The sequence below is a fragment of the Arachis stenosperma genome, chromosome 1 (assembly GCF_014773155.1).
Source record: "Arachis stenosperma cultivar V10309 chromosome 1, arast.V10309.gnm1.PFL2, whole genome shotgun sequence".
In the NCBI taxonomy this organism is placed as follows: domain Eukaryota; kingdom Viridiplantae; phylum Streptophyta; class Magnoliopsida; order Fabales; family Fabaceae; genus Arachis; species Arachis stenosperma.
In genome coordinates this window covers 125,778,415-125,848,555 of record NC_080377.1, presented here as the reverse complement: position 1 = coordinate 125,848,555, position 70,141 = coordinate 125,778,415, and the positions used below count along the sequence as shown (strand labels likewise).

The 70,141-nt window shown below is 40.4% G+C and overlaps 11 protein-coding genes and 1 non-coding gene across 30 annotated transcripts in view; 5 read left to right on the top strand and 7 right to left on the bottom strand.

The window, feature by feature from the left end:
* LOC130946609 (E3 ubiquitin-protein ligase RGLG2-like) overlaps window positions 1-1,425 on the top strand; it is a 4,452-nt gene extending 3,027 nt beyond the window's left edge. For 3 of the 17 annotated variants that reach the window (XR_009072396.1, XR_009072365.1, XR_009072375.1), the window contains exons 7-10: window positions 1-23; window positions 107-246; window positions 338-451; window positions 554-1,423. The exon at window positions 1-23 is cut by the window's left edge and continues 62 nt beyond it. Coding sequence is in view for 3 of the 17 variants with exons in the window: in XM_057875591.1 (XP_057731574.1) it covers window positions 1-23; window positions 107-222 (139 nt within the window). In the remaining 14 variants the exon portion in view is untranslated. Of the gene's footprint in view, window positions 24-106; window positions 247-337; window positions 452-553 lie in introns of all 17 variants that reach the window. The other 14 variants (XR_009072608.1, XR_009072537.1, XR_009072486.1 and 11 more) reach the window with 6 other exon arrangements.
* A 19,521-nt stretch (window positions 1,426-20,946) lies between these two features.
* Window positions 20,947-24,707, top strand: LOC130940441 (probable tyrosine-protein phosphatase DSP4). Of its 3 annotated transcripts, none has more exons than XM_057868570.1 (6): window positions 20,947-21,000; window positions 21,947-22,140; window positions 22,249-22,342; window positions 23,986-24,043; window positions 24,143-24,186; window positions 24,276-24,707. In XM_057868570.1, exons 1-6 carry the CDS (start codon window positions 20,962-20,964, stop codon window positions 24,459-24,461), a joined length of 615 nt encoding a protein of 204 aa, XP_057724553.1. In that variant the 5' UTR covers window positions 20,947-20,961; the 3' UTR covers window positions 24,462-24,707. The 3 variants fall into 3 exon arrangements, with proteins under 3 accessions (XP_057724553.1, XP_057724561.1, XP_057724568.1); XM_057868578.1 differs by lacking the exon at window positions 20,947-21,000 and adding an exon at window positions 21,499-21,632 and having other exon boundaries at window positions 21,931-22,140; XM_057868585.1 differs by lacking the exon at window positions 20,947-21,000 and adding an exon at window positions 21,547-21,632.
* Window positions 24,708-24,986: 279 nt separating this feature from the next.
* Window positions 24,987-25,112, bottom strand: LOC130954377 (small nucleolar RNA snoR111). Its single transcript, XR_009076293.1, has one exon. It is a non-coding gene; the product is annotated as a small nucleolar RNA snoR111 (small nucleolar RNA).
* A 420-nt stretch (window positions 25,113-25,532) lies between these two features.
* LOC130971104 (protein CLMP1) lies at window positions 25,533-28,441 on the top strand. The gene has a single exon (XM_057897089.1). The coding sequence runs from the start codon at window positions 25,826-25,828 to the stop codon at window positions 28,166-28,168; it is 2,343 nt and encodes a 780-aa protein (XP_057753072.1). The 5' UTR covers window positions 25,533-25,825; the 3' UTR covers window positions 28,169-28,441.
* Window positions 28,442-30,275: 1,834 nt separating this feature from the next.
* Window positions 30,276-31,491, bottom strand: LOC130934149 (uncharacterized). The gene is made up of 3 exons (XM_057863738.1): window positions 31,420-31,491; window positions 30,855-31,316; window positions 30,276-30,527 (listed from the first exon to the last, which is right to left on the bottom strand). The coding sequence occupies exons 1-3, from the start codon at window positions 31,489-31,491 to the stop codon at window positions 30,276-30,278; spliced, it is 786 nt and encodes a 261-aa protein (XP_057719721.1).
* A 3,508-nt stretch (window positions 31,492-34,999) lies between these two features.
* LOC130934143 (uncharacterized) lies at window positions 35,000-35,770 on the top strand. Its single transcript, XM_057863733.1, has one exon. It carries the CDS (start codon window positions 35,000-35,002, stop codon window positions 35,768-35,770), a length of 771 nt encoding a protein of 256 aa, XP_057719716.1.
* A 736-nt stretch (window positions 35,771-36,506) lies between these two features.
* LOC130934136 (uncharacterized) lies at window positions 36,507-37,121 on the top strand. The gene has a single exon (XM_057863725.1). It carries the CDS (start codon window positions 36,507-36,509, stop codon window positions 37,119-37,121), a length of 615 nt encoding a protein of 204 aa, XP_057719708.1.
* Window positions 37,122-40,500: 3,379 nt separating this feature from the next.
* Window positions 40,501-41,265, bottom strand: LOC130934125 (uncharacterized). Its single transcript, XM_057863716.1, has one exon. The coding sequence runs from the start codon at window positions 41,263-41,265 to the stop codon at window positions 40,501-40,503; it is 765 nt and encodes a 254-aa protein (XP_057719699.1).
* A 527-nt stretch (window positions 41,266-41,792) lies between these two features.
* On the bottom strand, window positions 41,793-42,671 carry LOC130934117 (uncharacterized). Its single transcript, XM_057863709.1, has one exon. The coding sequence runs from the start codon at window positions 42,669-42,671 to the stop codon at window positions 41,793-41,795; it is 879 nt and encodes a 292-aa protein (XP_057719692.1).
* Window positions 42,672-51,149: 8,478 nt separating this feature from the next.
* Window positions 51,150-52,533, bottom strand: LOC130934109 (uncharacterized). The gene is made up of 3 exons (XM_057863702.1): window positions 52,459-52,533; window positions 52,286-52,351; window positions 51,150-51,623 (listed from the first exon to the last, which is right to left on the bottom strand). Exons 1-3 carry the CDS (start codon window positions 52,531-52,533, stop codon window positions 51,150-51,152), a joined length of 615 nt encoding a protein of 204 aa, XP_057719685.1.
* A 6,084-nt stretch (window positions 52,534-58,617) lies between these two features.
* LOC130934099 (protein FAR1-RELATED SEQUENCE 5-like) lies at window positions 58,618-60,228 on the bottom strand. The gene has a single exon (XM_057863691.1). The coding sequence runs from the start codon at window positions 60,226-60,228 to the stop codon at window positions 58,618-58,620; it is 1,611 nt and encodes a 536-aa protein (XP_057719674.1).
* A 7,472-nt stretch (window positions 60,229-67,700) lies between these two features.
* Window positions 67,701-69,553, bottom strand: LOC130969128 (1-aminocyclopropane-1-carboxylate oxidase). The gene is made up of 3 exons (XM_057894726.1): window positions 69,382-69,553; window positions 68,725-69,285; window positions 67,701-68,214 (listed from the first exon to the last, which is right to left on the bottom strand). Exons 1-3 carry the CDS (start codon window positions 69,484-69,486, stop codon window positions 67,918-67,920), a joined length of 963 nt encoding a protein of 320 aa, XP_057750709.1. The 5' UTR covers window positions 69,487-69,553; the 3' UTR covers window positions 67,701-67,917.
* Window positions 69,554-70,141: the final 588 nt, after the last annotated feature.

Sequence of the window (70,141 nt, the reverse complement as noted above, 5' to 3'; positions counted from 1 at the left end):
TACTAAGAGCAATGAATGGACAGGTAAGATCTTATAATACGTTTAAGCTATAGTTGGAAGCTATGCATTGTGCTTTACCGAAAAGTTTGCTGAATAATCTTTGCAGGAAAGAATTCATTTAATCGAAAAAGCTTGCATCACACTGGAAATGTTCCAAATCCATATGAACAAGCAATATCTATTCTTGGGAAAACATTGCTGCATTTGATGAGGATAACTTGATTCCTTGTTTTGGATTTGGAGATGGTATCTCTCTCAAAGCTAATACTAGTTCCGTTATATAATTGTTCTTTGAAGTTTAAAATTTTTAATAGTTGATGCTATAATATCATGGCAGCATCAATACATGATCAAGATGTCTTCAGCTTCTATCCAGATGACGGGTTTTGCAATGGTTTTGAGGAAGTGTTGAGTCGGTACAGGGAAATTGTTCCTCATATTTGACTTGCAGGTTATATTTCTACTTCATGTTCTGTTAATCTTCTGGGATCTCTGATGAATCATATTAGGTATTGTAGTACTGAACCTGATCACATTTATGGATTTATTTTAGGTCCCACTTCGTTTGCACCAATTGTTGAAATGGCCATAACAATTGTTGAGCAGAGTGGAGGCCAATACCAACGTGGAATTCTTTTTTTCATTTTATTTTATTTTTCTGCTGAGTAGCAAATAGTGGTTATTGAATAATGTCTAGCAATTTCTTTTTGAGGAACTGGACTTATTTGTGGAATAATGTCTAAAGCATATTGGTGTGCATCAAAATTATTCCCTTCCTATTGATATATGCAATTTCTTCTTTCTTATTTTATATATTGTCTCAATAATAAAAATACAAATATAAAGGCATACATACACTGTGATTTAAAATTATATATGAATTTTAATTTGCAAGGTTTTATTAGGAAGATTAGAAAAGAAGAATAGTTTATTGAATAAACTTATAGCCACACTTAAAAAGGGTGGCCATATTGTATAGTTGAGTTAACGGCCACGTTCAAAAAACGTGGCAATAACTGAAAAAAACCCCTATTGGCACGCTTATTAAGCATAGCAATAGCTTTTTCTATCGGCACGTTTCAAAAGCGTAGCCATATCTTCACCTATCGGCACATTTTTGAAGGGTAGCCAAAGCCAAACTAATGAGCACGCTTTTAAAGCGTGGTGATACGTCCATTTTTTGGCACGCTTTTAAAGCGTGGCCATAGGATAATACATATGGCCATGTTTTTAAGCGTGACAATAGAAAAAAAACGTGGCAAAAAATAAAGCGTGCCAATAGATTGACAAAAGCGTGGTGATAGAACAACCGACACCCTGGCAGATGTGACTCTTTTAAAAGCGTGCCGATAGCTCAAAAAGCTTGGTAAAAAGCTATTGATACACTTTTTTTGCACTTTTCGGTACGCTTTAAAAGCGTGGCAAAAGGCTTATTTTCTTGTAGTGAAATTACAATAATAAGAAAATTCGAATCAGGGGTAAGAACATTATATTATACAATTGTGGGTTGCGTATGGTGATTAAGTATTCAGTGACGCTAGAGAATTCAGGAAGACCTTTTATGGGTGTCCCAACTATGAGATAAAATTATCTATTTGATGGACTTGTTAAGTTGATACGGGTTTAAAGGGATGATTTGATGATTGTTAATTCAATGTTTCTTTTTGCATTATTGTAGTTTGGAGTTCATTGTAATTTTTTTCGTTGGACTGATAGATATGAAAAACATGGTGTAGTTCATGTTGCACAAGAAGTTTTTAATGAGCTCAATTGGAGAATAAAAAATTTAGAGAACGGTATTAGTACATTGAAGATACTGATGATGATGCTGTTGTGTGTTATAACGGGTTTGGTTGTGGTGTTTGGTTGTTTTGGATTTTAGTTGAGAAATAGCTATAGTATGAGTTTGTTCATGATCATTATGTAATGATTTATGATTATAAATGAAGTTAAGTTTTTCTCAATTTTGTATCTCATTAATCTGGACAAAAGATCTAATAACAAAATAAAGCTAACAAATATACACCTTTAAATAAAACAACCTCTAATATATCATTATAATTATAATAACCATGACAATGGTGTTTTTTAACAAAAATAGAGAATGGTGTCAATTATATAACAATATAGTGCAAAATGCAAAATATAAACTAGGTCAAAAATTTATAGCTAGGACCATGTCACCATGAACAACCACTAACAAAATACAAATTCAGACTTAATCCGTCACAAAGCAAATTAAAAGTAACAACTAAGGCAATAACACCAAATTGTTCCTACTAGCATAAAGTAACAACTAAAGTCTTCATGACATGATGTCATCAGTCTTTTTTTCTGTGGTGCTTTAAATCCACGTGTTGAAACAAACTTCATCCAAACTTCTATCTTTTCAGATGTTCCTGTACTTGCTCCTTCTATTGTCTCTCTTAAAACCATATTAGCAACACCAATATTTGACTTTGGAGAACTGGCAATTGAAAGTTTGTTTCTCCTAGCTAGTTATCTTCTGCTTGAGCAACTATCAATCATAACAACTAGAATTAACCACAATGCTAATATTTACAACATTAATAGTAATAACTAATCATAATACTCAACGAAATTGTTCAAATTGTGGCTTCTAAGCAATATTAGTACCTTAACAGCACTTTGAGCAACATCACCTTGAACAACAGTACCTTGAATAGCAACAACACCTTCTACAGTAGTATCTTGAGCAGCAGCACCTTCTACAGCAGTACCTTGAGCAGCAGCACCTTGGGATTGAATAACATCTCCAACTTGAGTAGCAACATGTCCATCTTGTTGGACACTAGCTTCATCACAAACTTGTTCATCAACCTGATCAGTTTGTGGGGCTTCTTTACTAGCCTTATCATCATCTTGTTCTGCAGCTACTACTGCCTCTTATGCCCTTAGATTTTTTGCAACTTCGTACCCCTTGTAGTGTGACCAACATTGTCACATGTTCCACAAGTGAACTTGTGATATTGTCTATTTAATTTTGTGGACTTCCTCTTTTGACTGCCTCCAACAGGGGCCTCATGTGTATCCTTCTTTTTATCATAGAGTTTTAGTCTCCCACGAAGTTTCGGTCTTGCCAGGGGTAAGCAGTGAGAGTACTCAAACCTGTCTCACATACATCTCTTTTTCTCTGACCGGGTTGATATGAAACTCATATGTATTATTGTAAGATCCCATTGTCAACCATGCATGAACATAGTTCTCAAGTCGACCATTCATACATGCAATAGCTGCGATGGCATGACGATAAGGTAATCTTAAAAGCAAGATAACTAAGTGAATATGTTGCAGTATCTAGAGAACAAATAAATAAAAAAATACATGTATTATCTGATAGCTGCCATAACCTGCAACTGCATGTGTGATTTTTCAAATTAACTACCACATTGTATGGCTCACTATGAACTTCATTCATGACTTCTGTGGTATCACCAGACCATATAGACAATTTGTATCTGCTAAAATATCTCTCCTTTGCATGTTATATATGAGGTAAATGCCTAATATGATTGGCCAGCTTGAGTTTGTTTCTGGCCATGCTTGTCATGGCAATCCTACTAACTTTCTCCAGCAGTGTAAGTATCAGCTTTGATCCGTATGGCTTGGTGGCTGAGTTGAAGACTTCACACATGTTGTTGCACACATTGTCGTTCTTTTGGGTTATCTTTTTAGTACACTCTAGTAAAAGATTTTCTGAAAATCTTGTCCAAATACTCCCATGCCTTCACATTAATAGGCTTGAGGCTTTGCATACTTTTGTTAAAGTCTGGAACTGTCTATACTCTAATACATGCCCACAATAATAATTTGAGGTGCTTGTTCTTCTATTGCTTTTGGAAGTTATGTCACAAGTGCCATAAACAAAATCTGTGATGCATACCAGGCATAACCTCCTGTAGTGCTAGTATGAGTCCCTGCAATGGTAACCATCAGAATTCACAAATGCTTGATGCTCAAAATAGACCTTGACTATACACTCATTAAATCTAAAGAGTCCCTAACATAACTATCATTAAATCTAAATAGTCCAATATATCATATATTGTGCTTCTATATAGTACATTATACGTACCTTCGGCATGTCACTCATGAAACACCTGTTATGTTCCTTAAAGTATCTGATGTCTTCATGCAAAAGTTTCAAGAACCACTTTCAAGTTGTTGTATTCTCAACCGCAACAATAGCTCATGTTATGGGATAGATGTGATTGTTTGCATCTTGTCCCACGACACACATCAACCATCCTCCATAGAAAGTCTTTAAAAAAGCTGCATCCAAACCAATCAAAGGTCTACATCCATGCGTAAACCCTTGCTTGCAACTATAAAGACACATATTATGAAAGATAAGGTCTCCCTCAGGTTGTGCATTGACACCAAGTTTCATAATAGATCCCAGTATATTTCCTAAGCTTGGCATACTAGGCTGCTTGATCACCTCTCATAATTTTTCTAGCATCTCCTAAAGATTTTGTAATGTTGGTCCTAGACAATTGAACTCCAGTTTTTTTCTTGAAATAATCAAATACCTCACAATGCCTAAAAGTAAGTTGCTTCCTTATTTTTTATTAGGATTTTAGTAACCAGCTTCCTAGTTGCACACATATTTTTTGTCTTTCTCTCATAAGTATGGTCATCATTAAATGCCTTAATCTGCCAACAGGCATGCCTCCTATTATAAGAATAATAAATCAACCATGGATACTCTTTATTTTTACAAACAACTCTAGCACTAGTAGTGTCATTCTTTAAGTACATTACTCCCTTTCCTTCTTGTAGAGTATAGTTTGTAACAGCCCTCTTGAAAGCTTTCGTAGTTGTAAATTCCATCCCTAATTTCAAACTAACATGGCCAAACTTGACAGCATCATTGAAAATTAAATTCACAACTAGGTCTGTCTCGTCATCAGAATTTGGTGGAGTGCTCAGCTCATCTGACTTCCAAGAGTCACCTGAAAATGAACTTGCTTATCAGATTACACTAAACTAAATAAATAATTCCAAACAAATATGCTTTAACAAACTACATATTACACTAAACTAAATAAAATACGATAAATAAGTCCAAACAAATATAATTTAGCAAAACATAGATTACACTAAACTAAATAAATTACCAAGACTCTGCTTATCAGATTCACATCCTGCATTGTTCTCAAAGTTCGAGTCATCTGTTGGGGAATTAGGTCTTCTCCATGTACAACTTTTCTTTTCCCTTGTTTAAAGTATTGGTAGCTTACTTCTTCCTTTTTTTTAGATGTCTCTGCCTCAGATTCTATGCTGAGTTCTGAAAATTTAGGTGGCAGATGCGGCTTGTAAAGATTATCTTCTACAAATTCATATGAATCGGGTAATTCACCATCAACCCCATGATTGGCCTTTGAGGTTCCTTCTTGTCATGAGATCTTGTCACAGGTTTTCTAGGTGAATTTGTTGAAGTTTAAATTTGAAGCCACCAAATTTTTTTGTTGGTTTGGTGGTGTAATTTCTCTAAACAATTTGTGTAGTTTTTGTGTTAATTTTTTTCTTAGTTGGAAAAGTGGGTATAATTGGGTTTGGTTGATATAATGGCTTGGGGGTGATGGAATTTTTTTGGGAGCAATGAAAATTGGATGTGATAAGGGCACACTGATAATGGGCTTTGGTGTGGGTCCAGATGACTTGGTATTCAGTTACACAATTGGCTCATTCGGTGGTGTTGGAGTCTCTTGCTCAGTAGGGTCACACAATTAGCTTAGAATTATGTTGCTTTCCTTAATACAATTATGTTGCTCTAAGCCATCCTTGTCACCTCCTCTACCAACACATTCATCATCATTCGACAGTTCCATATAATCTATAAACTCAGGGGCAGAGGGACTGTATTCAAAATAGATATAGATGACATTACCATTTTGATGGCAGAGGCTAACCATGTCCTTTAGATCCTGATCCAGCTTCAACCTCCTCAAACCGTGGGCTAAACTTTCTTTAGAGTCCAAGTACCAGCAAGTATCACCTTTATCATAGCCCAACTCCTTGTAGTAACCAGTTATGGTAAAATCATCTAATTATCTGTATCAACTCCAAGCCATTCATCGGTGCAACTTGATGTGTACATAATTCTGCCATCAGAAGCTTGAGCCTCAAACCTTCCTCCATGGTGAAAAATGAGCCTCAGCCAATCACTCATCTAAAAAAATACAATAAAATATACTAAAGTCACCATTACAGAAATTCTCAATTTTCAGAAAATGTTAAAACAATCATATATTTAAAAAAATGCATATTTACAGCCATACTAACAAACTGTTAACTACACTAACACATGCATTTAACTTTGTAAACTAAAATATCACCACTAGAAATCAGTACTATGGTAAAAAAGAAACACTAAACCCTATAACACAACCACAAAAAAATGAATTACAAAAAATATTCAGAAAAATTAAATACAAGTATTAGAATCACAATCTACCAAGATGATCATCCAACTAACACCAACACAGTGCAAAAAAAAAAAAAAAAACCTAAACCCTTATTGTTTACCGTGGCAAATGTTTGAGTCTTATGATGTTGACAGAGACGAAGATCTTCGCTGATCAAATAAAGGGACAGTGGACAAGCGCCAGCGTGCCACGACGACGCTGACTTAAGGAAGATGAAGAGGCGATGAAGGTAACGAGAACGTCTTTGGAATTTTTTGTGGGAAAGTAACTTTTGTTAATGGGGACCATTTGGAAGTTTTTTAATTGGGAAAGATAGATTATAGGGTGCAAATAACGTCGTTTTGCTGTAATTGGAGGTTCACCAGTAAACGACGTCGTTTAAGTTAAGTGGTAACTTGGCACTTAACTATACACATCAGCGACATTAAAACGTCTGGTAATTTTTGGACTAACGGAAATTCACATTTCTGAGAGTGTGGATACATTTGGTCATTTTAAAAAGTAGGAGAATAATCTGAGGTGAGTTGAAAATTTCAAGGACCATTTTGAACATTAGCTCTCTCTCTCTCTCTCTCTCTCTCTCTCTCTCTCTCTCTCTCTCTCTCTCTCTCTTAATTCAAGATGTAGATACGTTTTTTTTAGGAGAGTTCAACTCTAAGATTTATCAACAATAAATGTCGGTATAAATTTTGCACATAATGAAAAAAAGAGTAAATAGCCATTTTGGCCCCTGAAAAATTTTGGTTTTGTCAAAATGCACCCCAACGTTTGTCTTTGACAAAGTGAACCCCAAAAATTATGCACCATTTGACAAAATGGCCTTGATGTTAACTCCTCACTCTGGATGTTAATGGAGATGTCTATGTGGCACGTTAAGTGCTTACCTGGAGGGTTAGAATGATCTACGTGGGGAGTCTAACTTCCTACTAAAATGCATCTTTTGCAACACAATGTTCACAAAACTCTACTTTACCCTATCACATGCCTTCTGGAAGTCTAACTTGATTATTGCCGCTTTTTTTTCTTAGTTTAAGCCACTGCATAGTTTCACATGCAATAAGTGCCCTATCATGTCCCTTACCAAACGCACTTTGAGTATTTCCTACTAGTCCTGACATCACTGATCTCATCCTTTTAACCAAAACCTTTGAAATCACCTTGTATATACAACTAACCAAATTAATCGATCGAAGATCCTTAATCTCCGTCGCTCCAACAAATTTAGGTGCCAACGCCACCCATGTGATATTTGAATATGAAGGTAACTTGGCAGTCTGAAAGAATCCCATCACAGCGGCTGTGAATTCTGAGGCGATCTCATCCCAACACTTCTTAATGAAATTCATGTTATACGCATTACTTCCTGCTGCCTTAGATGATTCGCACTCCCACACCGTCTCTCTAATTTCCTCAATCGATGGTATCACCTCCAAGGCTATAGCATCTTCTTCATCTATCCATTTCACTAATCCATCTCTGAAGCCTACTACATTGATCACCATATCATCTTGCTTCTTAATCCCTTTCTCAAACCTTTTGATTTTCTTGTCCATATCACCAAAATTAACCTTATGCCACCTCCTGAGAGGAACCGTTAGAGCCTTCAGTTTATCTATGAATTGCACATCCACTAAGCCTCTCCATTCCTCTTTTATCACTCTAAAAAATTCCTCGTGTGTAAGCCAAGAGTCAAGGCCTCAAAAAGGTCTCGGCCCACTATGCAACTCCATATCTCCACTATCATAAGGCGATGATCTGACAATCCCCTTGATCCACCCTTCAGTCAAGTCTCTGGAAACTCTTCAATCTATTTCATGCTAACCAGAAAACTATCAATCCGACTGCACGATCAACTTTTATCCCATGTGAACTTACGATCACTTAGTAGTAGATCCGCAAGCTGCATATCCTGTATCCAATCCTTAAAGTCTTCCGCGGATGCTATTAGATTTTGACAGCATCTTTTCTCTCCTCCACCTATACAATCTCATTGAAATCCCCTATAAAACAGAATAGAACCTGACATAATCTAACTATATAGCTCAACTTCTCCCACACAACAAGTTTCTCATCTCTTGTATGATCCCAATACACTAAACAGAATGCACAATTGAAATTATTTTTTAATAGAACCCCTTTAACACACAACCATATCTCTACTTTGTAATAATTATTCATTTTAAATATCATTCATCCTATATTAACAACAAATTAAACCACTAGATGCACCCTCAGACCCTACATATTCCCATCCTGCATCATCACTCCCCCAAATACGTACTATGTCAAACTTTGTCATAACTTTTCTCTTAGTCTCAAACAAGCCTACCATATTCAATCTATTTTTTTTGAGGTTCTTTACCATACTCAATTTTCCATCATCCCTTAAGCCTCCATCATTTTCTTCACCCATTTTCTTCTTCCCAGCACCACCCAGTCTCCACCTCCATCATTTTCTTCTTCATCAACCCAGTCATGTTTCCTTACTTTGAGGTCGCAACCCTCCGCACCATTAACCCCAACATATGCATCATCTTTATCATCATTAACATCACAAAAAGTCTTCATTGGATCCATCATCACCGAAGAGAGATTTCTGAGGCGGTTTCCCTCCTCCCTACAACTATTATCATTCGATTCTATCCAAGGTGGCGCCATTTCAAAATGATTTTTTGGCCTCCTTGAATCTCCACTTCCATCGATAACATGATAGTAATCTCCTCCAGCAATTTTACTCCTGTCAATATGGACCAGGTCGGCACCGTCAACCCCTCCGATCAAGCCTCCTTCAAGTGTAAACCAGCGTAATTAATGAATAATTAGCCAATAAATTAATTAATAAAAGAAATTAAAAAATGAAATTTTATAGTTTAATAAGGTAGAATTAATTAAAATATAAATTTTGACACTAATTTTAAAAAATTTTGTCCAAGATTGGGCCGAATAGGTCGAACCGGGCCTGTATTAGGCCCAAAACCCAACCCAACAATACTTAAATGAAGAGCACAGCTCTTCTTCCCCAAAAAGGGGAAATACACTGGGCAAGAGAGAGGAGAAGAGGGTTTCATAAAAACCTAGCCTTCAAAGTGGGATAACTTTTGCTTTGGTGATCGGAATTGCATGCCGTTTGTAACCACGCGTCAGACTCGTTGAACTCTTCAATTCTATCCAAACAAAACTGTAAGTAACTCATGTCTACCTAACTTCATTTCTGTTGGTGTGTTAAATTTAGATTTAGGGTTTGAGGAACTCAATTCCTTGATGATTTTCATGTTTTAGGGGTTCACTAGCCTTGATTCCTTGTGAATATTGTTCATGGATCAGTGGGTGAAGGTAAGAACCTTAAACTTTTGGTTGATTAGTGAATTAGTAAGCTTGAATATTGATTATAGTGATATGTTGTGGGATTAGATTGAATATTGTTGATTTGGAATACATTGATGATGTTGGGAGCTTGACTGTTGGACCTTGGTGGCTGGATTTCAGTTCGGTGAGGCATTGAGGCTATGGACGGTACATAGTTGAGGTGATCTAGGCATTAGGAGGAATCAGCCAAGGTATGGTTTCGGTTTCTCGTAACTAAAATATAATGTGTCGTGAAAACTTAGGCTAGTTAACCATAAGATATGATTGAAATGTTGTTGTTGTTGATTATTGCGATGGATTGATATGCATAAGAATTTGTGAGTTTGAGGTTGTTGTTGGTGCCATATTGGTTGTGGTGTTGGTATTGTGTTTGACAGAGATAATTGACGATGTATATGATAATGATAATGATGATGATGTATATTGAACTTGAATGGTTGGATATGATAATGATGATGTATATTGTTGTATATTGCGTTGAATTGAATGTGGAATGGTTTAGTTGGTTGTCATTCGGCATGAGGAAGTTGATGGTGTTAATGATGTATATATATGTGTGTGAGTTGTTAATATAGATTATGTTGTTGTTGGAAATGAATTATTTTGTGGGAGTGATTATATATGTAAAATTGGTGTGATATGAAATAAAATTAGTGTGTTAAGGAGTGTTTAGACTTGGTTTGATATGGTTTGGTAAATTTTAAAAAGGGTTGAAATCGAATTCTTGTGAAAATTGAGGTTTAGAAATCTTTGTGAATTTTTGTGAAAAGTTAAATTTTGACCAAACTTCAGCAAGCCATAACTCAACTTTTGGACCCTCAATTTTTTCTCAAACTTGTTTTATATGAAAATTAGATCCGTGAAGTATATACCATTCGAAGAACGGGTAAAAAATGTTTCAAAATAAGAAAGTTATGCGCGTTGGAAGTTTGGTGTGTAAAGTTGAAATTTTGCAGCATTCAAGATTTTTGCCAACTCTACATAACTCGTGTACACGAGCCTCCCACGCGGCGTGGATGTTCGGTTTGGGATGGCTATCCCACGTACACAAGAGGTTGCGTGCATACGCAAGTAGAGAAAAAACGCACCCACGCGTATGCGAGACCTTCCACGAGTACGCGGGACCCCTATTTTCAGCAAAGTTAATTTTATGTTTTAAAACCTAATTTTAAACCTCTAAACCTCTATTTTTACTCTTTTAGCCCCTAAACCTTAGTTTTATGCTTAGTGATGAGGTGAAGTTAGGAAGGTTGGTAACTTGGAGGAGAAGTAAGCTTGAAATATGATGAATTATGATTGAGAAGTGTTATATAATTGACGAATTTTAGCCATAATGATATTGAAAGAATGAATACGAATGATTATAAATAAATATGATAATTGAGGCCTGATTGAGATTGTTGACGATGAGTATGTTTGAGTTTTCTCTCTATTGTAAAGTGTGTCGGGCACTATATCCCATGAGTGTGACGGGCGCCATATCCCAAGAGTGTGTGAGCACCTTATCTTGGAAAGTGTGTCGAACACTATATCCCATGAGTGTGAGGGGCACTATATCCCGAGAGTTTGGCGGGCGCTATATTCCAAGAGTGTGAGAACACTTTATCCCGGGTAATGCGACGGGCACTATAGCCCATGAGTGTGGCAGGCATGATACCCCGAGAGTGTGACGGGTACTATATCACAAGAGTGAGGAGGCATATCAGAGAGACAATATCCGAGTTAGTTATGGGGTGTGTCAGATTCTGGAAAAGTAACCGATACTTGAGCTCACGACCAGTAGGAAAGGCATGCATCATATGCATCTATGTGTCTTGTTTGGTTTTGCATTCGTGGGTTTACGTAATTGATATTCATGCTTAACTACTATATGTTCTATTTGCTGTAACTGCAAACTACTTGTGTTTTCTTTGTATGCATTGTTTGTCTGTGCACTGGTGTTTCGAAGGGTTGGAGGAAACACGGCGAACTTAGGGACTTAGGTTAGAACTATGATAAAAAATAGGAATCTTTAAATTTAGATACATTGTCTTATTTTATGGTCTTAAATTGTAGTTTTAAGTTTGATTCTGTTGTCAGAAGTTCTAGGATCGCCTTTGCCTTTTCCGAGACATTATATGTAGTTATGTGGGTAGCGTTACCAGGCTGAGAACATCTGCTTCTCACCCCATACATATTTTGTGGTTTTCAGATGCAAGACGTAAGACTCCTCGCTGAGGCATTCTGGAAGTTTTTGAAGGGAAGGATTCTAGCTTTTTAGGGATTCTATTTTGGTTTTCGATATATATGTAGATACTTTACATCTCCATTGTATATATTATGTTTTAGCCCTCTTTGAGGTCGATTCGGAGAAATAGGTTCTGTAAACAGTATTCTGGGTCATTTTGGGATTCTCATGTATATATGTACATATGTTTATATGCTCTGTCCGGTTTTAACTTCGCGAGCTGGATCAGAAGCTTTGTTATCTGTATCTTGAAACTCTTTTATGTATTTATGTTTCACTTTACTCTTATCCTATCCGGTTTACGTATATCGCTTATGCGAGTGATGGATTTTTTTTTATTTAGCGCTTTTGTTTAACTTTCCTTTAGAAGGCTCTTAGATATAAGCCCTTTTCTACTATATATATATATATATATATATATATATATATATATATATATATATATTTATTTATTTATTTATTTTTAGAGGTCGTAGCGCCTTGCCACCTTTGTTTTACATCCTAGGTGTAAAGGTCTGTGTGGTAGGGTGTTACATCAAGCATCCTTGTTTCAGCCCTTTTTTGGCTCGCCAATAATCCCTTCTTGTTGGTGTTGAAAACCCGACCCGATTTCATCAAATCTGACCCAACTTCAATACCCACTCCATCATTAGTAACTGAATTGTCTGATGAGTTTGGGCCCAAAGAACTCATTTTCTCCTTTTCGTTGTACTTTGTGTTTGGGTTTTGCATAAGTCACATCAAGATTTTTGTTTTTATTCATTATACCCCTATTTTTCAGCTCATCATTCATATCACTATAAACCCAAGTCATCGTTCTTTTAGAGTTAGAATCATTGCTCATTATATCACATCCCACAAATTCAACACTTCCTTTAATTCCTTTATAATCTGCTTGATACGTTGCATGTTTTTTGTGATTCAATTTTTTTTGTGATTTGGTTTTGAATGAACATTACTCAACTCATTTAAAATTGTTTGTGGAATTACTAATCTACCCCTATCCTCTCTTTCCTCCCTTTGCACTTCCACCACTACTTCAGTCGCCTGATCTTGGTACTTCTCCAGATTTATTTTTCATGTAAGCACTACATCCATGTCCACACGCTCTCTTGCTGCCTCTTTCATTGGTTGTTTCTGGTTATGCCCTACTTCACCCTCATGTTCCAAATTACAAATCACTCCATGCATCTCATGTCCAATTTCCTTCATCAACACATGGAATTCGCTAGTATCTATCGTGATATGGACCCATTTGTTAATCACATCCATGACACAAGTATCAATTTGCACACGTTCAACACTAAATAAAATGCACGATTTCGTCACTTTATCACTCCCAACTACTTCCCCTCCCCCCTCCCATTGTCCTCCTAACGTGCTAAAAGTGTCAACTAACCAAGTATGCAACGGAACTCCAAAATATTCTAACTACACTCTACGGGTTTCACTTCACTCTTGTCTCCTCCCATCTCCATACACTATGAAAGAATTGCAAAAGTGATAAACCACTATTTTATGGTTTATCTTGCGCTTAATTGAGTAGATTTTATCAACTCTTTACCCACTTATTCATACTATTTGCATGGTTTTACATTTGCCTTCCTAATTATGTGCTTTGATTGAAAACAAGCTTCTTTGGCCTTAAGTTCCCTATGTTTAATCCTCTCTTATTACCATTAGATGCCTTGATATGTGTGTTAAGTGTTTTCAGATATTATAGGGCAGGAATGGCTCAGAGGATGGAAAGGAAGAATGCAAAAATGGAAGGAATACAAGAAGTTGGAGAAACTGTTAAGTTGTCCAGCCTGACCTCTTCACACTCAAATGGCTATAACTTTAGCTACAGAGGTCCAAATGACGCGGTTCCAGTTGCGTTGGAAAGCTAACGTCCGGGGTTTCGATTTGATATATAATATGTCATAGTTGCTCTGACTCTAGGCGACGCGAACGCATGATCCACGCGGACGCGTCGCATCTGCGAACTTCAATCCACGCGGCCGCGTGGGCGACGCCTCTGCGTCACTTGCCCGCGACCTGAACGTACCAGAATACGCAGGGGGCAATTTCTGGGTTATTTTTGACCCAGTTTTTGGTTCGGAAAACACAGATTAGAGGCTATAAAGTGGGGGAATGCATCCATTCATAAGGATGCTCTCATAATTCATAATTTTAGTTTTAGATGTAGTTTTTAGAGAGAGAGGTTCTCTCCTCTCTCTTAGGATTTAGGTAGGATTTTTAGAAATTAAGATTTATTTCAACTCTTCATCAGGTTCAATATCTTTTTATTTCGACTCCTCTTAATTGTTGATTATTGATGTTGCTTATTTGGCTTATGACTCTTCATAATTGGATTGATTTTATTTTATTAATGCAATTGAGGTATTTCAGATTTATGATTGTTTTCTCTAATTTATGTTATTGATGCTTGTGCTCCATCCAAATTATTTTCATTCAAGTAGGTTTTATTCTCTTTTGGCTTTGGTTGATTAATTGGTAACTCTTGAGTTATCAAACTCATTGTTGACTGAAAATTGGAATTCTTCAAGAATTGATTCGAGATCCAATAACTCTAACTTTTCCTAAGGAAAGACTGGGACTTGAGGATTCGAATTAATTCATTCACTTGACTTACCTTTATAGTTAGAGGTTAACAAAGTGGGAGAAAAATCAAATTCTCATCATAATTGATAAGGATAACTAGGATAGGACTTCCAGGTCTTCATACCTTGCGAAGAGATTTTATTATTATTATTTTATTTTACTTGTCATTCAACTAACTTTTTACCTTAATCCAGAACCCCAAAACACACTTTTTCATAACCAATAATAAGAACATACCTTCCTGCAATTCCTTGAGAAGACGACCCGAGGTTTAAATACTCGGTTATCAATTTTAAAGGGGTTTGTTACTTGTGACAACCAAAATGTTTGTACGAAGGGATTTCTGTTAGTTTAGAAGCTATATCTACAACGCGAATATTTTTATAAATTCTTTACTAGCAAAAATATTAACGTCAAAATAGCGCCGTTGCCGGAGAATTGCAAACGTGTACCTTATTATTGGTTATTGTAAATACTTTTAAAAAAAATTTATCTTTTTCAAAATCCTATCTTATCTTTTTTAAAATCTTTTTTTTTTCAAAATATTTTCTTTTTATTAGTTTTTATTTTTTTCTTACTACTATGAACTCTCACCCCTTTGGCTATGAGTCTGGTTACAATTATGTTGCAGGAAGAGGAAATTACAATGAGAACAGGCATCAAGGTTGGAAGTATCAAAGATGGGAGGAGCCACAAGGATTTGATCAACCCTCATGGCAACAACCACCTCCAATGGACTATCAACAACCATTCTGTGATGCATACCAAGATAACGGCTATGGTGAGCACTCTTTTGACTATCAACAACCACCATCATACGCCTATGAACCCTCTCCTCAACATAGCTTTGGACCACCATACTCACAAGCCCCTTTCCACCATTCACCTCCATATGACCCTAACCCGTATCCACCACACCAACCACCTTATGAGCCATATGAACCATATATAGAACCACCCCAATTCCAACCCAATTACTCCCAAGAACCACCACCTCCATATGCACCATATCTATATCCATCAATCCAAGAGCCTTATAGTCCTACTTATGATACCCAAGCGGAACAAGAATCAACGGATCGTCTCAAGGAAACAGTGGATCGATTTTAGGCAACCATTCATCAATTGAATCAAGCAATAAATCAATTGGCTTCCCGATGTTTGGACACTCAAGGAACCCCCATGGCTTCATGTGGACAATCTAATGAAGAACGTAGCATGAAAGAGACACTAGAGACTCTAGTGGACAATAAGGAGCATGACTTTGTACTGGAACAAGTGGAGGAAGCTATAATAGTTACAGAGGAAGAAGTGGTTGAAAATTTAGGAGATGCAAAACCTCCACGGGAACCTCAAGTCACAGAACCCTCTTCTAAGGAGTTTGAATTTGTTGTTGAGGAGGGTGTACAACCTCCAAGGCATGTCATGGTTGAAGACTTGGAAGAGGTTGATCAAGAGATGGAGTTTAAAGAAGAAGAAGCACAACCCCCCATCCCCTTGGTGAACAATGAAGAAGAGATTGAATTGGAAGAAATTCACCAAGAGGAAGAGGTTGATATTGAAGAATATTGCAAAGAGGTGGAAGATGTCGAAGAAGAGCACAAGGGAGTGAAACTTGCACGTTCATTAGAAACACCTCCCCCTAAGTTGCCATCATCCTTCACAACATTCAAGTGGGTAAAATTCATATCCCTTAGCTTTCTAATCCCACTTGAATATGGGCTACTGGAGACGGATGGTCAACTTAGAGCTCTTTGTGGCATTAAGAGTAAGAGGAAGATGGTCAGTGGTACGAATTGTCCTGCAAGGTTCATTATGGTTGGAAGCTTCAGGTTTAAACGCAAAGGTTGTGTAAAGCTCAATTGAATGGGTCTAGGAAGTTGTTTGGCTGCTTCAGTGAGAATTCAGATTGTTTGCCACCCGGATGGAACAATATTGCTCAACAAGAAGACGGGTGCAAAAGCAAGATTTGGGACCCCAGAATTCAATCTAGAAATCAACACTCTTGGGGCCTTGTCACTTGCTTCAACTTGTTTGAAGACTTTCTGCGCCTAGTTTGGGGTCCCAGAGGATATTGGACGTACAAACATTGGTGGGGATTCCTGGATCAATACAAGCACAAGCCGCCATAACAGGGAGCTCACCAAATGTCCAACTTAAGGACTTTAACTAAAAGTGCTGGGTGGGAGACAACCCACCATGGTATGATCGTTCTTTTTCAATTTATTCTATTTCGTTTTGTTTGTTTTTGAGTTTTATTTTTTTTATTGAACCTGGAATTACTCATAACATTCATATCATTTTACATTCTGCATACTGCATGTTAAAAAAAATGCCACGCGACGCGACCGCATCAGCGACGCGTCCGCGTCGAAAGGAGATGGGAGAAAATAAAAACGAACAGAGAGTCACGCTGGAGCGTGGCTGGAGGCGTGCCAGTGGCCCAAATCGTCCCACGCGACCGCGTCGCTGATGCGTCCGCGTCACATGAGAATAATGGCCTCCCACGCGACCGCGTGCCCCACGCGGCCGCGTGCCCTAATTTTCGACGTAAAAAGGGTGCACAACGAATTATTGTGCGAGAGTGGTGCTCCAGCACCAATCTCTATCACGCGACCGCGTCGCCGACGCGTCCGCGTCATTCCTTTCTGGAGCCCACTCACACGATCGCATGCCCCACGTGATTGCGTCACCCAAAATTTGGCAAAATAAGATTTTGAACAGAGAGTTGTGCGAGCGCGAGGCTGCCCTCGCGCCAGTAGCATAACCTGAGTAACGCGTCCGCGTGACCGACGCGACCGCGTCGATTAACTTAAAACGCAAGTCACGCGACCGCGTGCCCTACGCGTCCGCGTCGCTTGCGCCGCACAACTTATCCTAATTTGCCAAATATCTTGTCTTTTCTTCCCCAATCCTAATTTTTCCCTCCCTCCTTTCTTCCTCACTTCTTTCCCCTCTCATTCTTCTTATCTTTCATTTTATTTTACTTAATTTATTTGCATATTTTATTCATTGCATTTTAATTTAGTGCATATTTTTCTTTTCTTTTCTAAATTTATTATTTTTCCTTTGGTGTTGATTTTCTTATTTAACTGTCGCATCTTTTCTGGTGTTATTTTGATGCTTAGTGACTTGTTTTACAATGTTGGGTAATGTTAATTTTCTGTCAATGTCAATCTTTTATACCTGTATTCCTTTTGCATTGGCATGAACTTACATTGTCTTTCATTACCCACTCTCTTTCCCATTGTTGTACATTTTGCCCACTGGCATGCCATGGCTTCTATTGTTTTCTCACGTACATGTTGAATCTTCCATGTAAATGAGACCCTTATCATTTGGCATTAACCCAACCATACTTCATTTATTTTCTTATCTTTATTTCTGGGTTACTTTTCTTTCCTATTTTCTTTCAGGATGGTCATCCGGAAGGGAAGCGGAAGACGTTTACATGGGGAGAGAAGACAAGTCCATCTGCACAATCTTTGGAGAAAAGCATCAGTTGGAACAACCCGTCCACCTGCACATCTTAGCATGCACCGAGGACGGTGCAATCTTTAAGTGTGGGGAGGTCGATACCGATCTCCATGGGTTAGTTATTTCCTATTTCAACACCAATATTTTATTTTATTTGATAGTTCTTTGTTGCATTTGCATATTTGTTTGATTTTTTCATATTTTACCACTCGGTTAAAGTAATAATTTCTTTTGCAAGAAACTTTTTATAGCATTTCACTAATTTGAATAAAATTTTTTGTTACACTTGTTTGAAGTTGTATTTGGAACATGGTTTTTGAGCCAAAGAACACACAACCTGTGAGATTTTGAGCTTATTTATATGGTTACATTATTTAACCATAAATTTTTATTCTTGTGTGTTTCCTTATCTATAATTGCAATCTCTGCTTTGTTCCATTCTATATGTCCATTATTTAGTGTATTTACATGCTTACATATGATTAAGGCCATTATTTGTTATTAGCTCACTTATCCCAAATAAGCCTACCTTTTACATCACCCTTGTTAGCCACTTTGAACTTTTTAACCCCCTTCTATTTCATAACCACATTACTAGCCTTAAGCAGAAAAACAAAATAAAAATCCCAAGTTGAATCCTTGGTTAGTTTAAGATAGATATTGTGTATAATTTAAGTGTGGAGAAACTGTGGGAACATGGGTTAATAAAGGAATGTATCATGTTTCTAATTTATTTGAATATTGGGAATTTAGGAACCTACTCATGAAAAAACCAAAATAGAAAAAAAAATAATGGAAAATCCATGTGCATTAATAAGTTATGTTTGCTTTTATGATTCAAAAAAAAAATTTATGAATAAGGGAACAAAATTACCCCAATAATAAGTTTAGTAGAGAAATCAATGCACATGGAAGTAAAATCAAAATAAAATTGGTACATGAGTATGTGATAAAAAGTGGGAAAATTATGGGAAGCTAAGTATAATTTTAAAATTTTTATAGAGTATGTATATGTTAGGTGAGATCTTAGACTACTCAAGGATTCACTTTACTAGCTCACTTAGCCTTATATATACCCTTACCTTTATCTCAGCCCCATTACAACTCTGAAAAGACCTCGTGATGTTTGCATTGGTATGCTAAATATTTGTTGATTGATTAGATGAAGAACAAAGTTTTAGAAAGCATGACTAGAGAAGAGTAGAGTGATTACCCTATACACTAGAGAGATTAGAGTGATATACACTACCAGTGAGGGTTCAGTGCTTAATTCTATGTTCCCCACGACCTGAACGTACCAGAATACGCAGGGGGCAATTTCTGGGCTATTTTTGACCCAGTTTTCGGCCCGAAAAACACAGATTAGAGGCTATAAAGTGGGAGAATGCATCCATTCATAAGGATGCTCTCATAATTCATAATTTTAGTTTTAGATGTAGTTTTTAGAGAGAGAGGTTCTCTCCTCTCTCTTAGGATTTAGGTAGGATTTTTAGAAATTAGGATTTATTTCAACTCTTCATCAGGTTCAATATCTTTTTATTTCGACTCCTCTTAATTGTTGATTATTGATGTTGCTTATTTGGCTTATGACTTTTCATAATTGGATTGATTTTATTTTATTAATGCAATTGAGGTATTTCAAATTTATGATTGTTTTCTCTAATTTATGTTATTGATGCTTGTGCTCCATCCAAATTATTTTCATTCAAGTAGGTTTTATTCCCTTTTGGCTTTGGTTGATTAATGGGTAACTCTTGAGTTATCATACTCATTGTTGACTGAAAATTGGAATTCTTCAAGAATTGATTCGAGATCCAATAACTCTAACTTTTCCTAAGGAAAGATTGGGACTTGAGGATTCGAATTAATTCATTCACTTGACTTACCTTCATAGTTAGAGGTTAACAAAGTGGGAAAAAAAATCCAATTCTCATCACAATTGATAAGGATAACTAGGATAGGACTTCCAGTTCTCATACCTTGCCAAGAGTTTATTTTACAGTCAATTACTTATTTCACTTGTCATTCATCATAATTGTTCCTCATTCTTAAAACCACCAATTTACAAACTCATAACCAATAATAAGAACATACCCCCTGCAATTCCTTGAGAAGACGACCCGAGGTTTAAATACTTCGGTTATCAATTTATTTAGGGGTTTGTTACTTGTGACAACCAAAACTTTTGTACGAAGGGATTTCTGTTAGTTTAGAAGCTATATCTACAACGCGAATATTTTTATAAATTCTTTACTAAAAAAAATCTTAACGTCAAAAAGCCTCTTCCGCACTCAACATAGAATCAAAAGTTAGAAGAGCTTTATACGCTCACAATTCCCGTATTTGAACTACTTGATGCATGTTCTTCCCAACCATTTCTTTCAATAAATTATAATCGTTCCGCCTAGTAGACTTATTTGTAATCAGTCTAGATTCTCGTTTGCCACTAATACTTTCACCTTCTTTGTCCACCCATTTTCATGCAGATCTTGTTTTTTTTCTTTCTCTGCCTTTTCTGGTGCTTTCATGTTCATCACTGTCTGTACCAAATTTTTTCCTTCGTCAATTTCCTGTATTTCGTCTCCCCACCAACATAACCTTTCCTCTTAATCTCATCTCATACAGTGCATTTTCGTAATAGCTTTTAGGACTCTTTTGTTTTTCCTTAGTTCTACCCCCATTGTATATTTCTCACCCCTCTCTCACTCTCACTCTCGCCATTTATTTCCCTCTCTCACTCTCTCTCTCTCACTCTGTCTCTCTTCCAAAATTAAATCTGAATGGTTAAAATCTTTCTCCAATAGCAGCCAAACTCTTGAGAGAAGGCATGCAATCATGCACAGCTGCACAAGCACAAGCACAAGCACAAGCCAAGTTAAGTTTCGCCTACTTTTCTTTTTCTTTCCTGGTATTAATATACAGTATATAACCAAGTCAGTCGCATTAATAATTATCATATTATTACTTTTCCATGTAAATGAGTTTGCGTGGAAAGCCTTTAGGAGTAATTTGTTGGTGTCATTATCGGAGACGGGTGCAACTTTCATAGTGGCCAATTCACGTAAACAGCAAGGAATTAAAAAAAAAAGGTATATTATGTATATATTAAAATCAATCATCAAAATTAATTATTAATATAAATTGTATATTAAAATATAAAAATATATTTAAAATAAATTAAATTACACATATATTTATATATAAATATATTAATAATTAATTTTAATATATAAATAATATTTTTGTTAAAAGAGAGAGCACTAGCACTCTTTTGGTGATTTGGCTTCACATAAACTCGCCAGCAATGCATGTAGGGTCAGTCTTGGTCAATTCACAGGATCAGTCCAAAGTCCAAACCCAAACTCTTACCCACACACACTGAAAGCAAGAAGGTCAAACTTGTATTGTTTGTTGAACAGCTCAGCAGTTCCAAGTCCGAAGCGCCAGATCAAAAACTGGCACAAGTGAAAAGCGTTGAGACTCGGTAGGAAACCAACAGAAGCATAGTAAGTTGATTGGAAGGAGGAGAAGGGTAAGGAGGGAGGGTTGGGATTTTCGGTGCGGTTTCGGATGTCATGGCAGAAAAATAAAATAGCATATTCCATCTCCGTCTCTTTCGTACCCACTCATACCTCACCACACTCGAAACCAAAGCATCTTATCGGAGATCCTATGCTCCTAACCTTTTCCTCTCTCTCTCTCTCTCTCTCTCCTCTAAAATTATATAGATCCTCTAAACGGGAGATTCTCTGAATCGCTTCTCAACCTAATACTATTGACATTTTCTTCCTTCTAAATTTTCAGTGCTCTTTCACTGTAGAACAATTTGGCGCCAAAAATCATGAAGCTCGACAACTCCAACAACTCCAACGGCCAGATTTCCGCCGGCGCCGACGACGACGTATTCGTGCCGCCGCTCAACTTCGCCATGGTCGATCAAGGCATTTTTAGGTCTGGTTTTCCCGACTCTGCCAACTTCAGCTTCTTAAAATCCCTTCGTCTCCGCACTGTTATGTGAGTCTTCCATTCCATATGCCTCTGCCTCTGCCTCTGCATTTGAGATTCTGAATTTTGAAGCCATCGTTGGGGTTTCTGACTTTCTATCCCTGTGTTTTGACGCAGATGTTTGTGCCCTGAACCGTATCCAGAAGTGACTTCTGAATTTCTCAAGGCCAACGGAATAAAGCTTTATCAATTCGGGATCGATGGATGTAAGGTTTGTAATCTTTTCTGGACCTCAATCCTTGCCTGCCATCACTTGTTTTTCATGCCTCTTGTAGTTGTAAATAATCTAACTAGCTTTTCATTTTATTGTAATTTTTCAAATCCCAAGTTCGTCAAATCAACTCATTCTCTTTACTGAGGTCTCATCTAGCTATTGTGATCTGTTCCTGCAGTGCTGCGTACAATTCAAATAGTAGTTTGAAGATTAAATTTTCAAAGTGTGTGGAATTTGATGTAGTTATGGTAAATTGCCTTTCTTTTTTATATACTAACTAAATGAAACGGAGATTGATTTACCGAATGTAAGTAGCTGTATTTATGGAAAATTGCCTTGATAGTTGACTTTCATATGCATTTACATTTGGTTTGGAATAGAATCTTGTGGACCAAGAAGCGTATGCCTTTTGCTTTTTAGTTGTCCTTATGGTCCTGATCCTCTTTTATTTCTTCTTGTTTGTTTAACTGAACCAGTTGCTTATGAAGTTTAACTGACCCTGCTAATAATTATAGATAAAGATTTGATTGCTCCTTTAAAGTATTGGATTTTGTTATATCCAATTAATTTTTCAGTTGCAAGCTTGATATCTCTTCATGAACTTTAATATTTGTTTTTACGGTATGTTTAATCCGTTGTATTGTTGCCATATTGCGTTGGAAAGAACCGGTTGTATATTACAATTTACAAGTTACTGATGGTTTTAGTTCAATTTGCTTACATCTTTCAAGCCTATCTAGGAAAAATTACCGCTTTTTTTTTTGGGGTCTTGTGAAAAAAATTGCACCTTCATTCCCTTGTGTTAGCAGACATCTCATCTCTATTTAACAAATGAAATTAAAGCTGGAGTTCTGGAATTAATTCTTTGTTCCATTCCCTGTCAAAAGGATAATCTAGAATAAGCATATTAATATTTGGTGTCATTGTCAAAGTTGTGCTGCGATTAAGATGGTTATCACAAACTAAACTCTTTACCGACACCACCTACTAATAATAACACTTATTAGCTGAATAATCCACCAATATCAATAACCAAATGTCCAAATGTGGAGTCATTAAAGGATAATCCAAAGCTTGCAGGACTGGTATCATAATGGTGCTTTGAGGCTTGTGAATCCGATGTTTATTTGTGGAAATTGTTTCACATAAAGCAGCAAAGGTTTGGGTATGGAAAACGGTCTTTAAACCCACTCGACCTTAGCTTAGTCAATAGGAACACTTCAAATTAAGTCCACTTCAATGTTAATGAGATTCAAAGCACCGGAGTGAGTAGTGGCATTTTTTTCAAGAATTAGTCCAGTTAAGCCCCTCTTGCAGTTTAACTTGTCTAATGCAGACTCTCCTTATGAGATCAAATTCTAAAGCAGGAAATTTAAACTGCATCCTATTATAGAGTTACTCAATTTTTTGCACCCTTCAGTGATATTTTTCTAGAGGCTATTGTAGGATTTGTAGCTTTTTGCCAGTAAATGTTGGTTATCTCTTAAACATTAAGCTACAACAAACACCCTCCCCAGAATTTGTTATTCTTCCTGAGTGAATGCCAAGGGAGAAAAAGCAGAAGTTTAAGAAAGTAATGTTTAACTTATGTCTGAAGTACACTAAGTTATACACATTGATAACATATATGCTGTGGACAGGAACCCTTTGTCAACATCCCAGATGACACAGTTCGTGAAGCTTTGAAAGTAGTCCTCGGTATTACTACTCTCTTGAACTAAACTACTTGTATAGTAGTTATAACACAGCTTGTTTAGTAATTTGTTTCCTTAATCTTTGCATGCTTTTGTTGCCCAGATGTCAGGAACCACCCAGTACTAATTCATTGTAAACGAGGGAAGGTATTCGGCAATCACTTTCTCCCTTATTTGAATATAATAGTTTTGAATTATCAATGCATCTGATCCTTTTATACTTCTACAATGAACAGCATCGCACTGGTTGCCTTGTGGGATGCATCAGAAGATTGCAGAAATGGTGCCTATCTTCTGTATTTGATGAGTACCAAAGGTTTGCAGGCGCCAAGGCCAGAGTTTCGGATCAGAGATTCATCGAATTGTTTGATATTTCTTGTCTCAAGTCCAACCCGCTCTCATTTTCATGCTCCGGGAAATAGAAATTCAAAGAGTATTTTAAAAAGTTGCTGCTTCCTCCCGCGGTAGATATCCGCGATGAAGAGAAGTCACTAGTCACCAGTCTTTATCCTTTTTAGCTGAAGTTCAGGGCAGTTTTATTAGAATTTTTAACGAAATGTTATGCTTCCTGAGTTTTTTTTTTTCTCTTTTGCTTTTCCGTGTCATTGTTGGATACCTGGATCTCAAATTTAGCAATTCATGAATAAAAGACTGCATACTGCTGACTACTGCTTTGCCTTCTTAGTACAAGATCCAGTAGCAATTTAGCATGTGTTGAGACCCTTGAACATGTTGAGAACATTATTAAGTATAAATAGATGATTAATTGTCATGATAAAAGAAGTGCATCTGGGAATGAACAGAAGAGTTCACATAGATATGATTCTCCTTCTCCAGTTCCCCATTCGTTTTTTTTTTTATTCTCCACTGCGCAGGAGGGGAAGAAAAAACACTGAAGAAAGATCCATCTTCAAAACGAACAATAAAAAAGAAATGCCAAAAAAAAAATGTAGACGAGGAACAATCGATTCGCCAACCAAACAGATGACGACCGAAACGATGACTCGCCCCTTATTATGCCTCAAAGTTCATACACGATTGCAGAGACACTTATCAGCCTCTTCAATCTACTATAACGAACTGAGGCTTTCTTATTGAACAAAATCAGTTACTAAAGTTTACTTTTCCTACGACGATAAAAACATAACAAAACTAACAAAACCTTAATTGCCAGCGCGGGGTGATTTCTCCGCCGTAGGCTGGTAGTGAATAACTAAACGTGGAGTGGGGGAGTCCGTTCACTGAAGCTATTTATAGAGTTCTCAAATTGGTGCAAACCCTATTTTCCCTAACGAAAATGACCAACCCACTTTCTATATTTACCGAAATAGCCATGAACCCTTAAATCTCTACGTGTATATCCATGGTTGATGTTGAAGGTCAACGCATGTTGGGAATTATTATTTAGATCGAACGGTCTAGGATGACAAAGCCACAAGGGACCCACATCATAACAAGAAACTGATCGAACAAATCTAGGGTTTCAAGCTTGACGAGTTCTCAAAACCCCAAATGACCCCCTTTTTTCTTATTTTTCTTTCTTTAATCACCCCCACTATCATCTTCTTCTAGACATTTCCGCTCCTACTGCCCCAAAGATTCAACTTTTTGGAATAAAACTTGAGCTTTCATCTTCTCACCGGTAAGTGTAACTCCCTCTTGTCCATCTCTCTGTTTAGTCCGGAAATATTGCCACTTTGCTGGTTTTGCATTGATTTTGATTTAGATAAGTATTGGTCTGGGAGTGAGTGTGAGTGATTGTGTGGTGTAAGAGAGAGGATTATAGATGGGGAAATCAGGGGGTAGAAGAAAGAAGGGTGGTGGTTCAAACGCAAGCTCAAACCCAAATTCAAACCAAGCCTCTGTTGATAGTTCAGCGGCACCACCACCACCACCAGTGGCTAATGGAGGAGTGGAGTTGGATTCTTCAATTTTTTTGAAGAGAGCGCATGAGCTGAAAGAGGAAGGGAATAAGCGATTTCAGAACAAGGATTATGCTGGCGCCCTTGAGCAGTATGATAATGCTCTTAGACTCACCCCAAAATCCCACCCAGACAGAGCCGTTTTCCATAGCAATAGAGCAGCTTGTTTAATGCAGATGAAGCCCATAGATTATGAAACTGTTATTGCTGAGTGCACCATGGCCCTTCAGGTCCAGCCTCGATTTGTCCGGGCACTCCTTCGAAGGGCCCGGGCTTTTGAGGCTGTAGGCAAGTATGAAATGGCTGTGCTAGATGTACAGACCTTGCTGGGAGCTGACCCTAATCACAGGGATGCTTTGGAGATTGCTCAGAGGTTGAAGACTGCATTGGGGCCTCGACAGGAGGCCCAGCAGGACCTCCACAGTCGCCCCTCCCCTGCTGCCCTTGGTGCTTCTGCTGTCCGTGGTGCCCCTATTGCTGGTCTAGGGCCATGTTTGCCAGCCCGGCCAGTGCAAAAGAAGGCTGCAAATTCAGCAGGTGCATCAGTTGTGTCGCCTAACAACAAGCTAGACCGGCCACAAGCTGTTTCACCATCTGAAAATGGTCCTGATGGCAAGTTCCAGTTTCCAAAAGTTGTGTTGAAGTCTTCAAATGGTCCCACGAAGCTTCCTAATATGAAAAATGAAAACCAAAAGGAACACTCGTCTCATTTGTCCACTATTAATGGGCAGTGTCTGGAGGTCAGAGTTCGGTGGAGACCATTGAAGCTTGTTTATGACCATGACATTAGACTTTCCCAGATGCCAGTGAATTGCAGTTTTAGGGTTCTAAGAGATATAGTGAGCAAAAGGTTTCCTTCATCAAGTTCAGTTCTGATCAAGTACAAGGATAATGATGGTGATCTGGTTACTATAACCTCTACTGATGAACTTAGATTGGCAGAGTCTAGTGCTGATAGCCATCTTCTGAAAGAACCTGAAGCAGATAAAAGTGATTCCGTAGGGATGCTGAGACTACATATTGTTGAAGTTAGTCCTGAGCAAGAGCCTCTTCTGCTGGAAGAAGAGGAAGAGAAACCTGTTGAGAATGAGGAGATCAAGGTAGATGAGAGTGGGTCTCATTCATCTCCGAGTGAATCTGCCCATGAAGTTCCTGATACTGAGGTTGATAAGACAGGGAAGGAGGCTCCAAAACAAAAATCCGGAACCACAGAAGATGCTGAAAGCAAAGAAGTGGAGATGGATGACTGGTTGTTTGAGTTTGCTCAACTTTTCCGCTCACATGTTGGTATTGATCCAGATGCTCATATTGATTTGCATGAGCTTGGAATGGAACTCTGTTCAGAGGCACTTGAGGAAACAGTAACCAGTGAAGAGGCCCAGGAACTCTTTGACAAGGCTGCTTCAAAGTTCCAGGAGGTGGCCGCATTGGCGTTCTTCAACTGGGGAAATGTTCACATGTGTGCAGCTAGAAAGCGGATCCCATTAGACGAGTCTGCCGGGAAGGACGTGGTAGCAGAACAGCTTCAAGTGGCTTATGACTGGGTCAAGGAAAAGTATTCTTTGGCAAGAGATAAGTACAATGAAGCACTCTTGATTAAACCAGACTTCTATGAGGGACTTTTGGCTCTTGGGCAGCAACAATTTGAAATGGCTAAACTTCATTGGTCTTTTGCTCTGGCTAAGAAAATAGATTTATCAAGCTGGGATCCAACAGAGACGCTTGAACTTTTCGACAGTGCAGAGACCAAGATGAAATCTGCAACTGATATGTGGGAGAAGCTGGAGGAACAGAAAGCAAATGAGCAAAAGGACCCCAATTCGACAAAGAAAGATGATTTGTTGAGAAGAAGAAAGAAACAAGGTGGAGGGGCTGCTGAAGCTGAGTCCTCCGGTGTTGGTGGTCCGGGTGATATATCTCCAGAAGAAGCTGCTGAGCAAGCAGCCGTCATGAGATCCCAGATTCACCTCTTCTGGGGTAATATGCTTTTCGAAAGATCCCAAGTTGAATGCAAATTAGAGATGAGTGGTTGGAAGGAAAAACTGGAAGCTGCCACTGAACGCTTTAAGCTTGCTGGAGCTTCTGAAGCGGACATTTCAATGGTTCTAAAGAATCACTGCTCAAATGGAGATGCAAAAGAAGGAGATGATAAAAAGATTGACAATCCGCAACCCAGTAAGACTGCTGAAGTAGAGAACAATAAGTGATATGGCTTTGAAACCCCATTCACATCTTGTTCAGTGGAGCCTCCAATGAAGACTCTGCACAAAGAATACCCTTTTCCTTGTGTGCTCAAACGGGATATCTGAATTCTTTTTTACATAGAAATTCAAAACTTAGGGTGCCTTAACTAGGTAGTTTGGGTTTGCCATTTTTCATCTTGTTTTCTCTGAATTTATCAGTGATATGATGAAGGGAGATTATTTTTGAACATTATTTACACATTTATGATGAGTTCTACTAATGAGTTTCACTTATCAGTCGTTCTTGCCCCCATTCACTCTTTTTATCTGTGACAACTTTCTTTCGTTTGTCTTGCTAATAGTTTGCATGGTTTCCTGTTCTATGACAGTTTTATAGGATGAGTTTGCTTAAATTCATTCTTTTAAGAGACATAGTAAGTGTCAATTGTAAATTCAATTATTTATTTGTAACAAGATGCTCAAGAGATTTGTAGTGCCCTGAAAAGTAAAGCAAAAGCATGATGCAACAAAATACATGAATACCTACATACATTGCCTTCTAAATCCTAACTCTATTCGAGGGACATGGGCCAATAGTTACTTTGATGGATTGATTCTCACACTTAGTGGAGAACTATGGCTTTGATTGACATATTGGATGTCACATGGATGAATAGTGAATCGGAGTAGTCTATGTGATCGGTTATATTCCATGGCTGCCTCTGTTCAGATAGATGGGGACGGATTCGGTGTGCCGAGATTCTTTGGCACACCAGTGCACATGATGTTTATGTTTGGCTGATCGGTGCGCCATTTGATGGTGGCCGTCGGATCTCTCTGTTTTTTCAATCCAATGGTAGAGATTATTCTTTCTCTCTCCTCTTATGATTGGTTAGTGGTGTAGGTGTGTCAGAGGGGTTAGTTTGCAAATTTCACTTTGTAGCTGGTTATTTTTGTTACAATTAAAAATTAGTTGGGTTTATGTGGAATTATTTTATCATGTTTTAAGAGCTAAATTAATGACTGTTAGTGATTCTGTTTAACGCCAAATCGGACATGATAGAGGAGGGCTGAGAGGGAAGGAAAAGCGCCGTGGACGTCGTTTGACGCATACAAGATAAGCTGCGCTGGATACGTATCCGTCACTGACCCATCAATAGAGTAACGGAGTTGCAGGAAGCTTTCTCCCGCGGAAGTCACACTGCAAAGCTGCCTGCTCTCCGAAATGCCACCTCTGTCGCGACTCGTTGGTTCGGAGGATGAAGATCTGCATAGCGTCCTTGCCGGAGCTGGATACGGTGACCGTCCGATAACAAGGAGTGATGTTTCGGCTAGATGCATTGCTTTGCCGGAGACGCCCAACAAGGAAGGATCGAAGCGGCGCGGGGATGGTGGGCGACAGGATGACGAAGGAGAAACCCATCGTGTTACGGGTCGGGCGGGTTAGGTTAGAACACAGTTGGTTGAACTTGGGTCAGTCGTGATGGGCCTATGGATTTTTTTTCCCTGAGATGCACCCTTTTTCTGAAACCAATGCTGGGCTGAAGTGTTGGGCTAAGAGGGTGCATCATACTTTAGTGGTGAGGGCGAAGGTGAAACTTGCAGAAGGGAGGACTCGTCTGCGGAGGATGAGGTAAGACTTTGCCAACAAATTTGTTTAGTCGTCTTTTTCAATTTATGTATTGCTGTTCATCGATTCCGAGTTAATGGCTAACTGAAAGTATCGTCGTAGTTGGCATGGGACGATGCATCGGACGTTGCCTTAAACTGTTTTGGACTGTTATACTTGCAATTTGACCATATCCAGGCCGCTATATGACTTTATTTTGTAACGCCCTATATTTAAACTGGGAATTATTTTAGAGCATCCATGGTGCTGTATGGATTGAAGTTGCAAATTAGTGTAGAGAGCATCCATGCTGCTTTGTGAATTGGAATTGTAAAGTAATTTAAGGAACACTGATATTTTGAAAAGTTCTTAGTTACACCGGTCATAAGATTATATCATGTACAAAATGAGTGAAGTCTAGCAGTTGCAACACATCGACAATCAGAACACAAATAGTTGTTGCCAAATCAGAAAAGGCAATCCAAAATAACATGGCCAGCTAGGTCATCAACCCAGTTGGATTCATTCAAAATCAAGAAATTTGACCAACAGCTCCACTTCTGGGTGGGTGCTGGAGATCTCAAAGACGGCCAGCTTGGGCACACTTATGTTACACTTGCGCAAGAAACCCACCCACCCTTTGCTAATGGCCCCACAATTGCGCCTTCTCTTGCCCCCGTATTTGTTGTAGACGGCCTGGACGGAGATCTCCTCCGATCTGAGAGTCACCATGACACAATCGTTGACGTCGTCTCCAAAGTGCGGCACATTTGGCTGGGCAAACCAAAATGGAGCAAGGAGATGTAGTTAGTGAGATGTGTAACATGAATGCAATGTGCATGCAGTCAAACAGAATGAAACGACAACTACTGACGATGGCATCATGAACAATTAGCATGCAGAGGAACAACACTTTATGTAGAATGGCACACATGCCTACAAAGTAAGGACCATCGAAAGAACAACACTTTATGTAGAGCAGGTATTGGCCGCCACATTACTTTTAATAGAGGGCACAGCAGGGGAACAAAACAGATAATGCGGTCCCCAAAGTTAAACAACGTAACACGTGTATATACAGTGGAGAGGGAAAGCCATTACCAGGAAGTGGGTGCCCAAGAGCCTTTTCGTGATGTGCATGATGAAGAAGGGGTGCTCGGACCGAAATGTCTGCTCCACCTCAGCTGCAGCTGCGCTCCTGGGGACATTGATGCACCCCGTTCGACGCTGGGGCGCTTCAGGAGCGTGTGTACGGATCCGTCGAACCTTCTGGGGTGTGACGTCGACGACTTCATCACCGGACGTAGCATACGTCCTCTCGAAACCCGGTGACTGAAAGATGCGAACGCTGAAGTCGTCTCTGCCCTTGTGCTTGAAGAGCAGAATGTTAGATGGTTGGAGCTTGTATTCACGATAGAACATTTGCCATCCCGTGCCGAGAGCGATCTCTTTCCACCCGTTGGGTCTGCATTCAATCTTGTAGGTATGGTTTGACCCATCGGCGACCGTGACGTAGAGATGGTTGCTACCTTTCGGTAGGAGCCGATTCGGAAACGGTAGACGCTGCATATAAGGGCACATGAGGAGTCGGCGTCAGAGATAGAACACAATGCGGATAGGAGAGTCAGAAATAATGGAAAGAACAGAAGAGCAAGCTTTAACCTACCATCGGTCGCGACGGATCTCCTGCCGCTTTGATAACCCTAAGGACGTCACCTTTCGCGTGTTCTCGTACCATTTTCTCGTCCAGGCACGAACAGAGAAGAAGGGGATATTCTTAGTTAGGAGAACACCAAGAGAGTGGACAGCGTGTGAATCGAGCGGATATGAAGGCTGAATCCTATCTAATTAAATAATTTAGTCAGAGTTCCACCCCCTTAGCACTGTGCGCCATCACCCTTCCATGAAGTCTTCCTCTAGAAGCCAAAAAGTTTCGTCCCTGAAGAGGATAGGAGCTTCGAGTGGGGTCGGTTATTAGGGGTTGGGTTTCTGGCGAGTTCGGGTTTTCGTTTTTGGGTCGAGTCTATTTCTCTGGCCCAAATACCGGATAAAAAAAATGTTATTTTTCAGGATGACCAAACCCAAAAAAAAAAATTTAAAAACCGTAAATATACAAAATAGTAAGTGTAATTATGAACAAGTTACCTGCTTCCAAGGACTACATCAATCCGTGCATCCATCAACGGGCCAAGGCTGACAACACGAACGGATTTTTCGCTGACTCACTGAAGTGGAATGATTGATAAGATTTGGTTAAGGCTATAATTTAAATTTTGAATACATTCGGTGGTTATAGCTTTTGTTAGAAATCCGTTTATTGCCGTTGGTAATTGCACCCACATTAATTCCCAATTAATGACCAGTCTAATCAGGTTTAAGGGTTATTTATTAAAAAGATAAAAAAATTTTAAAAGGCGGGAGGTGTTTCGCCAGATTAACGCGCGTACGTTTACGTTTTTCACAACCCCCAAAAAAAAAAGCGCGTACTTTTCAAAGAAGGGAATCACACTGAGGTACGTACTTGTATAAACCAGTCCCTTCGTAATCTTTGTTGATCCAAGCATCTTAGTTAGAATCATGAGTTGTAAATAGTTGCCGAAATGTTCTGGAATCATGCGTGGTAAACGTTAAATGATAACGGCTCGAGACAATTCTGTAATTTTGTCTAAATCGCTCAAACGACTTGTTTCACTTGGGTGAATTACAGGCATAGGGGCTGAGTTATTGGTAACAACAAACAATTCACGATAAGCAGAGAACGAACCGATGAAAGTAGATATAATAATCGCTACAGAGGTTTAATTAGCTTTTCATAAGATCAAAAGGACGACGAAACAAACAAACCAGATAGATCATTCAAGGCTTTGGTCATCGACAAAAAACGAAAACAACATAAAGATGTCACCCATGTTAACCAGTTCAAATACCTCCGTCACTGTCTTCACCCTGCTCCGGTCGAACGCCTGCGTGGTGGGACAAAGATTTCTCTTTGGCTGTCAAAACATCGACGACACTGTTTGCCAGGAGTCGCCAATTTGAGCTTTCCGCCATCATTTCGGTTGCTTTGTCATACAGTCGTCGACCGGCCACGTCATAGTGTCGCAAGGTCCTGCGAAGCAACTTTTCATCCCGTCGCCGTGCCTTCTTCTCTTCCTCCAGTTGATCCTCCATTTGCTTCAATTTGACCATTAAGTCTACGTTCTTGGCATGGAGCTGGAAGAGTTCTTCTGCCGCCTTTTCACTCCTAGCCTCCCATAACCCCTCCCTCCTGAGAAGTTCGGCCTCAAAGAGGTCAAAATCCGCGGACTGTTCATTTGTACGGAAGATGTTGATCAGATTAGACATCAGTTCTTCCGTGAGGTCGACGGGACTAAGTGTGGGGTCGGTGACGGTCTCCTTCGACATTTTCTCAGAAGTACACAGTGGAGAGAGCAGTGGAAGGTGGCAGAAATAAGGAAGAGGATAAGGATAGACGCAGAGGTGAGAGAAGGAGTTACGGCAGAGAAGAACTGGGAAAGAAGCATTGGGAGGTAGGGTTTGTCGTTAAGGGGCACGTATACATATACCGTGTAAATTGGGAAGCTTCGTCGAATAAACAAGTAATTGATGTACTTGGGTTATTTTTGGGAAAATAAACGATTTATATTTACTTAAAATCGTAATTTACGATTTCTAATAACTTTTTTTAATTTTTCTGACTTACTTAAAATCGTTACACACGATTTCTTCTTATCCCATGACACAGTATTACAGCAAAATGTTATAATATTAATGAAAAACACTAGTAACAATCCAATATAAAAAAAGTTAGCCCTTTTTTTGGATATTGGAAAAAAATTGGTGTAATCCTTGAATTGATACAGAACAGCCCAAAAATCGTTAACTCAATGGCGATTCGCCGAAGGGCGTGTTTTGCGTATTTATGGGAAATTATTTCAACTTAAATATACTCAAATTATTACTAACAATACAGGAGATGAGAAGATGTTGATAGTTAACCGCATCTGGATTAAACGGAATTATAATGACTAGAAGCATAGAATATTAATCTACCGAAAACAAGGGCGACCTAAGAAACAAACTAAATAGAAAGTTCAGGGCTTCAGGCTTCGACAGAAACCAACACAACATAGATATGTCACACATGTGCACCAGGTCAAATTCCTCCGTCCCTGTGTTCACTCTGCTCCGGTTGAACGCGTAATGGAGGGGACAAAGATTTGTCCTCGACCTCCAAAACATCGACGACCCTTTGTGCCAGGTCACGCCACTTTGAGCTTTCGGCCATCATTTCGTTTGCTCTGTCATACATTCGGCGAACGGTCGCATCACACTGTTTCTGCTCCATGCGCAGAAACTTTTCCTCAAGACGCCTTGCCTTCTCGTCTTGAGCCAGTTGATCCTCCATGTTGTTCAACTTGACCATTAACTTCAAGTTCTCGGACCTGACACGGAAGAGTTGCTGTGATATTGTCTCAACGCTAGCCTCCCAAATTTCCTCCCTCCTGAGAAGTTCGGCTTGAACGAAGTCACATACGATGGACTTTTCATCTGTACGGACGACGTCGATCATTCTGGACATGGGCCGTTCCTTGAGGGTGAGGTGCCTGGCGCCGTTGTCGTCGCCGGTCTCCTTCGACATTTTCTCGGTAGTGCACAACGGAGAGAGTAGTGGAGGGTGGCAGAAATAAGGAGGTGGGTAAGGGTGGATGGAGAGGTGAGAGAAGGAGAAACGGCAGAGAAGAACTGGGAAAGAAGCATTGAGAGGGATAGGGTTTGTCATTAACGTGCACGTATACCTATATAGTGTAGGCCTTATAGTGTAAAGTGAGAAGCTGCTTTGAATACTTTTTTTTTAATTAGAAAATGTGTTATTAATTAATGTAAGTCGTTTGTTTTTTGAAAAAATAAGATATTTATATTTAACGAAAAACAAGGGATAACAAATTTAATGTAGTTTTAAATTTAAATTTAAAGTTATTTTTCAGCGTTCAGGTTCTAAACCGACGTTTAAGATGTCTTCGATTCCCGTGCCAACCCTAAAAACGAAGCATCGGTTACAGACTTACAGCTGGCGTAAATGAAGGCGTGCGTGGCACGGTTCCTGACTTATCTGGTGAGCCGTTTTGCAGTTTATAAGTTCAGTACCCAGTTTTGCTTCCCCTCATCTGGTGATCCATACTAACGACGGTCCTCCTGTAAACTTCCCCTTCCACCACCTATTCATTAAATTTAGATCAAATAGGATGAGATCTAGTGCAACCACCGAGAAAGGCAGAATAGGAGAGAAGGCCGGATATGGGAGAAGGAAAGGAAAAGGGAAAGGGAAAGGGAAAGGGGTCCCACCGCGCGTCTGTCCGCAGACCCTTCTCCCTCGCGAGATATGGGAGAGAATTGCATTAAGGGTTGCGTCGTCGTCCATCCAGGATCTGTTTAACATGCAGGCGACCTGCAAGGTATTTTTGGACATCTGCCGCTCATCTGCGGTGTTCAAGGTGGCCTCCATGGCGGAGATACCCGTCGTGTTCGGTTATGACTTGGAGGACCGTCCTGAGGATGGGTTCCTTTGTGTCAGCGCGCGCGCAGGAAATCCGGGCGCTATATTCCGTATAGGGATGAGAGAATTCTGCTGGATGGGTCGACACGTCGCTGGGGTCGACACCCTGCTTGAGGCCGCCGATGCGGGTGATGTCCCAGCCCGCTACATTTGTGCGATGCTGCTGCTGACGCCAGGTGTTGGGGACGGGACGGACGCTGGAAGGGGGGTTGAAATGTTTGAGAACGTGCTGGCTGCTGGAAAAATCGAAATGTGCAGAGAAATCTTCGGGCAGTTGTTCGCAAATCCGCTGATTGGGGTGCACCCGTCGGATCCAGGGAAGCCCGTCGTCTGTCGGTCAACCGTCTGCCCGACCCGAGGAACCATGGGTGCCACCAACGATTCCTCTACTGTGTCCTGCGTCCACTGCCTTGCCGAGTTCGAGGTGTTGCATTTCTTTAGTCTATTTACTTTCAGATGAAGTTTCGCTGTAACCGAAGCTGAACGTATTTCATTGTTAATGAGTCGGGTGTTTAGGGTTGGGTGGCCTTGTAAATCCCCGCTGTTGTGGACCGTATAAGTGACATATTCGAACCGATGCATATCACAGTTTTCAAACATTTAAACGGTCACACGCATAACCTACGATAGTAGCACTATTTCATTACTTCATTCGCTAATAGGCCAAGCCGAATAAATTAAAAAAGAAAAAAAAAACGGGCCATAAAAGTTCAATATTAGCGTTGCGACTAATATGTGCAATAGTAATCCTAAACATACATTGCCGGGGAGGGGAGGCGTCGGTCTATGGTGTCTCCATCCCGTTGTTGCACTGACCCGTAAGACCTTGGACTAAAACGTCGGCCATCTGCCGTATGATTTAATTACGATAAATGCTTCTATAATCAATATAATTATTATAATATATGAATGCATCGGTAAACGAAAACATCTAGGAAAACGTATGCGGTACTGAACCACGGGCAACCCCCCTCCCCCTACCCCCCGAACGGCAGTATATTATATTAAAAGCAAAATGCCAGAAGGGTATCTACAAATTCGTCCATCCTCCTTTTGTAATCTCCAATAATCCGTCCTCGAAGTCCCTCCAAATGGCCGGAAGTTCACAAGAGGACAAAACGAAACTGGAGGCATCCATTCAGCACGAGTGTCTGCCGAATTTTCTTCCTGTCGAATTATGGTCGAGTATTGCCACGATGGTTGCATCGAATTCGATTGAGGATCTGTTCAACATGCAGGCGAGTTGCTGGTTATTTGCATGTGCATGCAATTCCGACGCCGTGTACAGGCACACCTTGGTGTCGGTGTTGCCTATCGCTTGCTTCCTGGACTACTCCGGTACGCCTGCAATGACATTTCTTCGTCGATGCGCCATAGCGCGGAATCCGGCCGCTATGCTCCGCGTTGGGATGTCTCATTTATTCTGGTGTGGCCACCGCAGAGGTGGTATGCGGACCCTGACCGAGGCAGCAGAGTTGGGCGATGTGGAGGCCTGCTACATCGCTGCGATGCTGCTTCTGTCGCTCGGCGACAAAACAGATGATGAGGTCAGTCGTGGATTCGAACTTTTTTGCGTCGTTCGTGAGTCCGGCAAAGTCGAAAGGTGCAGGGAGGTCTTCACGCAGGTTTTCGCCGGTCCGTGGTCCGATATACCCCCGGCGAACCCAGAAGATTCCGTGTCATGCCGTTCCGGTAGTTGCCGTACCCGTGGGACCATCGGTGACGACAGCGATCTGTCCACTGTGGCGTGTGTGCAATGCCTGGCCGAATACGAGGTGCGGAAGTTCTTGGGACTTATTGCGTTTAAGTAGTTTTGTAAACCCCAGCGATGGAGATGCCGATCATGCTAATTGCTATGCGTGCTGATGGTGTATTTTACCTTATTCTTGTAATCGCATAATATAACACCATGTCTGTATTAATTTTTTTATTAGTTATTATCGTTTGGCTTCGTCGTAACGTAAATCCCTAATTGTGTTTCAACAAGCTAAGAACACAGAGAAAAGTATGGATAATTGTGTTATCCGTGTTTAAGTTCCGTTGCAGAATATCAAAAGAGCGATAGAACAAACATAGGAAATAAATGGATCACACTGGCCTCGGCGGAAAACTTGACATTCAGACATCTTGCATGTGCAGCCCATCAATTACCTCCGGCCCCGTCTTCATTCTGCCCGGCCGGATGACGACGAGGACGACGACGGAGCAAGAACCTTTGCCTTTCCTCCACAACGTCCAGCCGGCGTTCCAGCTCAGACCACGGAAGAGACTCGACCTCTTGTCGTTCATGGCGCTGGGCAATTTCAGCTTGTAATTCCTTCTCAGTGAGAACCAACTGTTGAAGGAGCGCGTCATTTTTTCGCTTCTATGTTCTCAATTCTTTTTCAAGCCGTCGCTTTTCCTGCACCTCTTTCTCCAGTTCATCCTTCCTTGCCTCGAAGACGAACTTGGAGGCCATCAGCTCGACCTTTGCCTGCCTCAGTTCTGCATTGGTGGTTACAAGTGTAGCCTTTAAGTTCTCCTCCCTCTTAACCAGTGCCGCCGCAACGAGATCACAATCTGCGGACCTATCATCTACGCGGATGATGTCGATAAGTGCGTCGATGGAGAGTTCCACGAGGTCCTCTGGACTAATGGCGTGTTCTGTGATTGATTGCTCCGACATTTTCTCGGGATAAGACGACGACGACATAGTGGCAGTTATGGAGAAGGGGAGACTGAGAGTTGAGAGAGGGAGTTACGGCAAAGAAGACGTGAATAAGGGTTAGTAGTTACTAGGGTTTGGGGTTGTGAATAACGGGCACGTATACACATATATAGTATAAAGTTGCTTGGATGGGTTTTTTACGCAAATAACGTGTCAGTAATGGGGTTTATTCACGAAAATAAGAGATTACTTTAAGCTATTTCGGTTGAAAAAAAAAAGTTAACGATAACATTAAACATTTCTTCAATAAGCAATTATGGAACGCAATTAAGCTTGTCATGAATATAACACAAGAATCGAATAGTCAACATTAAATTTGTGCGTCGATAAAACCAAATCAGTTGAATTGGAAATCACATTAGTATTTCGTTCGTCCCATATTAATTAATTATGTTATCCTTTCCAGAACCATCCGTAGAGACTTCGAAAGTACATTAGTATTTCTGTCGCGCGGACCCCACGCTCAGGAGTTAACGTGTACTTCAAGCCGAATTAGGTTCATAAGCAGGTGTGCAGGGATGCCAGGGTCAGGTGTAGGGTTGTGGTGTACAGAGATATATGAAGAAAAGAGCTTTCTTTTGTCAAATCAAACATAAAAAAATTATTATTGCAATTTACCGAAAAAAAAATTGACCATATTATTCGATAACTTAATCTGATGTGATCACTGAGGATTTTTATTCGGTTTAATATTCCATATTGTACAGCATGCGACATGTATTTAATTGTTTTATCTGGTGGTTTCCAATAATAACGATTATCGAGGAGCTCCATTAAATTTGCAAACAACAAAAATGCCATTTACGTTTCCCAATTCCCATTTCTCATTTCCGGATATCTACGCAAGCTGGAAAATGTAATCCAGAATGGCCACCGTCGTTTGGCAAAAGGATGCCACTTCTAATTGTACGTATAGGTTAATATGGGTCTAATTACATAAATTAATTGTACTATATCTCTGGTATTAACCATAATTTTGTGCAACGAAACGAGTTACGCGCTAAGCCGTAAAAATTAACTAATGTCAGTGTATATTCTACTGTTGGGCAACGAAACGATTTACGTGTTATACCGTTATTGTCCTTTTTATTTTTCCTTGACCGGCCGGATAGTATCGATCGCCGTGTTGAAGCAGCCATTAAAGATCCTATGCTCCGACAGGGGTTGACGGAGTGTTTCCGGTTTGCCCGCCTGTGTAGATGGCTTCATCCGAAGATTGAAAGAAAGAAAGAAAAATAACTCAAACGATGCGGTATTTATATATTATATATAAATAAGAAAACCCAGTTTTACTCAGGGGTTACAGAACATGCAAAGAACAGCTAACGAAATAAAGACTCGGACGGTAGATGCCGTGGTTCATATAGCCCCGACATCGTCTCCTTTCTGGCCGGTGGGATCCTGATAGTCAGAGCCGTCTGCCGTTGCCGCAGGTTGACCATACAGTTGGCGGACCAATAAACCTACCTTGATCTCCACAACCTCAAGCCTGCCTTCCATTTCACGCCATGGTGCCATCTGTTGTTGTTCCCTTCGACGAAGATCGGCAATTTCCGCTTTCAAAGCGTTTGCTTTGTCTTCGAGTTCGCGAACGGTGGTTTGGTGCTGTTCCAACTCCGTGCGCAACTTCTTTTCCAACCGGCGGCCTTGCTCCAGTTGATGCTTCCTGATACTAGCCCTGACTTTGGCGGTGATTGCCTCGATCCTGGCCGTCCTTGCTTCGTCCTGTGACCTACGAAGACCATCACTCAGAAACCTCATCCTCTGTTGGAGGGTGTTGATTAGGTCTGCGGTTGGGTGTTCCTGGAGGTCGCCCGGACTAATGTCGTGGTCGTCGAGGGATTCGTGCGACATTTTGTCGGATGAAGACCGGGAGGTTTGGTAGACGATAACGGCCCTTGAAGCTATGACTTTTCTCCCGGATGTGGTTATGGATAAATATAAGAAATGGTTATGAATTGAGACGGACGTGTGGATTGATATACATTAATGAAAAACAAATTTTATGTTAATAATAGATAAATTAATACATTTTATTGTGGTTAATTAATGTGCGTATGGTATTCCATGAGAAAACGAAGATATTAATGCACCTGGTGGTTTTATCGATAAACGAAGAAAAAGCCTGTGAAAACTTCTGCTGCATCGATAATGCGCAATCCGATATGATTGCAAATCTTTGCAATGTGACGTTAGAGTAGACATGAAGGGCTGAAGGTCTATCGAGTGCTATGAATAACGTCGCAGACAGGAGTTGCGTTGATCTCGAAAAAAAAAACTTTGTTACTTTGCTATGCAACCAAGTGTAACCGAATGAGAGGTCAGTGACTGGAAACAATTGTATTTTCAATAACTTAACTTTTTAATACTACGCAGAAAACACAAAAATAAAAAATATGGTAAAACGAGGTAAACAGTACAAAAACGGCAAAACAAGTCAAATAGTTGAGAAAAATTATTACATAATAGTGACAATAGATATATTACATTGGATGACCAAAAAAATATTGAGAACCCATTCCTATCCAACAGTCAAAGAGGTGGACAAACAGGATCAATTCATAATCAGCCCTACAATGCACGCACGGAATATGGGCAGCACCTCCGTCACCGTCGTTTACGTCCCAGCCTCTTCCATAGCGTTGATGGCGGTAAATGGCACCCATGTTCCCACGGCTTGGACATGCATGCGAAGAACAGACTTGATTCTCTTCGTTTAGCATCGGCACGCGACGCAGGTGTCTCCAAGTCCCCTGTACAACGCCGCGGAACACCAATTTGCAGTTTCTCAGGGCACCGGCCGCCTCAAGCCCACGAAATGTTTGTAAGCCCTTGTTCTTTGACTCGGCGTCGTCGCGTAGCATCAGCATCATCGCCACTATGTACTGGGCTGCGGAATGGCCCTGGGCTGCGACAACGTGCATGGTTTCCATCCCCGCAAAACGACACATGCCTAGGAAAAGGTCAGACACCGCAGACCGAAACAGAACTTCCACGTGGCCATTCTGCCTGCATCGCGCTAAGAAGTTTCTTCCCGGATGGTGCATGGGACTCACACTCCACCATCGCTGGTCCCAAATTGGAATGTTGGCGCATCTGTAAACGGAATCCTCATCCCCTGCATTACGTGCAGCGGTGCACGACATCCTGAGACTGCACAAGTCCCTGACGGACTGTGCTGCGGTCCTTCCAGCAATTAAGGTCCATACATCGTAGGGAAGGTTGGCCGGGCCTGTGGGACGATACATCTCCTCCCCTTGTATTGAGCGCCCTCACACGATAGATAAATCGTCGTTTATTTGTAAATACTGGATAACTGAAATGCTCCAATCAGTTATCTCAATGGCTGTTGTTTACGGTGTATATATAGTCACCCGGTGCCGTGTGCGATGGTATCCCATCGGTTGTGTACCGTACATCTACACCTAATCAGCTACAATCACGTCGTCTCGGGAGCCTGCCGATTGAGTTTCCCGTCGGCTCACAGAGGGGTTCCTTAGCCCACACGTTCCTTAAGTTTCTCTTTATGTTTTCTTATATCATAATTTAATATTACTATTTAAGACTAATATTTTAATAATATTAAATAACATGATTCAGACATTGTTCCAAATTCCTGTTGTTTAATTTTAATTATGGGATATTTATATGTAATAAGTATCCGTTTACCTAAATAACATTTACATGATGATAAAGAAGATAACCGTTAATATTATACGTCCACACTAAACCGAAACATAAAATGTCAATAATAAACCTAATACGCATTACAATCCTAAACCCTAGCTATGTCAACGAACCGTTCCACCTCGTAGTCGGCGCGACAACGAATGCACCCAACATGGTTGGCGCCTCCGACACCGTGGATGGAGCCCTGCTCTGCAGCCCTTTGGCGGTACTCATAGAGAAGACCCATGTGGCCTCGGGTCATGCATTTGGTCGAGTCACATACTGTATGTTCCTCTCCCTTATCCGGCATTTGGACTTCATCTGGCCAAGAAATTGTGAGGACTGCGAAGCAACTCGAGTAACATGCCGGGAGTAAGTTACCTGCTTCGAGCGTACGAAAAAGTTCCAAACCTTCTTTTTGGGCGTCTCTGTCGTCCCTTCGGAGGAGCAACTCCATTGAAACTGCGTACCTGGCTGCGTCCAGCCCATTCCTTGCTGCCTTTTGCAGCATTTCCCATCCTACAGGGCGGTTACGTCTTATGTAGAGCTCCCGCAGCGCCTCCCGAAACAGAAGTTCCGGGTGACCAACCTCAATGCACCTCTCGAAAAAACTTCGCCCAATAGGGTCCCGTATCCACACCCAATTCATTTCATGCGGAGGTGGTATGGCAACCATCCTGAGGACGTTATCGTCGTCGCCTACATCGCGCGCAACGCAACACGTCATACGGAACCTGCACAGGTCCTCAATCGATGTCGTCGCCACTTTAATGGCTATGCCTACCCAAACGTCGCGGGGTAGTTCAGAGGCGTTACAGAACCGCTCCATTGACACTCTCCTTGGACTGGTGCCTGCTAGTGTATATACTTCACAGGATGTAATCCACTGACCAGTGGTTCTGGCAGCAGGAATGCTAGTATATTTATGGATAAGGGTCGCCCTTTGGAATCCGATTCGCTCGGACAGTGGACTTAACCGACGCATCATTTCGTTGGCGAAAATCCACATAAGATTTCGAAAAAAATAAGAAGGAAAATGGATTCTACGAAGTTGCATTGTAAATAGAAATTCTATAACATTGTTAATTGATGGCATTTATTGGATTTCTCGTTACGCGCTGGTGCGTATTTAGTAGCCGGCTAGGAGCGTTAAAATTAAATCTAAGTAAAATATACGCTAACTAATCATCATCGCATTCATATATATACATATAATTAAATAAAATCATTCCTTGAAGTTGCAATAGGTGTTCATGCACGAGAGACGAAACATGAAACGAACGGTCGTAAACACAAAAAGTCTTAATTTGCGAGTAACATAACCTTGAATCGCCACACCTGGTCGCAGCGTACCCTAATACAAGACTAAAGAAGAAGGCAACGTAATACTACCTCTACCATGGGGGCATAAGCGTCACAGCTGGTTGATCCATGAAGACAATGCAGTACCAGCCGGTCCACTTAAGTGATCTTCCTTGTTTTCATCCTCCATAACTCTGCCTTGCCCAATACACGGTCCCGGAGTTTGTTGAATGGTGTGCTGGTCAGGTTCACCGCAGTTGTTGCCCTGATCTCATTCTCTCGTAACTGCAAAATGGTTACCGATTGGTTTTATTGTGATCCTATAATTTAATATCCATAAGCAGCCTTTTTTATTTGAGCGTACTTACAATCCCGTCCATGATCGGGTCGAATTTGTCCCCCATGTTGAGCCACCCAATGACCCATATCCCTGAGTTCATACTGAATGTTGATCCGACGAATAGGCAGTAACCGTCAGTACGTATTATGGAAAACATGTGAAAATCATCACTGTGATACATGCATGTTTTATTTGCTGTTAACCTACCCTGCCCACAATTAGGTATCCCTATGGGGCTCCTTATCGGGAAATCTCCGAAGTTGCTTGGTATGGGCATAAATTGCTTCTCGTAAACAGCTTGTGTCACGTTGTACAACACCCTTGCCTGCACGGACCGCGGAATATAAATGAGAACGCTTTTATGCACGCCGTGTTGCATGGTATGCCAGTATGGCAAATTAAAAGTAAAGACTACAATCAAAGTTGTAGTTAACCGTTTTCCGAATCCGGTCTTCCCGATGAGGCGTCTCAAACTGGTTCGGCGATGAATCCAGGTTGTAAATTGCCTTGTCTTTCAGAGACACGAGCATCAAAAACCAGTGGCCCAGCGCGTCCAGCATGGGGACATAAATCTGCACAGGATAAACACGTATAGTTAATCCACTGAAGACACTTGTTCCTGGTTTAGTTTACGATGAACCAAAATTTGTCCTTTAACAGACAAGTTCAAGGAATCTGGATGGCCGCATCCAGTTCTCCATGTAACGGTTCAGCAATAATTCTGTCGTCTTCCCGTGCAATATATCATCCTGCACAGACACCGCTGACGAGTTAAATAAGTTATCTTCTATACGTGTACGAACGCCAGATCAGGACAAACTTACCGAGACAGACGGTGGTAAGCACCAGTACGCGGGCGACGTGTCTAGTATCTCAGCACCGGTCATAGTCATGGCAACCAGATGGATGATCTGGCAACGAAGAATAGCCAAAGATATCAAAAAAACAAAAAACCCCGACGATGTCTCGCAACACCATATATGTGTTTTTCCTACTCTAAACAAGCATAAACAGGTGCCATAGCTTGTCATCAACGTCATTTCCCGGTAGTAAGCTGTGTAAATCAACCCTGTCCGCGGTCTTGACTCCGATACGGACAAGTTCCTCGCTATAGTCAGAGGAAAGTGTTAACGATTTAATATAACCGCGATAAGCACGTTTAAAGATAACATAACTCGAGTTTTACCATGGATCAAGGTTTCCGTCGAAGACGTACGCGAATAAGGCCGACTGTCGGTTGTTAAAGTCCATGGCAGGTGTGATCTTGAACCTCATCTACGACACATGTTTGTCAAATGTCAGTAGGTTAGCGCAGTTTTCGATAAACAAACTTACCGTTTAGTTACCTTCTTGCTCGTTGAATGGCCAGACTTTTCCCTGCTGGAACCAGATCGCATAGAACTGTCAGTTCCATCACCGGAACATCGCCGTTTGGCGTTCCTTGTTGCCGATGGTGGTGTGCGAAACAGCTTTCGCATGATGCTGTCCGTTCCTGAAAGGGGTGGAGTACTATTCTCAGGCGGTTCTGGGACAGTAGGCGTTCCACTAGCGATGCCAGATGCAACTTTCATGGACTGCGGGGTTGACTGTTCATCCGTCTCCCCGTCGAAATCCAACAACACGATGGTTTTCTCGGAGATTGCCGCAGCTGCTTTGTCGGTCTCCTTCTCGAGATCCCTCTGTCAGAGAATAACCAAAACCGGTTTAATATCAGGGACACCTACATGACATGTTACATACATGGGCTATGAGTGAAACCTAACCAGAACCTTTTCCACGAAGCCCCTCATCAAGTCTTTGACGATGAGACCGATCTTCGGAAACGACCAGTCCTCTTCCGACTGGATCTATTTACCTTTTACAGCATTAACATCATCCGGCTGGGGAGCTTCGGCTGAGTTTTCCAAGTCAGATTTGGGTCCACCGGGGACCTACAGATAAAAAGAAAAAAAAACAATATCAAATCAGTTATTTGTTTAAAGAATGTTTGAAGTACACCTGATCAGAAGATTTACCTCAGACGCTTGCCGAGGCTGCGACTGCTCAACTGTATCTGCGTCGTGGACCTCTTCGCATACGTCCCTGCATGTACCCCGTACGTGGCTGTTAATGCGAATATTCGTCTACCATGCATATGCAACGTAGTGCGTTTTGTTGTATTCTCAAAGTCATAAATGAAACATGTCTAACCTGCTGTGTGTGTCACCGTCGGAGCGTGCTTCACCGTCGCCCATTGTGTTTGTTTCTTTTTGTTTTTTGTTTTTTGTGTTTCGAATATTGATCGTTTAGGACGGTACGTGGGTTTATTTTAAATGCGAAGAAACTTGCTAATGCCTACGGCATTATCCTCCGTTTACGGAATGTGATGCTTATATGTTAACGGTACTCGGATGTTGTGGATGGAGTCACGGCTATCTGTTGTAATCGTCAAACTCGCGACAAATCTTTCACTCCAATGGTACGTTGTTATTTGGGCTCGTTTTATGGTGTGTTCCGTATCCAAAAGTGAAAGTTCTGAGTGACACTATACTATAAAACTTCCTTATGCAATCACTCATGCTGTCACCACTGCGGTCAAATCAATCCAGAACTATCGACTGGCCTCCAATCAGGCGCTAAGTCACACCATGCCTTCCCCACCCCCCTCGCCATCATTATTTTAATTCATTATTTCGTAGAGGCATGGGACTGCGCGCAATATATGCGATGGGCATAATGCTGAATTTCCTACATAAGTAAACCGTCAAAAGACATTCGTTGGGAGATGGGACAAAGCCAAATTGGCTAATACATTCGCTTCCTTCCGGTTCCCTTCCCAGCGATCGTATTAACCTTTTGTCCAAAGTTGTACCATTGTTGTTTAAAGCATAAATATCTACATAAAACGTATTGTCCCATACCCCGAATTGACATATACACCTGCTCCTCTGCAGCTACCCATGCTGTAGGTCAGCGCGTCATAAAGTTTCGTCTCGGGGGCATCACGACGAAATGAGTGGCGGAGGTTGCTTTCCACTATCGTGCGCGGATTAGTTGCATCTAGTTCTATCCCGGTTATGACCACCATTGCCAACCAATCTGGTTACGTTTTTTATTTATGCATGAAGCACAGGGTTTACGTTTAGGTGGACTTTCCAGCGAAGTCTTGGAGAAACGACCGTTGGATAAAATTTCAGATTGACGATTTCATGAATACGTGTCCTTTTTAGTAGACCAAAAAATTAAAGTCGGTGTAACATAAACCTGAAACACTAAACCCTAAACCCTTAACCCCAAACCATAAACCCTAAACCCTAAAGCATAAACCCTAAACTCTAAACCCCAAACCCTAAACCCTAAACACTACACCCTAAACCCTCAACCCTAAACCATAAATCCTAACCCCACTAAACCCTAAACCGTAAACCCTAAACCATAAACCCTAAAACATAAACAATACACCATAAACCCTAAACCCTCAATACTAAACCCTAATCCATAAATCCTAACCCCACTAAACCCTAAACCCTAAACCCTAAACCCCAAACCCTAAACCCTAAACACGACACCTTAAACCCTCAACCATAAACCATAAACCCTAACCACACTAAACCGTAAACCGTAAACCCTAAACCATAAACCCTAAAACCTAAACAATACACCATAAACCCTAAACCCTCAATACTAAACCCTAATCCATAAATCATAACCCCATAACCCTAAATCCTAAACCCTAAATCCCATAACCCTAAACCATAAACCCTAAAACATAAATCCTAAATCCCATAACCCTAAACCCTAAACCCTAAACCATACACCCTAAACCCTAAACCCTCAATACTAAACCCGTAACCCCAAACCCTAAACCCTAAACACTACACCCTAAACCCTAAACCCTAAACCCTAAACCATAAACCATAAACCCTAAACCCTACATCCCATAACCCTAAACCATAAACCCTAAATCCCATAACCTTAAACCATAAATCCTAAATCCCATAACCCTAAACCATAAACCCTAAACCCTAAACCCTAAACCCTAAATCATAAACCCTAAACCCTAAACAATAAACCCTAAACCCCAAACCCTTAACCCTAAACCCCAAACCCTACACCCTAAATCTTAAACCATAAACCCTAAACCCTACACCCTAAACCCTAAACCCTAAACCCTAAACCATAAAAGCTAAACCATAAAAGCTAAACCCTAAACCCTACATCCTAAACCCTAAACCCTAAACCCTAAACCCCAAACCCTAAACCCTCAATACTAAACCCTAATCCATAAATCATAACCCCATAAACCCTAAATCCTAAACCCTAAATCCCATAACCCTAAACCATAAACCCTAAACCATAAATTCTAAATCCCATAACCCTAAACCCTAAACCCTAAACCCTAAACCATACACCCTAAACCCTAAACCCTAAACCCTCAATACTAAACCCGTAACCCCAAACCCTAAACCCTAAACACTACACCCTAAACCCTAAACCCTAAACACTACACCCTAAACCCTAAACCCTAAACCATAAACCATAAACCCTAAACCCTACATCCCATAACCCTAAACCATAAACCCTAAATCCCATAACCCTAAACCATAAATCCTAAATCCCATAACCCTAAACCATAAACCCTAAACCGTAAACCCTAAACCCTAAACCCTAAACCATAAACCCTAAACCCTAAACAATAAACCCTAAACCCCAAACCCTTAACCCTAAACCCCAAACCCTACACCCTAAATATTAAACCATAAACCCTAAATCCTAAACCCTAAACCCTAAACCCTAAACCCTAAAAGCTAAACCCTAAACCCTACATCCTAAACCCTAAACCCTAAACCCTAAACCCCAAACCCCAAACCCTAAACCCTAAACGCTCAACCATAAACCCTAAACCCTAAACCCCAAACAATAAACCGTAAACCCTAAACCCTCAATACTAAACCCTAATCCATAAATCCTAAACCAATAACCTAAACCCTCAGCACTGAACCCTGAACCCTAAACCCTGAACCCTGCACTATGCACCCTAAACCCTAAACCCTAAACCCTCAATACTAAACCCTAATCCATAAAACGTAAACCGTACACAGTAAAGCCTTAACCCTAAATGATTTTGCAATTTTTACTTGTTTTTTATTTTAAATATTATAGTAAGTAATTTTACATTCGCTTATTAACTTGATACACTGTCTATATTGAATGACATATTAAAATGACATGTAATAATAACAATAGTAAATGTTGATGATGTAAGCAAGAGCAAATAATCAACATAAAATTAGTTAAATTATCAATTATTTACATTTGTTAATTAAAGACAGTAAATTTAAACTGAAAAAATTTTAAAAACATATATTTAATGAGAAGAACTTAATCCTGTATAAAATTTATAAATTATATATAAATATGCTTGTTATATATAAATTTAAGTTTGTCGTTATTGTCAAATTATTATTTATAGTCAATATTTTTTAAAAATTTAAATTAAGATAAATAAAATACAAACATAATCTAATCCAAAACTAGAACCGCTTCTAATGTTCATTAACAAGCCCACGTTTTTTAAATAATAACTCACACATTAGACTTTAATTACATACATTAATTACACCCTCGTAATCTTTGCATTAAAAGCTGCAAGAAGTGTCTCTTCGATTGAACACATGGAAGTATAACAACAAAACCAACAAAATTCCTGCACGTGTAGAAAAAATTGATGTTCTTCACCGTAGCATTGCCCTGTGTTCATTATTTCGTTCATTGGATAAGCCTTTTACAGTATCCAGATCATACAGCCCCACCCATAAAATCCCAAATCCTCCTCATATAATGCATCAAACCAAGGTGAGCCAAAGGAGCGACAGTAATGGGATAACACAGCCTGCAGAAGGACGACCAGCAAACATATGGTTGACAGTCGGGCATCATCTGCAGCCGGTGCGGGAACCTTATTGGATTCGGGCGGATCACTGCTACAGAGTTGGTTCGGGCCGGTCTGCTGACCCTTAACCGGGGACAAAAAAATTATAAAAGCTTTCATCGGTATTGTGGCAACACTCTTCCGTTTCGTCTTCTTCGAATTAAGAATAAATCGAATTTACCCTTTGATGTCGCCTAATATCAGGATATTTCTTGAAAAACGATGTTTAATATTTTATTTTATTTAAGGGGAGTGGACGTCCGTTGATGTGATGTGAGTGACTGCTCCGAAGGCCCGCGGAACAAGATAGTCAGAATAACCACGTTGCCCAACGCAACGCGCTCAACAACTATATAATACAGCAAATGTGGAAACTGTATAATACACGCTTCCATCTACTCGATTGCCACTGTTGTCGCTAGTCTAAGACACGGTATTGAAAGAAAAAAAAATAAATAGAAAAAGAAAAGCAACTTGGGTATGGAAAATCAATTTCCGGATTCCTTGGCTGCTATGGGGGAGCAGATCCTTCCAGACGATCTTTTGATGGAGATTTTCACTCGCACTGACCCGAAGACGGCGGCGAGATGCAGAACCGCAAGCACAACCTGGCGTGTCCGACTGTCCTCCGAGAGATTTAGGATGGACAACACGCTGAGAAACATTGGAAAATACCGTAATGTGTTGCTCCAGATTGGTGACCCGGAGAGGTACGGTTCAACCCAGGCTTTTTGCATTGTCGATTGTGTAGGCGGAGAAAGAGTAGCCGCGCCAATGCCAGAGCAACTGGGTCCAGGCGGATGGTGGAATGTTATCGGCTCCGATTGCGGTGTGATCTGCGTCCAGTATAGCACAAATGGTTCTGATTTGAGGCTACTGTTATGGAACCCGCTGCTGCGAACCGCTCGTCAACTAGACGATCCCGCCGACAAACTACTAAAACAAGCAGTAATCGGATACGCCTTTGGATACCGGGCGGGAACTGACAATTACTGCGTCGTCCATATGTCAAAGAGGCACGTCCTAGACAGATTTTTGCACTGCAATGTTTTCAATTCGGCAGAGGGAAGCTGGAAGCACGCGTACATAAACGATCAACGACTCACTCACCTCGACGAGGGCTCAGCTTTTCACCTTGGTAAGGCCGTGTGGGTAAACTGGGGAGGACGTGGTTTGACGATTGCAACGCATGTGGTAGTGTTGGATGCAGACACATTTATTCTGAGTAAGATAAGGATAGACCGTAACTTAATTCAGCACGTGCAGGCACTGCGTGTGCTCGACGGCATCCCACACCTGGTCGGGTATGAACGATCGCCGCACCGAGGACTATCGACCATATGGTGCAAGATTGACTTGGAATCCATGTGCCTCGTCCCGGTCATCAGGCGAAGAGTTGCCGGTCAGTACGCCGTTCCGTGGAATCCTGTGACGATCATGGGTGATCGTATGATAACAGTGCGCGAAAACAACCACAAGCGGCCAAGAGATGCTAACGGTGGTTTTCTGACGGAGATTTCGTTGGTTCAGATTAATTTACTTAACCGACACAGAGTCACCGCATTCAATGGTGAGTGGCCGAGTGACATGAACCTTCAGCGCGTTATAACTGTGGGAGTGGGTTGTCTAGTTCCCTAATAGACCGGCCGATATTGTGATTCGATCAGTTGTATCGTTGTTTGTATTCCGGGCATGCTTAAAATATGTTTTTCAAATGGATTGATGTGTATCATGTTTTATTATACTTGGTAGAATGAATATGCGAAATGAAATTTATCTTATTGGATTGAGAACATATAGTACGGGTCCAATCAAATCCACACCACAATTAGGGCTAATGAAATCCGTTAAACTAGTCGTGTTTTCCAGACGTGAATACCGAATAAAAATTAAATTACAAATAAAAATCCTCATGAAGCGATCTTCACCGGTAAAAAAACCAATAAAATGATCGCGGATATCAGCACGGTGATCAGAACACCTAGCCTCTTCGTCGTCGCTACACTCGCAAGCATGTTGTCTTCCATGGCCGTAGATGCTGAAATCGCGGCCTCAAGATCTGCCCTTGTTTCAGACAAACTATGTTGCAAAGAACGCAGCTCGTCTAGGAGTTCCTGTCTTGTCTTCTTCAACTCCGTGTTCTCGCTTCGAATGCCCTCGTTCGTTTCTAGCAACCTGCGAATGACGTCGGAGTAACGGGGCGGGGGCTCTGGATCGTACCACTGAAAGAATGAGCATTTCCGGCTGGTTCCGTACCCAGAACATCCATAAAATCTTCTGCCCGGATAGTCACATTTCCAAGCGGTTCTGATTGGCGACCTCACGCCACAGTGACATCGAGGCGTCGGTGCATCGACGGAGGACGAGCTTATGGAAGAGGATCCCTGCATTATGTGTTCAGTAGTTCACGAGGGGAGTAAAACACTGGCTTTTGAAATAGCCGTGCCCAACGAGGTTTCATATGCACCTCTCTGCTAATGCCATCATGTGTTCGCATCCCAACGGCCTTCTTGTTGACTGACACATGTGACGCCAACTTGGCACGGAAAGGTCGATTATAGGCCCCAACCGCGGGCCGGACGCATGTTACACCATGTAGTTGTTAGCCGACGATCCAAACCATCAACATTAAATATGTGACCCGTTTTTCTCTGCGTGTTATAATATTTCCTCATGAAAGATTTCGAAGATATTAATTCATATTTAATTATCTTACTGTCAAATAATCTCTTGTTATTCCTTGTTGTTAAGGGATATTGATTAATTAGTTGTTTTATATGTTTCTGTATTCAAGGGGCATTTACGTTTTTTTGATATGACGTGATTGACATACCCATCACGATGCACAACTGCGCGTCTGAGCGCTACATTGTAGCAAAAGTAAAGAAGTGTATAGCAAAAATGACCTCATGCCCCCTCATGCTACGGCAGGTCACCTTTTGCTATCTTAGGAAGCACATTGCAAGGCCTTGAATATTGGACGGCACCCGTGGTTGCCTAACCGGTGCAATTCTAAACGCATGTGATGCATCCTGCCTGGATGGACCTGACCGTCTTCAGACTCCAAGAAAGGTGTTTGCAGACCCAACTTTATGACCGGCCAACAGCTAGCCTAGTCAAATATCTTCACAAATCAAAGCAACTCAAAATACAACCATATCCACGCACGACCGACACGGACAAACTCATCGGACGCCGACGACCGATACTGCAACCAACAATGGCAGAGAATGGCACACCCGCTGCATCCAACAACGTCAACCGCGAGACGTCCCAGGTACGGTTGCGGTGCATCAATCGTTTTTTGTTTATTTATTTATTTATTTCTGGTAGTTATGATTACTCTACTACCGATTCTTCTGAGTTAGTAGTATACCCGAACGAACTAACAAGCACCCAATGCTAGGAGGACCAGAAAACACCGGGCCCCAACGACACCACTCCAAACGACGCGTTGCTGGAAATAATGAGAGAGGTGCTCGAGAACACAAAGGTTGGTAACACTTGTTTCACTGTCTGCTCTAACTGAATCGGTAAATCCAACCATCTGACAGATCTCTTTCGACTTTCTATTGAAGAGCGCGCAACGCCGAATGGACAGGGTCGAAGCGGAATTGGTGACGATTCGGTTGTTGGTGGGCGGTCTCAGAGAGCCTGTGAGCCAGAGGCTACAGGAACATGCGGATCAAGTCAACGCAACGTCCGATGGAAACCGGATCGAGAAGCAGAGACAACCTGTTCCCGAAAGGGTACACATGCACAACCCGATGTCACGCACCTCCATTACCAACCGTAGACAGTTGATGCATCCAGGAACGATGAAGAAGAGACATCATCAATCGTCGATGATAAGCGGCGGCGGAGACGTCGAAATGTCTGTTTACGATGAAGAAGACGATCCGAAACGGGCCATGTACCCAAAGATGTGCAGGTCAAATACGCTCGTCGACAAAAATAACTCGAAGGGTGGCTTGGCTACAAACTTCTTCAATCGATTCAAGGAAAAGGTATACGGGGGTAACCGAGGGACTATATCCGCCGAACGGACGAACAATACAGCCAACCCGACAGGACGCAATGGACTGCAGCCAACGCAAAACAGAAAATGCAGTTTTCCCTTTAACACAATGACGTCATCCGACGAGAGCTCATCGAAGCCTGAAAGCAGCCACGGACGAACAGCCGACACCTACAAGCATATTCCGCGACGACCCCCCTCAAACCTGACCAAGAATGGAACAAACACCACCAACGCATGGCCCATCTCTCAGCACGCGATGGACATCTGTAGCTACGTCTACGACCATGATTCTGACCCAACGTGGGTATTGTATCCGAACATCAATGGCTGAATATGCCATGCGGCGTCATTAGTGCCGGAAGGCAGTTAAAATTGCCCTCAGAGTGTAACATCCTCCATTTATTGACCGCAGGGAGATCGTTGTACGCATCGGGTCGCAACATGCAACTCGTTCTGACATGGGATGCCTGTTAGACGGGCGGCAACCAACCCAGAAGGCACGTAGCAATCGATCGGACCCTCTTCGAATAAATGGATTTACTTCCGCTGACCCGGGTTTATTACTTCCATGTGAAGTCTGAATTTTTTTTTTCGGATTTCACTTGCAGATAATGGAGATGATCACGATCATGGTTGCATCGGAGGGAGAAACCGATGGAGATCACCGTCGATCCGTGTGGTGCTTGCACCCGAATTTTGCGGTACGACGAAAACAAACTTCCCTACTTCATTTTAATGCATAACTATGATTTAACAGTAGCTGTTATAACACGAACCTTGTACCGTTGACATATGCCGGTCACTTGTTTCAACCTCTGAATACTCGCTGAGTAACCAGTCTGATGTAATGGATGGCGTCCACCCTGAAATTTTGGCACAGCGATACGGGAAAGAACACATGCACCCGACTGAAGACCTGCGCATTGTAAGCTACCGACCAATAAGATTCTTGTACGCATGTTCTGGTCATGGTCAGACTGAATTTTGAGTCTCTTCTGGTTTTCGGCTTTTTCTATCGATCGCAGGTCTATATGCCAGTACTAGAAGAAGACTATGAGAAGCACTGGTTCTTGGCCGTGGTTGACCTGTCGGACAAGCAAGTCTATCAATTTGACACGAATGCGACTAAAGAATCAAAGGCAAGAAGGAGACGTGTCATACAATGCATGGTACGCGACGAACATAAGTAAGATCATCGTCCTATCCAAATACGCTAATCTATTTTATGTTTTTGAATATGTGCCAGCTTACTGCCCTGGATGGAATTGTTGCAACTGACGGGTATAAAAACTTACGCTCTAAGGCCGCTCCGGAGTTTGCCAGTATGGAAATCATGTCCGCACCGGGAGTGCCCAAAAACAGCAGTAGTACAGACGCTGGCATTTGGGTCATGCAGTGGATGGCAATGGGACGCAGGTTCACGTACGCGGTGTTGCCAATTGTAAGTTAACGCATGCAAACAGGTAAAATGCATGCAATTACAGTAAGTGTCTCTAATAAACGCGGTATTGACCATTGTAGCTGGACGAAGAGAATATCAGGATAAAAATGGCAATTGCACTGCTAACGGGAAGATGCAACGAGGAAAGTGGTGCATTGCTTGCTAAGTCGGCCGCGAAGAAGGGAAAGCGCGAGTAAAATACGTCTGAAGGGGCGGAATTCAACGTCTTTTTTTTTGGTTAACTCATGCACTACAGTTTTTTTCGTGGACTGATTATACCATGGGCCACACTTCTTATTACGGTTATGGGCCCCTACTTTTAATCTATACTTATCTTGGGCTCCTTTACGTTATTCGATGTTGGGTGGTTGGACGAGTACGGAATCTGGGTTTTGACTCGACTCGGTTTTTCCAGACCATCACGAACACGGAAGAAAATGTTATCTTCCAGCACGTGCAAACAATTTAAAAAAGGTTTTTTTCAGGGAAAAAAAATTAAAAACGGTAAATGTACAAAAAGTAAAAAATAACGTGATTATCTGCGTCGTTCGAAAACATCAATCCATCCATCCATCAACAAGTCCAGGCTGACAATACGAACTCATTACTCACTGACCCACGCAATGGAATGAATGATAACACTAGATTAGGCCTAAATTTAAATCCTGTGCTCATGCGGTGGTAATCGAATTTTTTTTTTTTAAAATCCGGTAGTTGCCATTGGTAAGTGCAACTATATTAATGCCCCATTAATGTCCACTCTAATCAGGTTTAAGTGTTACTTATTAAAAAAGATAACTTTGAACGGCGGGAGTTGTTTCGCCTGTTTAACGCGCGTAGGTTCGTACGTTACCCAAAAAACAAAAATCACATACTTTTCGAAGAAGGGAAGCCATTGTTGGATACTCAACAGCTTCCGGCAGTTAAGAACCCAAAACCGTCAAAGAAATCGCAGACGAGGTATCACCATGCCGCAGCTCGCTGATTTTCGCTTCTTCAGATTCATAATCCCCAACATGGAGAATCAAATTGTAAGTTTTAACCTTTTATGTTCTACTCACATAACCCCAAGGCCAGCATGCAAGCCCACATCATTATCGATTTTTTGCTCCTGCAGAGATTGCCGGTGCCCTTCTCCAACGTTGTACGGGATAACATGCGGAACCCCGTCGAGGTAATCACCACAAACGGTCAGTCGTGGAGCATTTCGTGGGATGTGGACGAGGAGCATCCGCATCAAATCGTATTCACCGGCGGCTGGCGAGCCTTTTACGAACACTACCACCTGCGAATCGGTGACTCAATGCTGCTATCGTATCACCAACCCAAGTTTTTCTATGCGGCCATCCACGACACAACATACTTCGAGATCAACTACGGAAGGTAACAATATCATTCTAGCGGGTTATTGGTATGCAATCGGCTAACTCGTTTGTTTTATGCTGTTTTACGTTCCACCAGAAACTTGAGAAACGGAAGTCTTCCGGCAATACCCGCACATGGCAACTATACAGTCCAGTTCTTCACGATAATCCCGGTGAACGCCCCTGATACACTGGTATGGAACCCAATTTCAATTCCTTTAACACCTGCAATCATCAATCCATCCATCTGTGGCACATTGTAACCCTTTTGTTTTTCCACCATCCACTACAGAAGCTCCCGCTACGGTTCTCCCGGGCATATGGCCAGTCCCTACCGCGACCACTGACCCTAACCACGCCTACAGGACATCGTCATCGCGTGGGCTGGAATATGCAACCTAACGGGAGGATCGTGCTTCATGGAGGATGGGACGGTGTCCGGGCACGCTATGGCCTAAGGAATGAGTGGCTTGTGCTGTTCCGTTATCACGCCGTTCAGAACACAATGTACGTCATGTTCTTCAACGGTCAAACAATGGAAATCAACTACTTCGCCCATGCCGGCCCCGGGACGGACTCCACTTGTATAACCGAACCGTCGGCCCCCAGGTCAAGGCACATAGCCGATGGGTTCAGATCGACCAATCCGTTCTTTGTAAGTCCAATCGTGCACCGCGTGGCAAACCGTTTTCTCGTAAGTGTGCCAACAATTGTTTTTAAGGGCAACTATTTCATATCCTATTGTTCTAGTCAACTATTTTATTGATCTAACCAAAGAGATGTCTTCACTTCCAGCCGAATGTCCCCCCTCTGCCGGGAGTATGCGAGGATAGCCCAATTACGATTACCAACGACAGGGGCGTGTGGACCGTTCGGTATACGCACTATGTCGGGAGGACGAACGGATGCTTTGGAATTGGCTGGTCTGCCTTAGCAACTGCATGCCAACTAAGACACGGCCATGTTTGTGTCTTCGAACGGCTTGCGCCGCAAGAATACCGGCTGCATATATATTGACAACTCCGGTCCCCTAAACCCGAAGCCACCGTCCCCAACCCCATCCAAGTCACTCGGTCAAGTACGGTGGTGCAACCTGCATGTCCAGACATCTGTATCTTGAATCTATATATTATTAGGGCCCAGGAATATAATTCTACCTTCCCGTCATTAGCTTATTTTTTGGATGATAAACACGGTAATCGTTTCTGTCGTTAACGTGCACGTTGCATTGCAAATGGACTGATGTGCCAATATTAGAAATGTATGTCAATTTGTGCCTTTGAACTTTGAATGTTAATTTAAGCTGTGAACCTTGAATGTAATCCGATTCACTTCACCTGCATTTTGTATCTTTGCATTTTTAATTTTGAATCTTCACACTGAGGTGTTAATAACCCCAAAATGCTAATCAGTGGTGGTTGTTTATTGAGTCGAAGTTGTTGCCGTGCTTCATTTAGTGCATTTTACTCCTCACTTCAGGTGTTTTAAGCGTGTGTTTTAAATTACATCAACAAGCAACGATCCCTTACAAAGAACTTCAAGGTCGCGATTGAACCACATGCATTTTCCAACGAGATTTTTTATGAGATTGAACCACATGCATTTTCCAACGAGATTTTTTATGATACGTGCATCTGAATATCCACTGAACGTTACTACCAACTACATACAAAATATCTACTTACCATACATACAAAATATCCACTGAACATAGAATGGCTGTAAAAATGCCCCTAACGACCGAATAATAATACATCAGGTTTGACAGTCGATTTGCAGCTACTCGCATGACACCACTTAAACCCTACACATCCTGAATCCCGGTTAAAAACGGTGATATCTATAGAACACTTACATACCAAGGACAGCCAACATACCAACAACTTGTTTTAACGTGGACGACATGAAGACGGTTCTGTACCTATTTGACATGCAGACACCGAACGGTGTGCGGCTACAACCTACCGGAGAACGTCAAAGGGTTCGACCAACCTGCCGTTGCAACACACAGTGGTGACAACTGTAGGCCCCCTTTGCTCAATCGGCGAGAGACATGACTGGCCCGGACGTCTTGGGCCCAGCGAAGTCGCTGTTAGCAAACCCGGCCTGCGTGTCACTATCGGAGCATTGGAACGAAGGAATCTCCGCGGTCGCATACAGATCGCCGGATAGGTTATCATAGACCTAACACCAATGTAAAAAACAAACGATTAGATCCATTTAACAGACCAGAAAACTTAACTACATCGTCTATAGAGCGACCAACCCACCATGTCAGTGTCCATCGAATCCATGTCCTCTGCAACTGAGCTGGATGGTTCCATTGTGCGACGCTCCGGACACGTCCTGTTGTGTCCCACCTCCCGGCACAAACGACATCGCTGGGTCTTCTTTCCACCGTGACCACCGTTACCCTTTGTACTGCGCCTGGGTGGATTTCGCGCCGGGGGTCTCCCGCCCTCACTAGGTGGCCCCTCGTGTTGAAAACTGCTGTTTCCTGCATCTTCGTCCTCGAAGTGCTTCAGCATCAGCACAGCTATGTCTCTTGCAAACTAGAACTTCTCGGTGCTGTGACATGCAATCTTGCACACTTTCCGGTACCAATCCATCAGGCACCAGTGTTGCGTCAGTTGTACAGAATCCCAAATCACGCCCATCGACTCCACCGCCACAAGTTTTGCATCCTTGGTCCATCTCGGTAATATCAGAGACCTCGGGATCTCATGAACATTGTTAAGAACAAGCACCGCAATTATATGTTCGCAGGGGACCCCGAAACATTCCATTCTCATGCACGTGCATCGGACCTCCCTCGTATCAGACGTTGCAACAACACGCCACTCCTTCCCCGGAGTGCCGTATCGAGAGACGGTGTGAATAAAATAGGAACCGTTGTCTTCAGAGTCAACCACCCTCATTGCAGAGGCCCTGTCAAGAATGGGAACAAACAAATAGAATATCGCATGAGTGTAGTTGTCGGCCGCACTCCGCTCCAGCTGTTTCAGGTTGGTGGTCATAACAGGGTCACCCTTTGCGCACTCGAAATCAGCCTCCACCTCCTTTGCGCGGACGAACATCAAGCATCGATGGAAATGACGTAAAAACTCAGTGTAGCTGTATCGAGACTTAACATACCGTGATATCACAGCGTGCAAGCCCTCGCATCTTGATGTTGTTCGAAATCCGGCAAAGAACTTTCCCCGTATGTGTGCTGTGGCCCAGCTGTGCCTTCTTTCGTACATGTCCTGTACCCATCTTTTATCGGCCACTCCAAATTTCTCAACCATCTCAAACCACTTTCTCTGAAATGTTCGGACCTCGTAGTCGCCGAGCATGCAATCCCTAAACATCCTGGTGAATTTGGGCTTTCCAATGTTGCTCGTGGCGTTTCGGAGTAGATGCCAAGCGCAGAGTCGATGGTGAGCCTCCGGAAAAACTTGCTCGATCGCAGACTTCATTTGCCTGTCACCGTCGGTTATTATGGACACAGGAGCCTTCCCTTTCATTGAAGTTTGCAACTGCTGAAGCAGCCAGACATATGTCTCTTCTTTCTCGTCTGCCACCAATGCAGCGGCAAAGACAACGGTTTGGTTGTGGTGATTCACACCGGAGAATACTACGAGAGGTGAAAGGTAAACGTTTTTCTTGTAAGTTGCATCAAACGCAACCACGTCTCCAAACACCTGGTAATCAATTTGGCTGGTGCCGTCACACCAAAACAAGTGTTGCAGCACGCCCTCACCGTCAACGACTTCCTTGTAGTACAGTGCGGGATCATTTGCCTTGCACTCTCGGAGATACCTCAAGCACGATTCCGCATCTACGCCACCCTCCCTTCGTTGCTTCGCATTTACATTGTGCATGTCCCTTGTTGTGTACGGGACATTATGATACCCGCCGGCCAAGCTCGCCATAAAACCGTGGATTCGGGAGACGCCAATGCCCCCTTTGCGCATGTCGTTCATCTGCTGGATGTCCGCTTCGCTCATCCTCCGATGGCCCGGGAGCATGGAAGAAAATCGCAACTCATGAACGTGGTGGTTATGCGCGTCTGAAAAGAACGCAACGTGCCAACGTCCTGATTCATCGTCCATGCGGAGTAACATCCTCGCAGGGCATCCACACCGTGTCTCGGCCCTCGGCCTCTTTTGCCGGTTAGGCATCGAGTAGAACTTCGGGGATCGGAACCCTTGTCGGTGGCACACGAACTCCTACCGTATCCTTACTTCGCCGCGTTTTTCGCTTCTGGAACGTCTCGCGCCGAATCCATGGTGCTTTGCATATTGCTGATAGAACTCAAATGCAATGTCAACATCTCCGAAATTAAACCGGAGAATATCCTCCGCGCTCAAGTTCAAAAAATCAATCCAACCTATGGACTCGCCGGAATCAACGGTGTAAAACTCGTCTTCCGCATAATTCTCAGACATTCATCCGGCGCCATCCAAACCGTCTTCCAATTCGACCGCATCCCCATTGTCGACATCGGCCTCTGCATGACGGTCGTGTTCTGTATCGTCTTCCTGAAACTCGTCCATCCCTGCAGAGCCTTCGTCCTCAAACGATCCAACTCCGTCCTCTGCTCCGTCAGACATTTCTGGTTCATCGGCAACGCCGACGCCCCCAGTGGTATCTTCATCCCCGGCAACCCTGTGCCAAACAGCAATAATGCGGTAATTTAGCGAAACACGCAAAATTGGGAGATGTCCTCCAAAGAAAATTGCAGTCCTGTGACGAAGAAAAATGGGGATATTTGTAAATCAAGTGAAGGGTGATAATACAACGGGTACCTTCTTTCCATTGATGGAGACGGCGAAGCCATCAACTGCCGAAGACAACCGACGATGCAGATCAGGCTCCGTCGTCGTCAGAGGTGAGGCTATTTGTGGGCTTGGATCCGCTTGAACAGACGAGTTATCTGAGTGGGAAGGCTTCGGTCGTTCTCGGTGGTGGAAATAGGGAGGGACGGTGCGATTGCGACGGAGGGGAAGGGGAGGAAGAGGCCGCGATTGCGACGGAAGGGAAGGGGAGTAAGAGGACGTTATTGCGATGGGGGGAAAGGGGAGGAAGAGGGTGCGGTTGCGACGGAGGGGAAGGGGAGGAAGAGGTGCGAGTGCGAAGGAGGAAAAGGGGAGGAATAGGGCGGCAGTAATAGTTGATAACCAAATATTGAGTGTCCAGCTAATTCTAACAATTAAGTTAATTGTATGCATTTTAAAATTCGTAAAAATGATCCCTACTTTATATGAATTTGCAAAAAGAACCCACGAAAAGCATTAAATTTTATTTTGGCACTTCCTGGCTCACCGATGCGCCAAACTCCAAAATGGCGTTTTGGTGCGCTAACTGGGGCAGCGTACCGAATCCGTCCCCCAGATAGATAGGTATGAATCTCTTCCACGTTTCCGCTTATATCTACTTGATTACGTGTCACCTCGGTTTTCCTTTGTTGGAAAAAAGTTGTACAGTATATATCTAAATAAGTCTTTAAGGAATTTTGGCTATATTTTATTGGATTCGATCCGCGTTCACTCTTAGAATTTATCAAAAAAATAACATTAAAATTTTTTAACTGTGGCAAAGGAAATTTCTTAATTTTGAGGCAAAAATTTTTTATCTGTGATATAGTAATTTTTTAACCATGTCATTTCTAATTAAATAATGTAATTCTTTTTATCATTAAACTAATTGAATGGTATTGAATTCACATATAAGAGATTTAGCCATTTTTATATCATTTGTAATAAATTGATATATATATATATATATATATATATATATATATATATATATATATATATATATATATATATACCAAAACACATTTGAACGTATTTTGATGGTTGAGTGAATTAAAATTTTGGACTTATAATTTTTAAAAATTTGTGTCATTTACTAAAAATATCTATGTTATCTCTAATTATATTATATATTTTTGTTAATGTTGAATTGATTGTGTGATATTAAACTAATATATAAAAGATTTAATTATTTTTCTATCATTTGCAACAATTTGATGTGTCTTTTGAATTTAAAATATATTTAAATATATTTTGTTAATTGAATGAGTCGGTTTTAAACTTGTGGTCTTTTAAAGATTTTTGTATCATTCACTACAAATTTCAGTGTTATTTATAAATAGATGATGTATTTTTATTATCGTTAAACTAATTTTGTGATATTTAATTAAGAAGAAGAGGAGGATGGAATGATGATGATATGATGACGATGATGAATAAAAAAGAGGGAAAAAAAATAGAAGAAATTAAATAAAAGAAGAAAAATGAGAAAGAGGTGGTGGTCAAACAACAATAATGACATAGGAGAACGAAGAAAAAAAAGTAGGAGAGGAAGAAATAGATGCAACATCAGTTATGTATGTACAAAGTGAAGAAAAAGAAGTACATACAGAAAAGAAAAAAAAAAGTATAGAATGATTTGATTAAATTTAGTTAAAAAATTATTTAGTTCTCTAATTTTTCCGTGAAGAGAATGCATGCATTATTATTACAATGCGAAATCAGAACTACTCTTAATGGTGCTATTGCAAATTGAAATCTAAATGATATATGGTCATTCTTACCCAAGATTCTTCTACAGTGCATGGCTTACAATCAGTATTTCTACAGTAATAAAACTTACTCCTGTGTTGTTGGTGGATACTAGCCCATCAATCAGTTCAACATACAACCTTAACTGTTGTATGCATCAAATTTTTTCCCCTTTTATGTTGATGACTTGCATTCTAATATATCTATATATTCTTACTTGTCAACTTATCCAACTGAATTCTGAGCAATTATTGCAGCATAGACCGGGTAGTGGGCATATTTTCAATAATAACAATAGGATGGTCCCAACAGAGAGCTATGTGTTATGTATGAGTTATGATTTATGAATGGTTGAATTTGTTCAAACAAATTCTTTTAAATCTGCTTAATCAGTGGTACCATAGTCCATTATTAGCTAGTTATCTCATCAACTATGCTGGCCTACTTTTTTCTTCCAACTCTTATCCTCACCAACTTTGGATCTTATTAATATTATCAACATTATGGCTTTCTACCTGCCCCGTATCAAGGGTTTTATTAATGCTAATTTATATTATATTGTTTCATTCAGTGACTTTCAGTTCCTCAAATTAAAGGGGATCTTGCACTAGAATGCGAACCAAGTTAGTGGGGAAATTTAACTCCTTGATAAGGGCATAGACGTTTCAAAACACTGATCAGTGACTTATACAGTGTTCCACAGATAATTGACAAAGTAAATTTAATAATTAACCACGCGAGAGTAACTACATTGGTGTAGAGCTGTTTTGGTTGCCAGAACAAAATAAAATAAGACACAGAATAAGACATAAAGGAGAGAAATATAAAAATTAGTATTTTTTTGTATTTTATTTGGTGATAAATTAAAATAAATTATAAAAATTTAATTTATTCTTTTTTTACATAAAAAAATTTAGAAAGAAAAATATAATTATAAAAATTTGATAAAAATAATAAAAAAAATAAGTTGTGTTTTTTGTTAGTGTTTCTATGTCTTTCTTATTATAAGGGATACAAAATACATTAATTCAACATCTAAGTTTATGTCTTACTTGTCAAGCGTAATTTTATGTCGGTGAGTTCTACGATGTTTTTATTATGGTGTTTAAATTGTCTAACTTTTTTTTTAAAATAAAAAATAAAATATTTAAAATAAAAAATATATCATATAAAATTTATTAAATATTATTTATTTATTTTTTTAGTAACTTAAATAAAAAATATAAGTATTATAACATTTATCTTTTATATCTGTATATTCTTGTCTCAATATCTCGTGTCTATGAATAATCGAAGCCAATGTGATCTATATACTCTCTGTCCAACCTCCTCCTCTCCCCCCCCTTAATTTAGTCTATGTGAATGTGGGTATGGAAGCGTAACTGTTAATCCAATCGCCTATACAATAAATTATAGTGATGTAAATATATAAATTAAAGGGTGGATTCTAAGTATATGAATTTGTATGACAGTATGAGGACCAAAAAATAGTATAAGGTACAGATTTATAATCACCATTTGATTTCATGACGACATGGGCTAGATAAACCAATAAATCACAATTTTGGTCTAACAAGAGTTGAATTTTTAATAAAAGAACTTTCCAAAAGATTGAATAACATTGTATCTTCTTAGATTTATTTCATCTGATAAAATGTAACGTTATTTTGATGGTTTTTGTAATATAGAAGAAATCTTTAAAGATTTTCTCAAAATAATTTTATTGAAAATAGAATCTTTTATGATCAAAATAATTAGGCAATTTTTCTTTTCTGTACTGCATATATCAAGATTTTTTTTAAAGAAAAAAAAATTTAACACAATAAATAGAGTGTAAAAAGATAATTAACAGTATCAAAGTAAAACTATAAAAGAAAAATTATCCAATTCAAATAACACTATTTTTTATCTCTTTATTATTTTCGACATTGTTATCAACGACAAAAAAGATCCACACCTAACTACTCCTTATAATTCATAAAAGACATATGAATAATCTAGTCAACCCCTTTTTCTTTATTCTGAAAAACCTCCTTTCTAACTAAATATTCTAAATAATTGTACAAAAATATATCATCCAAAAATTAAACATAATAAAATTATGAGAGAGAGATATTTTATTACAAAATGGGTAAGGCTGATTTTGTTTTATATGATTTGGGGGTGTGAGTTATGCTGGGATATGATCATTACGGGTGATTTACACTGTTATGACGGCGTTGCTTTTTAGAATCTTAGGGAGAAGAAATCGGACCCACTGATTTTAAACAGAGAGGAAGTAACACAAATCGGTGGCACCGATTTGTGTGAGGGAGACGTTGAGCAGCATGAAATCGGTGGTACCGATTTGTGTGAGGTGAAATATTTTACCCGAAGAGTGCAGTAATCGGTCCCACCGATTACTGCCAGCAAAAAATTTTATTTTAATCCGGGATGAACTAATCGGACCCACCGATTTGGGAGTTTACGCGGTCGGTTCCTTCGATTTGCCTGTTAATGCATACAAAAACTGGAAGGAGCTCACAGAACCCCATTTCTTTATCGCCGGTCTCAGCTAATGTTCTTCCTCTTTTCTTCTCTTCTCTTCTCTTCTCTGAATCTTCTCTTTCAATTTTGTAAAATAAATTTCTATGAGGTTGAGAATAGTCAAGTACGTGTAGTGTTATGGATGATAGAGTTGTATTGAAGATTTATTATTACGGACAGATCTTATTGCAAACATATGAGGGAGTTCAATTTGTGTGTGAAAATCTATTAGATGTTGTTATTCCGTTCACATTGTCATTTGAGGAATTGAAAGGTATAATTTGTGAAAAGATAGATTCTCAAAGATGTAGGAGAGTATCGTGTATTTTGTACAGGTATCCTTTATCTGTGTTTGGTGGGTTTGTTCAATTTCAGACCAAGTACATGACGGACGAAGCGAGTATGCATGAAATGTTTTCAATGTACATGGGAAATCGCCACCGAATGTCATGCATCGAGTTATATATTGAGTTTGAGCAATCTGAAGCGTACCGTAACATTGAATTGGAAGATTATAATAGTGAAAGCGAAGATGAATTTGAAAGTAACTATGAGATCGTCGATTCAGGTAAAGACGAAGATGAAGCTGGCGGCGCCATGAACACAGATGTCGCGGAAGTTGCAAATGCACTAGCAAATCCGCATCCATTTCAGGAGCCTTCTTTCATGCGGTCGTTGGATTTGAAGGTTATGTACGCACCGGAGTTTCCGCAGTATATGAACACAGGTGCGTAAACCTAGGTAGCTATCTGAAATTCTGAAGTAGCAGATCAATAAGTCGGATGAGTAATGTATGTGATATGTGACTAAGCATTTGTGACCATAGCGTTTGATTTTTTTATTAATTAATAGTTCTTTGTTATGAATTATATTTAGTTGTTCTTTACATAGATGGAATAGCGAAAAAATAAGATTGTAATGATCTTACATGATAAAGTGTGTTTATTAATTTTGATGTATGCAGCGCCTCCTGTTGTGGCAGATGGTGAGTTCACAGTGGGGATGAAATTCAGTTTAAGGGAGGCAGTAATCAAGGCAATGAAAGATTATACCATCCGAAGAGGTGTGGACTATCACCTATCGGGTATATGAGTCTTGAACCCTACAATATCACATTTCCGTTATAAGTACGAATATAATATAACTATATTCTCGAAAATACAATAATCGTTACATGTCCATTATAGCTAATTCCAGCATAATTGCATTTCAAACATACACAGTAAATTTGTTATACAAAAATCCTTCAATCATATTCATTACCTTATAACAAAAATTATTTAACTTTAACTAACTAACCAGAATAATTTCACGACTGATAAACTATTTATTCGTAAAATAGCATACTAATTTTATTTTTGTTATTATTATTCATAAAACAGTATACTAATAATAATAATAATAATAATAATATTATTATTATTATTATTATTATTATTATTATTATTATTATTATTCATAGCACAGGATAATTTTTTAATCTAAGTTTAGTTACTACTAATTTATTGTCTAAATTTTAATGAATTAAAATTTAATTATTAATGATCATAAATAAAATAATTTATTAAATTTTTATTATTAATCATAATAAATTATTAAACTCAATTACTACTGTTAATAATAACAACAACAATATTATTCTACTCTAAGAGAGTATATACATATCTAATCTCATTCTCCTTCTTCTTTCATTCATTCATTAACTATAAAAAAATCCAATTATTCCATAGAATTTACCATACATACATACATACATACATACATACATACATACATACATACATGCATGATTAATTCTCACTTTAATTTCTATTTCTAACCACCTAATAATAAAATTATACACACATACATGATTAATCTCTACTTAGTACCATTACAATATATATTGCTAATCAAATTTAATATTATCACTATTATTATTATTAAATCAGATTATTAAAAAATAAAAACTTACATAATTTGGATCTCTAAGATAATTAACAATATGAAGCTCTGGTTGATTTACTTCTTTAATTTTTGGTCTTCTTGGCATTTTTTTTAATTGTTGTGGTCCAACAATGGTGATACAGGAAGCAAGTGGCGAGGTTGAGTGTGTGTTGAAGAGAGGAAGACGAGAGTAAAAGAGAATGAAAGGGATACGAGAGTAAAAAAGAGTGAAAGAAATACTACTGAACGGGAGTTGCTCTTTTGGATGAGGGAATCACGGGTTTGGACGAGGGAGTCACGAATCACGGGAGACGATTGCATGCGTGACGCGTGGATAGAGAACACAAATCAGTCCTACCGATTTGTACACCATCTGCGTCCTAAAATCGGTACCTCCAATTTGCTTCCTATCACTCGGTGCCACCAATTTTTTCTACCTAACCGTCACAAATTTGTGAAACACTAATAATCCCTATATTACTGCTATACTCCATCAAAAGGTTCATATCAAAATTGAAAAACTCAATGGGTAAATCGGGTAACTAAGACGATGCATCAATAATACAAGACATAACTTAGCCACCACATACATCACACACAAATAAACTCTATGATTGAACATCTATACGATGGACATCTATTTGGAAATATCTCCATCTTTTTTCATTTTTCTAATATAATTTTATTTTCATCAATGTAAGTTTATTATAAGCAATATAGTACTAGATTGATATGCTACACATGTGCGTGATCCCGCTTCCACATCAACCAATGATATATAAAAAAGACACTGACAGCAGCATTACATAAATAGTATACAATAATGCTTCAAAGTTGGTTCTTTCAGGTTTAGACAGTTGCAATGGGACCCACCAGATTGTTAACATTTGGTTCCACAGCCTTCATAGCTTCAAATCTTGGCTCTTTGGCCTGGAATTTAAGGCCAGCATATAACTTCATATAATCATCAAACACAAATTTAGGGTATATTGTTTCGCTTCTCTCGTTTTCCTTCACCAACGCCGGTGCCGGAGAAATCACTGCATCATTGGCTGGGTTGTAGAACGAAGCCAACGACATTCTGTTCCCATCCGTTTGAGCAATCACACGATGCATCACACTCTTGTATTTACCATTGCTAATCACCTGTTACTATCACAAAATTAATAATTCATACAAGGTGAAATCTTGTATGCCTATTAATGTCGAATTTTTGTCCAACTTATTTTTTATAATAAATTTTAAATATTTAAAATTTATTAATTTTACAATCACACATCAAACTTTTAAGTATAATAGCAAATATTTTCAGATAATCATTAATATAATATAAGATAATCCAATTAAATGTATGTATAAAATATTTTATACATGTAAATTTATCTTTTCAAAAAATTTACATTTATAGGAGGTGAATTGCTATACTTTGGGGTTAATACAATTTTAACTTTAAACTTTTAAGTTATAAAAATTTTAATATCATATTATGAAAAATGCTTATTTTTTTTAATCTTAAACGGATAAGATGAGGCGTCAATAAATTATAGTTCAAATGACATAGTTTTTTCGTACTTATCTAAGAAATTGTAGATTAAAATTTCCTTATTTTCGATTAAAAAAAAAAAAACTGATAAGAGGAAGCTCGTGAATACATACCTCTAGTTGGTCGCCGAGATTGACAACAATGGAATGGCGCAATGGCGGGACATCAATCCAGTTTCCATTCTTAAGAAGCTGGAGTCCACTGACCTTGTCATCTTGGAAGAGAAGAATGATGCCACCGGCATCAGTATGGGCTCTGAGGCCCTTGATCAAGTCGGGCTTGGGACAAGGAGGGTAGTTGCTAACTTTGGTTCCAAAGTTTGGGCCCTTAGATCCATTGAACACCTTCTTCAGGTACCCCTTCTCAAGCCCAAGATTCTCACACAGCAAATCGAGAAGCAACTCCGCCAGCTTCTCAAGTTGCAGTGCAAATTCCTTCATTGCCTTCCTGAATTCATCTTCCAGATCAGGGATCTCTGACATGTTTGAAACAGGAAGATGGCGCAGAAACAAGGTGCTTTCCCAATCTAAGTCACTGATTTCAGACTCAGCAGACTCCAAACCCTTTCTCGCCACCATTTCTTTGAATCTTTGCTCCATACACTTGTTGTAATGCTCTTTTGTTAGCCTTTCCACCGTGTCCATCAACTCTATCGAGATTCCATGATTAACCAACTTCACAAATACAATCAAATCAAATCAGAACATAAAAAGTGATCATAATAATAATAATGGAGCCATGGAGGTAGAGTATGTATATATAATGCATACCTCAAAGAAACCCCAGTTTTCGCAGGCATGTTTGATGTTGTCCATGGTTGTAGCTCTATCTTCGGTGTTAAGCTTTCCCATGTCAATAACTGGAAAGGTCTCCATGTTTTCTCTGAGTCTCACAAATCAAGAGAGGTTTGTGTTGTGGGTGGGAGGAGTGAGGGAGTGCAGTTTCATGAATTTATAGGCCTTGCTCTTCCATCAGTTAGCTAAGGAAACAAGAATATATTGGGTAGTGCTAGGGAGCCAATGGCTTAAGTGTACAATGTACAATGGGCTAAATTTTTGGTCCATGAATAAAATGAATAAACTGATTTTGGGATTCACCAAGGATCGAACTCTTGACCTTTCGAATCCAGAACTCTAATACCATATCTGAAACCACTCATCCCAAAAGCATAACCTGACAGGACAATGTAACACTAATGGTTATATCTCTAATACTTCTTAAACCTCCATTGTGCACATTGTACGCTTAGGCCATTGGCTCCCTATACTTTCTCATATTATTATTGGAAAAGTCTAGGGGACCAGCAGTTTTATTGAATTTTGGCCAGCATGTAACCAGTAGAGAAAGGTGAGTCATTGGATGAAATCTCACACCAATCTCACACCATTAAATCATCATTGATGGCTAGTTGATGGCTAACAATCACAAAAATTGCTGGTCTCCTAGCATTGCTCATTATTATTTATTTGAAAAAATAGGAAACTATTATTGAAAAGTTTATGATGATGTTGCCTATCTCATAGTTTAGCA

Bases quoted from the DNA above. Each gene is read 5' to 3' on its own strand.
- LOC130934149 (XM_057863738.1), bottom strand. From the start codon at position 31,491: ATGGTACGAGAACACGCGAAAGGTGACGTCCTTAGGGTTATCAAAGCG. The intron at 31,317-31,419 runs GTAGGTTAAAGC...CCTTATATGCAG, and splicing joins GAGATCCGTCGCGACCGATG to CGTCTACCGTTTCCGAATCG. The intron at 30,528-30,854 runs GTAATGGCTTTC...TGGTTTGCCCAG, and splicing joins TCTTGGGCACCCACTTCCTG to CCAAATGTGCCGCACTTTGG.
- LOC130934136 (XM_057863725.1), top strand. From the start codon at position 36,507: ATGGTTGCATCGAATTCGATTGAGGATCTGTTCAACATGCAGGCGAGT.
- LOC130934143 (XM_057863733.1), top strand. From the start codon at position 35,000: ATGAGATCTAGTGCAACCACCGAGAAAGGCAGAATAGGAGAGAAGGCC.
- LOC130971104 (XM_057897089.1), top strand. From the start codon at position 25,826: ATGGGGAAATCAGGGGGTAGAAGAAAGAAGGGTGGTGGTTCAAACGCA.
- LOC130934099 (XM_057863691.1), bottom strand. From the start codon at position 60,228: ATGCCTAACCGGCAAAAGAGGCCGAGGGCCGAGACACGGTGTGGATGC.
- LOC130934117 (XM_057863709.1), bottom strand. From the start codon at position 42,671: ATGCGTCGGTTAAGTCCACTGTCCGAGCGAATCGGATTCCAAAGGGCG.
- LOC130940441 (XM_057868570.1), top strand. From the start codon at position 20,962: ATGCACAGCTGCACAAGCACAAGCACAAGCACAAGCCAA. The intron at 21,001-21,946 runs GTTAAGTTTCGC...CTTTCACTGTAG, and splicing joins CAAGCACAAGCACAAGCCAA to AACAATTTGGCGCCAAAAAT. The intron at 24,044-24,142 runs GTATTACTACTC...TTTGTTGCCCAG, and splicing joins AGCTTTGAAAGTAGTCCTCG to ATGTCAGGAACCACCCAGTA.
- LOC130934125 (XM_057863716.1), bottom strand. From the start codon at position 41,265: ATGTATCGTCCCACAGGCCCGGCCAACCTTCCCTACGATGTATGGACC.
- LOC130934109 (XM_057863702.1), bottom strand. From the start codon at position 52,533: ATGCACCGCAACCGTACCTGGGACGTCTCGCGGTTGACGTTGTTGGAT. The intron at 52,352-52,458 runs GTTGGTTGCAGT...ATATTTGACTAG, and splicing joins GTGTGCCATTCTCTGCCATT to GCTAGCTGTTGGCCGGTCAT. The intron at 51,624-52,285 runs GTCCATCCAGGC...CACATAATGCAG, and splicing joins TGGAGTCTGAAGACGGTCAG to GGATCCTCTTCCATAAGCTC.
- LOC130969128 (XM_057894726.1), bottom strand. From the start codon at position 69,486: ATGGAGACCTTTCCAGTTATTGACATGGGAAAGCTTAACACCGAAGAT. The intron at 69,286-69,381 runs GTATGCATTATA...GTATTTGTGAAG, and splicing joins AAAACTGGGGTTTCTTTGAG to TTGGTTAATCATGGAATCTC. The intron at 68,215-68,724 runs GTATGTATTCAC...TGATAGTAACAG, and splicing joins ATCTCGGCGACCAACTAGAG to GTGATTAGCAATGGTAAATA.